Here is a 72,089-nt window from a genome sequence, read left to right on the forward strand (position 1 = left end):
AGTGCCTTGGCTTTGTGCTTTATTAGATATGCTTTATTAGATATAACAAAATAGAGATTAGTATTTGTGAGCAGCTGACTCTTAAGACATTACTCATTCTTTTCTGTGGAAGTATATTTTAAGTCAATAAGACATGAACTATGAAGTATAGTTCTATTTCTTCTGGGAAAATTAGAGACATTTGGAATCTCGTACTGTTTGGAATCAATGTTTTGTTTTGGGATCAAGTGAGGATTTAAGTTTCTGCACAGATGTTGGCATTGCTCCTTGTCGAGTTGCTCAGTTTCACAGATTCTGTTGCCCCTGACTACACTCTGCCACTCCCCAGGGCAGTGTAGTGCATTTTTTTCCCCTCGATCCCTGCTTCTGTCCTGGGCTAGGGAATAGCTAGTTTGTGCACCCCAGGAAAGGCTGCACAAATATATGATCTAGTTTGTTTCCATACTCTCAAGACTTAAATGACTTTCAGCTTTACTCTTGAGTTGATTATTCTCCAGTGCCAGCATATAACTATACATAGCTTTGTACATGCTCACTGTATACTTGTATGGGCAGGGGGATTCACTCTAAAAGGAAGCCATTCTATCTTTATACTAGCCACAGCACGTGTTTGTTTGTTTGTTTGTTTGTTTATACTGTTAAACTACCTGGTAGAATTCATCAATTCTTGTCTTATTGGTATGACTGTGAATATTATTCATGAGAATTTCACTTTTATTTCCTCTTTATTCTCAAATTTAGTTTAGAAAATTCAACTTTGCCCTAATCTGTGCAAGAATGTCCATATTATTATTACCTGGGTGCATACTGGATATAGATTTATGACAGATTATTCATCTACATCAGAATGTATGTATGGGTAAAACAAAACCCACACAAAAGTAAAAATTCTAAGACGAAGAGTCATTTAACTTTTCTATCATATATATCAGTAAGTCATTGGTTACCAAATATGAATATTAACAGAACATCTTGCTGTAGGCAGAAATACCTGATTGGAAATTACAAACATGTGAGACAGTCTTCTTTTTGCTGGCTTTCTTGCATTGGATTCAAAATTCCATTGTTAATCCAGATTAAAGCAATTTTGTCTCCAAGCTTGACTGGGCCATTTGTTTAAAACAAGACAAAACCAACCGACCAAACAAACAAACAAACACAAAACAAAACAAAACGTAAAGAAAGCCAGAACCACACAGAAGACTGAGAGGTCAAATGAAGAGGCCACTAAGGGGGAATCTATATTTGAATAATTGCAAATTGTTCATGGGGAATGGTTGAAAATGTATTAGTGCTCTTGACTGTTGGCAACACAATTACTTAGGAAAAAGCTCCTATCCCTTCACAATGAGCATTCAACAAGTTAACAGCCCAGGGCTCCTCTTTCCTTTCGTTTAGAAATTAATCTACCCGAAGTCTTTCTTCAGGAATCCATTAGCAGGTCAGGAGGCCTGCGGTCGGTTTCACTCTCCTCTACTCCTTTTCCTCTGGGGCCGTTTTTCTTTCCTTCCTCTTCTTTCAGGGAGTATAAAATATGTAGGGATAAGTTTTTTCCTTCAAGTGGGAGTTCAGGTAGGCAGACTTAGTAATGTCGGAATCATCACAGAATAGAAAGCTTGTGTGGAACTTAACAGCTGCAAGCGTGCGTGAATCTGGCTTCTCCAAAAGATCTGAAGCCTTTGCGAGCATAAATGCGAATGTAAACACTTTAGATGGAGGGAAATATTTGCAGGGAATGCAAATCGTCAAACCACCCCTCTCCTGAGAGGATTGCTTTAATTTTCACTGGACCTGTTGGAAAGCTAATGGTTATAAGACCGTAGTAGAAACATCCGGTTCAGAGCTCCGAGGCAGTGCTTTTAACCTCCTGAAAAACAGAACAAGCATTTAAACATTTCTAAGGATAAATGGTGTATTGTGCTGTTGACAAAGTTCTAAGGCAGATATTTTTCATCTCCTTGTTGAGTTTTCGTCCAATATGTCTTATCTTTCCAAAGTGTAAATAGGACTTGGGAAATGTTGTCTATATGCGTTGGGCCTAGATCTTAGCCACGCAGAGTTGGAGGAGAGCTTTGCAAACAAGGAGTTATGTGTGGACTAGAGTGGAAATGAAAGTGCACAGTAAAGCTCTGAGCAGAAACTAAAATTACAGACTCAATAAGGTATGACTATCTACTTACCCAAATAAAAAGAGCCCTTCCAAAATACTTAGCTAAATCCTTCAGCTGCTTCAAGCTGTCTTAGCCTCTTGCTGCCTGGCATTAGAACAAGCTTGTGTTGAGTTCCTATCTACTAAAAGAAAAAAGGCTTTCCAAGAAAAATTATGTTTATCTGATTATAGTAGCCTAAATCATATAATCTCCTTACTTTAGATTAGTATTGCTCTTTTTGGTATGGATAGATCTAACCTAACACATAGCTCATAAGCATTCATTTTAAGTAGCAAGAATAACATACCGGCCAAGATGTAAGGATGATGGAACCACCACAATGCTGCACCCAGTCTCAGTTTTATTGATTTGCAGAGGTGGGTGACTTCCTCCTCATCTGGTCCTCTGGATGCCTTCCAAATAAGGAAATTCAGGTAAAGAGGGCTACCCTTTCAGAGATTTTCTTTCATGAATGATTTGTGGGTAATTGTACTCTATTGAAACTCTTAAAAACAGCTCAGATTGTTTAGTTTTCTAGTTACTAAATTTGAACTGATATTCTTTTTTTTAACAGCATAAGGTGAGACTTGGTCTTTATATAACAGTTGCGATTTGAAATTGTAATGAGGAGAAGATTTCACCAGAAAATGCTCACAAGTGTATCTCATGAGACGTGACTGAGCTCAGGAGACGTGAAAGTGAGGAAAAACCTCAGACAAACAGGCAGCAAAGGCCATCGCTAAACACCAGAGCAGGCACATAGAAATCAGAGGGTAGAGGCTGAAGGCATCCTAGAGTCTTCCTTCTCTGGGAATGATGGTCAGTGAAATAGGGGACAGTAGCAAAGGAGAGGGAAGCAGGAAACGGCAAAGAACAGAATGCTGGAGACTGGGGTAATAACATTATAAGCCTTTCTGGGTTGCAGATGAGACTGGGAAGGCAAGAATATGGAAGAGAAATAAAAGACATTTTATGACATTGCTGTGGATTATAAATTAAGTCATTCCAATTTTATTTGCTATGCCAGGGAAGTCTGCAGTTCCTTTTCCAGTTTTTAGTTTCTGGGCTGAGCTGTCTTGAATGTGACTTTGAGTCTGAGCCACATGGGGTCCTGAGTTTGTTTTGTTCACAAAAATTCATTGTTTCTGAGAGTGAAAGATACATTAAACGCTGATTTATCTTTTAGAACAAGAGGCACAGACCTGGGGATGGAATTGTTCTTAAACAGTGGGCTCCTTGGGTTCTCACCATGCATCTTACACCTGAGTGAATTTGGGGGACCTTGACCTATTCTCAGCCACATTTTCTTAACTTGTAAGTAGAAGGTTAAATGAGGTAATTGGTTAACCCTCAACTCTAAAATGCTGGGCTTCTCGAGTTGAAAAGCTAGAGAAATGCAGTCATAAAAAAGATTGTTAACAGTTACTCTCATGTTCACTCAAAAAATTGTAACAGAAGTAACAATGTATAAATGAATTCCAATCAGGAATTTTATCTGTATTATCAATGTCTGAGTCTTGTTTAGTTTTAATACTAATTCTTTAAGTTAGGTACCCCTATGTTGTGGTTATAGAAATGGAGCCTGAGAAAGTTTAATAAGCTGAGACCAGAAATTTCAATTAATTGATGGCAGAAGATGGAGTTGAACCAGGTGTCCTGACTCCAAAGCCAGGCCAGTATCCCATACCCTGCCTACTTGTTTACAAATGAGGGTTTGAATACTACCATGAGTGTCAGATCTAACAATTTCCAGAGAGTACTAGAGTAGGAATTGCCATGGAATGGTCATCTTTAAACCAACTGGAGATTTTGAGTGACATCCACCCTGCTTGTCCCTGGCAGAGTTTCTCCTACTTCCATTTCTCCTTTGAAATACCTCTTTCTGTGCTTAAGATATGTTTATAGCTTGCAAAAGTTTATACCTCTTTGTTTCGAACATCTGAGTTCTAGGAACATGAGAACAGAGCGTGACTTTTATAGCTCCCCACCCCCACCTCTTTTTGTTTTTAACTGAAAAATGTTTGTTGTTGTTATTGCAGTGACAAAACATCTTACAAAAGCATCTTCATAACAGATGGCTTAACCAAGCATGTGACACATGCCTTTAATCTCCGCAGTAGGGACACAGAGGCAGAAGGATCTCTAAGTTTGAGGCTAGCATGCACATTGAGAACCTGTCTCAACAAACAAACAAACAAACAAACAAAACAAAACAAAACGGCAACCAATCAAATAACAAACAATAAGTAAGGGTTCATTTTGGCTCACTACTACTTGAGGGGTTTTACCATGGTGGTGGGGATTCGAGGCAGTAAGAATGTGTGTCTGCTGATCAAATTGCATCTGAAGTCAGGAAAAGAGAGACCAAAAGGAGGTGGAGGGGAAGGGGAGGAGGAAGGGAGACTCCTCTTCTCCTGTGTTTATTTTCCTTAGTCTAAGAGTCAGGTCCTAAGGAGTGTGCTGCTAGCATTCAGGATAGTCCCTCTCCAGTAAAATCCCTCTGGAAGCACTCTCACAGAAATGCTCAGAGGAGTGTCTTCTTGGGGTTTCCAAATCCTGACAGCTTGGACATGTCTATTAACCATCAGCAGGCAAATCTCTACTTCTTTCTGCTCAGTTATTCTTGAAAAAAAAAAAAACTGTTGGGATCTTTCTGTCTATTTATTTATTTATTTATTTATTTTTCCAGTTACTATTTACTCAGGTTACAGAAAATGCTTCTGGGAAACCAGTTTTGGGAGTCAACTTTTCTTGCTACCAAAAGAAAATGAAAGAAAAGAAAAGAAAAGAAAAGAAAAGAAAAGAGAAGAGAAGAGAAGAGAAGAGAAGAGAAAAGAAAGGAAAAGAAAAGATATATATATCTTTTGTCCATATATATATATATATATATATATATATATATATATATATGGCTCATAGCACAGGCAGGCTTTAGATAAACTATTACATGCTCCTATTCTCACTTTCCCTAAGGCAAGCACATCCCTTCCCATCGTTCCTTACATAAGCAAGGCCCCATGCAAATCTGAGTCTTTCCCAGGAGAAGGGAGAATGATATATTGAGCCATCTGCATCCATTTTTAACCACACAAAATACCATCTTCTACCCAAACCAAATTTATGAAGGAAATATCTCAAGCTGAGTCTTGGACATAGAGGTTGTTGTTTTGACATCTAAATTAAGTTGTGAAATTTTGGAGAATGCATCATAGTCTTTTTGCACATAAATTTTTATGCATGTTATGATCTTTTCAGGTAGAATTAATCACTGTCTCTCTGTGGTCCTATACCATATTTATTTATATCTCGATTATAATATGGGCCCTACCTTTTTCTTCCATTATCATGATTTATGTGTGTGCCTCATCTCTCCTTCTAGACTGTAAACTTGCTAAGACTAGAGCCCATATTTATAGACTTGTGCAGAATATTTAAATCTGTAGAGATATAGCTTAAATCTTTGTGATATTCTCTTACCCTGCACCTAAAAACATCAAAAGTTAATTTTTTAAAAGTTTGGAGGAATGACTTTAATTCAGAATTCAAGGTTGGCTGAGATGTTTAAAGTTTTTTTTTTATGGAATGCAAAATTTTAGAAAGGAGAATTATTAAGAGATACAACAACATGTCCTCACCATTCAGGCAAGTCAGATCCTAACACTAAGATAGATTTAGTCAGATGGAAGGAATCCTTTTCTATTAGCAGTCTCCTTTCCCAAAGCAGGCTAGTTTTCAATAGAATGTTTAACCCACAATCCAGGCATGTGAAGATATGAAATTGTTCTGTCTTTTCCAAATTCTCTTCTTATAACAATAAGGATTTGCAGGATAATTAGCAAAACAGGAAGAACATTAGGGTATCAAAATTATATAATGTTTAACCTGTTAAATTTTATTTACCTAGGTTCAGTCAAAGATGATCATTTCACTGACATTTTTCAAGTATTATTGAGCAATATTTGCAATTTTTCAGGTCTCCTCTATTTTTAAATCGCTTCCCCCCCCTAAAAAAAAAAACCCAAACTGGATGTATGAAGTTTTAGGAGTTTCCATGTATTAAACTTGGAAAGGTCAATAAAATGATAACTGAAGATCATAAACATCAAGAGTCCAAGAAGCTGCCTTTGAGAATAATCTACTGCTCTTGCTAGCAACTTAGCAGTTCTCTTCCCTCACTGCCCACTTAGCTTTCTTCTTGTGTTCTTTTGTAAACTGAGTTCATTTAGGCTGTCTACTATATACAAGGAAAATGCATATACTCTAGTGTTAGGATTGAAGAACTTCACAGCCTTCTGATCCTCCAGACTGGTAAGACAGTAAAGATGAGTGGGTCACGTGGATAGATCTAAATGTAAAACGAGAGCAAAGAGAAGGAGCAAGTAAGAAAAGAGAGAAGCTTAGAACTGTAATTTGAAGGATGAGTAGGAAGCCTTTACAAAGGCATCTCAGACCAGGAATTATAGGTGCCAGGCCATTGATGAGGTCAGCATTGCCTGCATTTGAGTTGTAAGTGGGAAAGGATGGAGGTGAAGCAAGGGAGATGATGACCTTGGCTGTTATGCTAAGCAATTTACTCTTTATCCCCATTACTTTAAGAAACCGTAGAGGGTTTTGAACAGGGAGCAACAGGCTCAAACTTTGTATGTCTACTGGATCCTAATGCAAGACTGGAGGACAGGACTGGAAGGGGAATTTGGCCTTTGTTTTTGTATGTCTCACTCCAAATGAGTCAGAGCAATGGCTATGGGAAGCAGGATGGGGAAGTTGAGAACTTATTTGGGTGATAAAATGAACTTATAAGTTAGTGAATGGGTAAAAGAAAGAAAGGATATACTGGCTGTATGTACTCTTGAGTATCTCTCAGGGGAACTGTATTAGATGACCATGTTATGATGGATAGAATCGACTATAAAGAGCAAGTAAACAAAAGGTCCACATTGAAGTCTATGCAAAATTGAGGTCTGGTCCTCCAACGGATTGCTGAGGTCTTCGATTAAGAAGGCAATATCTTCCCATGCCATGACCATACTGCTCATGTCTGTACTCCTTGAGAAGACTGACTGTCTCAGCATTTATGTCTGAAGCTGATTTGAGGTAGTTTTATTCGTAAGTGCATGAACTCTCTTGATGATATCTTATTCCTCAAAAAAATGCTCCATGGATTCCTCAGTTTCTGTGGCCATTACAGAACAGCAGAGAGATACCTGTTGGTTTCAATAATATTGCAAACCACATAGGCTAGCCTTCAGCTGCTCTGATCTGACACAATTAGATCTGTGATTTTTCCATAATTATCAACACATGGAACTTTTCACAGGTTTAAAAGAAAAAAAATATGTGGTTGGCGTGTTTCCTGTCTTAAACTTGTGTTTAAAATTCTCCTTTTGTTCCATCCTGAATAGTCGGAGGAGTGCATGATTGAGCCTGTCAATTTGAAATATGGTTTTCAGACTTCAAGATACGGTAGAGATATTTTTTTCTTCTTCTCTTCACATGACTGCAGAAGCTAAGCAGCTATTCTCTAAGATATTTTTATTTCCATTTTGTGAGACTGTGCACTCAGCCACTCACCTCCTTTCCATTTTGTAACAATAAAAACCAATACTACAGCTACCTGAAGTTTGTTGAAATACATTCATGTCTTTCACCATGTATTGTGATTGTATTGTATATAAGCTTCGTGGTATGTATATAAAGCCAGACTGTTGCCTCCATTTTGAAGAGAAGAAAAGTCTTAGATGTTAAACAAGTACTGAAAGTAAATATTGGATTGGAAACTAATTTGTCTAATTCTAGGGTTTTAATTATGTTTTTGTATCAGAGAGAGAGAGAGAGAGAGAGAGAGAGAGAGAGAGAGAGAGAGAGAGAGAGATATCAGAACATTGTCAAGATTGGTAACTGGTAGATCAATATTGGACTTCTTATGTTTCCATGTGATATGACTCTGTCTCTTAAAGGATTACTGGTCTATCTTATAAAAAATATCACGCTAGTTGAAAATACTAGCAAATACATGTGACAAACAACAGTGTTTTTCTTAAATACATTCTGATTTTAACCTTTGCAGGGTGTGGACAAAAAGAGTTTCTTAAGTGGGAATTTATTAGCAGGAGTCATTTTACAGTGACATGTTCAAGTGTTCAACTTAAACCACAGATCTATTGAAAACCTCAGACTCTTTTTCTTATTCCCATGGTATTACAAAAAGAAGTCTTTAAAATAGTTATCTCTTTACAGCGAGAACTACAAATATCTATTCTTATTTAAAAGTTTAAATTACAGTGTCTATCTCACGAAAGTTTTAAGTAACTGCAGCTTTATTCTAGACATTTCTAGAATTATTCAAAACTCAAAAGAGGAAGACTACCACTAAAATTCAGAGAAACAATGAGTAGAAAATAGCTTTGCCAGTGCTGTGCAGGCCACACATGGTTTTCTTGGTTTCCAGCCTTAACCAGTGAGTCGCTCTCCTTGGGTTTTCTCAGAATGCATGTGTTCTTCAGTCCCTCATTCACTGATATTTCAGACTCCTTATGGGTCTGATTTGTGAATGAATGAAAGAAGTTATGATAATATAGCTAGCCAGTTATACTTCCAATTTAAATGTGAAAGAGACTCTGTTAGAGGGAAAGAATCTGAAGATGCAGAGAAATAAAACTGGTTTTTTACATTTCTTAAGGCTGCCATATCCTTCTAGAGAGAACATGGGTACTTGTCTTTAGCTTTATTTTATTTTTATTTGGGATGAGCTTTGTTTGATGTTGTCTCTTCACCTGTCAAATCAGTCAGTCTGTCACTTCTAAATGTTCTCTGTATGCAAAGGGAATTTTTAGCAATGGTTCTTGTTCGTTAATTTCAGACTAACTTAAGAGAAAGCAACTGCATGTAATAAAAACCACAATTAACATTTACTTACTGTCACAGTTTATAAAACACTTTTAATATGAACTGTCTCAGTTAGTCCTCACTGCATTCTGAAAAAGCTGAAGACTAAGAGGATCTGAGCCAATCTTAAGTCGTTTAGCCATTAGGCTGCAGAACAAGGGCTTGAACCCATGTCACTGCCTTCTACAATTCTTGGGACATGGTAGCTAAATAAACATTGATTTTCTTTCTCAATTCTTTGCTGGCTTGCTACCTCCTTGCCCTTCTCCATTGTCCCTTTCTTCTTTAAAGCCATCAACTTTCCAATTTATTCTCCTGGAAGTTACATAATGTGAAATACCAGTAATAGCACATTAATAAGTTTTAATAATTATTGAAAACTTAAAGACATCAAATAATGATTGTTAAGAGGACAGTAAAGAAGGGTTTGTTGAACAAACAGCAGGTGAATGACTTCCTTAGTAACTGAATGAATAAACAGAAAGATTAGAGACCACTTATGTAATGATCATCGCAGATTCACCTATACACTTATAAGGTTTCTGGAGGATTTATCACCTACATTTTTATTCCTAATCTAAAATAACAGAAATTTACTTAGTATCCAGTTCTAAGGTTTGATGATAGACTTACTAGTGAAGGAATGTTTTGCTGAAGCAGACACATGAGAGAGGATGTTCTACTAAAGCAAGCAGGTGAAAGGACGTGTGCTGAAGGATTCTTTGCGAACAACTTGCATGTATTGGTCCATCTTATAATGCATAGTTAAGCTGCATTGTTTGGGCTTCCGTAAAGAGAAACACATCAAAAAACTTCTGGTGGTATGCTGCAGTTTATTGCCACTTACAAGGACTCGGGCTGATTGGATGTGCCTGATGAGGCAAAACTCATGATGAGGCAAGTCTTGTGCTGAGGCAAGGCATATGGAGGCCACGTGATGTTTGGAGGGATAATATAAGACTCCATGGAGTGACGGAGACAGAGCTTGGCTTGCTGGTACAGCCAGCCATGCAACACTTGTAGATGTATTGTCTTTGACTATCTTTGCTTCGCAGAGAGGCACAGCCAAGAACTTCTCCTGGTATTCCTCCTGCTGGTCCCTCCTGCTGACTCATGCTGAGGCTGAGGAGGCCTGGCTGTCTCTGCTAAGTCCTGCCACTGCTGCTGATTTTCTATGCCAACTCTACTGAACTGGACTGCTGGTGTATCTGTGAGGTGTTTTCAAGTGGATTGAGCTGCTGCTGCTGCTATCCTGTGAACTGAACTGTTGCTTTCCAGACAACACAGACAGGAGTTGCTCCAAAGAATCTTTCAAAAAAGATCCACACCCCTCCCCATATCCTTTTTTTCCCCACTACTTCTGGTGGGTGGTGGGCTACAAGTTAAAGCATGTAAGAACCACCATTAAAAATAGGATTTGAAAAAATTAGAGTTATAACTGTAGCTGTGAGTTGGGAAAGAACATGGTTAAAGTGTACGTAGAAAGGAAAAGCAGAGAGATAGTGACAAAGTCAGGTGGGCAGGGCAATCCAATGTAACTCATGAGAGCCAAGATGCCATGTTAACCAAAGTAGAAGGGCTGGAAAGGCTCAACACAGCTAGGTTCAGGCTCAGACTTACCATCCCTGGCCTATTCAGTCATATAACTTGTTCACTACAAAACTCAATTTTTTTTAAAGAATAAACATTGGCACCATTATTTCTTCATGATGATGATGCTTTAAAAAATGAATAAGAGAAAATGATGTAATCCAATTCTGCTATTCCCAAGACCGATCAACATGTACGAGTGATAGTTTCCAGGAAGATGTCTTGCCAGCAGAATTGGGAAATGGTTTGTGTAAGCTTAAGGAAAAGGCTTCTTCCAGGAGAGCTGATGGCATGTGGTCTTCTTAGATAAGTATTTTATTTATGTATAAAATGAGAGAGTTCTATAAAGAGAGTGCTGGAAAATGTTCAAAACAGCCCTATATCCATACATAAATATAACCAACCCTCATATATGCACACAAACAGAACTCACCCTCCACACACAAATACAGCTCATACCCATATATACACACAAATGTACCTCATGCTCTTATACACACACACACACACACACACACACATACCTCACATCCATGTACACAAAAAAATTCAACTCACCCATCCTGCAAACACAACTCACCCCATATACATGCACACACAAACACAACTCACCTTATATACATATACTCACAAACACATCTCACCTTGAATACATACACACACAAGAGCAACTCAACCCCATGCACACACATAAACACACTGACATTTTACCTTATAAAGACAGGTGGAACAAAACTCACAATTAATAATACAACATGTAGTCCTCCTCCTCTTGGAAACTTCATAGAACCAACTTTCCCTTAAAATACTTTCATTGAATTTTTAGAAAGCAAGTTTATATCTGAATCAAACTGTAGTTGAATTTCCTAAATGGGTGTCAATCCAACAGCTATATTGGTACTTATTGTCACTTACGTTAATGATCATTAATGGCCGCACAGAAGTGAGACTATACTGCATGCTGGAACTTGTTTGTCTTTCAGTGACACACATGTATGGCTTTCACTGAATTACATTGATAGGTTTTGAATATTAGAAGATGTGTGTGCTCTTAGTTGTACTTCCAAGGCTTCTAAATACTACATCTTGGTGTGTTTAAGGGTCCCTTGGAGCAACACTGCAGCATTTGTTAATCATAGTATCTAGAAAGACCCATATTGTATTTTCCAAAATAGAAGAAAAAGAATAGTTTTGAGGTAGACTGCTACTTGAGGAGTACTTTTTAAGATTTAAAGTGTGTGTGTGTGTGTGTGTGTGTGTGTGTGTGTGTGTGTGTATACATATAGTTAGGCATGTGTACATGAATACAGGTACTCATAAAAGACAGTAAAGGGTGTTGGATCTTTGAGCTAGAATTACAGACCACTGTGAACTTTCTGCCCTGACTGCTGGGAACCAAACACAAGACTTCTGGAAGAGCAGAAAGACCTCTTAACTGCTTGGCTCTCTTGCTAGCCCCTAAATAATCTCTTGTAGATACAAGCATCTTTCATGGTTTTATGTTAGTAATTTTTCAAACTCTCCTGATTCTATGATTCAATTGAAGTGCTTGTTAAAAAGATATAGCCTTCTAGGCCCCTATTTTGGAGACTTAATTTTTTAGGTCTTAAAGCCGGAGACAAATTAGTTTGAAGGCCAGCTTCGCAGGTTAGCACATTTGTAGCCCCAGCACACACAGTGGATTAAGCATTCAATATTTTATGTATTGGAAAAAACTCAAATTAGTTGTTATTACAACAAACAAAGTTATATCAGGGTATTTTACATATTTCTATTTTGTTTCCTTTTAATGGTGAAACTGGAGAGTTTGAAGAGCGTTTGTACTTTTTGCTAGTAGAATCTAATACTCTCATAGTTACCAGTGCCCTTGCCTTACCTGGATTATGGTGGGTTCTTATGTTCGCTCTTCTTTCCCCTTAGATGGGTATCGTGGAAGACTTTACAAAGCCCTGGGTTGGATGGTTTAACTCTCTAGAATACAGCAGAGTACTCTAATTTGCTATAGAATTTCTTACTCATACTCAACTAACATTCCCATAGTGTCCCTTACACTGACATTCTTCCTTCTATCCTGTCCTGGAAGCATCTTCTGTTGATATCCCTCTACTGGGTCTCTTCATTGTAGTACAAATTCCTCCCCCAAAAATCTGTCAACACACTTGCTCAAGAGTTGTCTAAACGATGGATATTTTTCTGAATGACTGATGTTTCTAGGCCCTCATTATAGTAATTGATACAACTCAAATGAACATATATACACACAGATAGATGTGACTTCTTGTGGCAAAGTGCTTGAGAGAACTGAAAGGACTTATTTTGACTCATGGTTCAGCAACTTAATTTCACCAACTTCAGTCCATGGGCTCTGTTATTGGTAGGCCCATTGTGTGGTGAGATGACGTGTCATGATTGAAGGGCATAGTCAAGAAAAACTGATCACCTGATGATGACCAGGAAGAAGAAAGAATGACAGGAAGGCTTGGAGACCCTACAGAAGTCAAGCTTCTAGCAACCCACTTTGTACAAGCAGGCCCCATTTCCAAACAGACCATCAATCTACAAATTGATCAGTGGGTTAATCCATTGATGAAGTTAGATCCATCAAAATCCAATCATCAAATAGTCATCAATTGGTGAGGAAGCCTTTTACATAAGGGCTTCCTATTGCAATGCCTCATATCTAAGCCATAACAGCATTTAGCTCACATCCAGGGGTGCAAACACACATCTTGATGAGTTAGATGTCACAGCAGTAGGAAAAACCAAATAGAAGCCATAAGCATTTCTTCACACAGTCTCTCTCTGGAGATTGCTAAACTTAGTGAGGCCTTGAAGGGCATCAGACTTCTTTCATGATTACAGATACCTGCAAGAGGCTTAACCTGCCTCTGTGACACCAGCCCAGGTGACAGTCATATCTTCACTCTCATCAAGCCAGCAACACTTTTGTATTGATTTTTTTTTTTTTCATGGTTCAGAGAATGGCGTTTAACTATTAGACTTATCTCTGCACTGGTGTTGCTAGGCTATTTGGACTGGAAGCCACAAGAGCAGAAAATCTCAGTAATATTAGGAAAAAAGAAGTTTGGTTAGTTTTCAAGCATTTCACTCAGTGGGTGAATCAAAAAATCATTTTGAATCTGAAGGTTACTCATGTAATAATTAAGATGACACATCTTGAACTCACCCTTCCTGACAAATGTTTCTTTAAAGAGACTGGGATGCCTCATGGAAAACTTGCAAGACGTGACACATCAGCAGAAACTGTTTCTGTACAGACTGTTTTACAATGATTTTCCTGAGTAATCACTGACTTACTCTCCCCCCTACACACAAACACACACACACACACACACACACACACACACACACACACTCATCCAGCCATTTTCTTATAGTCTATGCAGAACCTTCTGTTCTTACATGCTTTTTTTGTTGCACTGTTAGTAAAGGTTTCATTTTTAAAACAACTTCTGAAACCACAGTATATGTAAAATTGAGTTTAGAATAAGGCAAACACTCTGATTTGAATACTGATTAGAATAGAGCATGCTCATCAATAAACATGGGACTGAAATGACCTCAGGAGGACAAGGAAGTTGTGCTGTGCATCAATTGTTTGTGAAATAGCTTTTACTCATGACTTGGAAGTCTACTTAAATCCCAGTCCCCTGGTGCAAAGGACACAGAACTTCTCCCTCACCTGCCAGCACTGGCTACATTAGGTAGGAAGTCAGGCAGGATAATAACAATATAGTCATTTCTGCAGACCACTTTTCTCTTTTACCTAACCCAGATTGCTCTGGGAGGAAAGGGGGGAGATGGGGAGTGGTTTTCCAATAGGGATGAGATAAATCATTATTCCTCAACTGTGTTCTGATTGTATGGCCCAGACATAAAAACAAGGGAGACAATGAAATCATAATGTACTAATTTCCTGTCAGTGGAGTAGGACAGTTTTATGCAGTACAACTGCATAAACTGGAAGATATTGATCTTCCAGTAGACTGATGACAAGAGTACCTAGGAATTCAATATCATTCATGTGATGCTTGTGAGAAGTAGCTGTTTAGGCACCTTGCAAAGAAGTAGAGAACATCCTACTGTATTTCAGTAGTTCAGACTTTAGGGACTAGCTGGCAGGCACAGCTGCCACAATCTATGTGACTGGGTACCCAGGCCCAGGAGAGTACAAAGATGATAGAAGCTTTATCCATTGTGGAATTCCAGAACCAATGGCTTAGTGCTATGTGCCCTGACCTGGATTCATGCCAGTCCCAGGCAATAGTGGGTGAGGCAAAATGGGCAGCTCCATAATGCCCCTTTATGACACAAAGGTTGTGACTGGATTCCTGGGGGAGGAAGGTATAGATGCCATATGACCCACATGTGCAGAGGGAAAACTTGTAGAGTTGTTTGTTCCTGCCAGATTCCTTGCACACTCATGTCCCATGCACGCAATTGCTTCTTGTTCCCTTCTTTTTCTAGACTCACCAACCTTGCCTAGGCATGTAAAGGCCCAGAGCCGACTTGCTTGTTTCTAGAGAGAAATCTCTCTATGGTGCAGAGATTTCTATACTTGCTTGAAACTAAGGGGGAATAAAATGGTATTGAAAAACAGGAAGGCAGCAAGGTGGAAAGACAGAGGGAGATCTGGATTAAGTTCCAAGAAAGCCTTCCAGAAGGAAACAATCCTTGGAGGAATTTACAATTCCCCTGATGGCTACTTTCCCATGAATCTGGAAGATCCTGAGCAGGTTAATAAGCTTTGACAACTAGCAGTCCTCTCTCTCTCTCTTTTCTTTCCTTTCTTTTGTTTTCTCTTCCTTCCTTCCTTCCTTCCTTCCTTCCTTCCTTCCTTCCTTCCTTCCTTCCTTCCTTCCTTCCTTCCTTCCTGCCTGCCTGCCTGCCTGCATCCCTCCCTCCCTCCCTCCCTCCCTCCCTCCCTCCCTCCCTCCCTCCCTCCCTCCCTCCCTCTCTCCTTCCCTAGCTCTCTTTTTCTTTCTTTGCAGCATTATGACATACTCTACAGACACCAGCTTATTGATACTGCTGTACTAGCTGCACAAGCTCAGCCCATGTGCTGCCACAGTTTTGTGCTCAGCCTGTGAGTTGTGCCCTCCTTGAGTTATTTCCTATTCTGCAGTAGGATTCTACTCTCAGGATCTTTCCTGCCTCTTCTGTAGATGTTTGGGACAGAGCTTTCTTTAGATGTAACCTTTCAACATTCCCAAATCAGGATCTTTGTGATAGATTCAGATTTGGATCCATGTTGTGTCTTTTGGGTGTTAAATGCTCTGAAACTGTGCTGAGGAAAAGATTGCTTTGTTTTAGTCTCAGATGTGTGCACCTCGTTTTTGCAAAGGAAGCAACTCATGAGAAAATGATTAAATGAGTCTGTCTGATTCAGAAAGGGAAAGGTGAGAGGATCTTTATTTAGCAAGTTTGATAGGTGTGGCTGGGACACATGATACTGTGTTCCACACTGTAAACACAGCTCTGTGAACTACATTGGCTCACTTATAAACTTGAAGTGCTCTCTAAGTGTTGACTTTATCTCTGTGGTCTTAAGAAACAAGAAATTTTATTGGATTTGCTAAAAATTATTCATTAAGTGACAGTAGGGAGGAATTAATGCTATTAGAGAAGGATCAGAATATTGATTTCTGTTTGTGTTTCATAATGGAAAATAGTTGAAGTGAAAGGCAATAAATATTGATAGGAGCAAAAATTGACTATTAGGAAGGTAATTATTGCTGAAGGGTGGTATAATAAATTGCTGCTTGCCTCCAAATATCAGCAGCAGTTCAGAGAAGTTATCAGATAAAGAAATCACAGAGGGTTAGAAACTAATCACAGATACTGCACCAGGGAATCTGGATCCTGACCATTGACCCTTCGTCTTATGCATTGTGTTATAAGAGTTATGTATTTGACTAAAGGAGGGGTTGATTTTTTTATGACAAAGCCCTGTAGCCTGAAGCATGGTTTGGAAAAAGCTAGCAAGATACCTGGCCTTCTGAGGGTCCAGAAGTCACCTTTCACGGGAAGATTTTGTATGCTCCTTGATCATGCAGTTCTAGAGCATTATACCGTATGGAAGAGGAAGCAGGTACTCTCTGCAATTCTGTGGATTTCTTGCAGGTAGCAGGATCACAGATTCCAGACTCGGGGTTGTCATGAAGGTCAAGAAAAGCAATGTGATGCTTTTGGGAAAAAGCCTTGGGAAAAAAACAAACATTTATCATACAATGCTCTTGTTTATTTGTTGGTTTATTCCTGGAAGCCAGAATATCTACGGTCAGTGGCTGTGTAGATTCTGTGCCTGGGGAAGGCTTGCTCCTCATGGTCTGTCTATGGGGGTCACATATGGGGGAATGCTAAGGGAGCCCTCAGCAACCTCGCCAATAAAAATTTAGATCCCACTCATGAAGGCCGATGCCAGGTGATCTGGTCAATTTTCCAAAGCTCAAATTTCTTTTTTTGGTGTGCATGAAAATTAAATTATATTTTTTAGTTTTAATTATTATTCACATGATTTCCATAGAAAATGCTCCATAAATAACTGCTGGATAAACATACCGGGAGAGAGGAGCCTCTGGAGAACCAGTTTAAGGATTGAACTGCACATTCTTTTTTTTTTTTTTTTTTTTTTTTAGGTATTTTCTTCATTTACATTTCCAATGCTATCCCAAAAGTCCCCCCACTCTCCCCCGACTCCCCTCCCCCCTCACTCCCACTTATTGGCCCTGGCATTCCCCTGTACTGGGGCATATAAAGTTTGCAAGACCGATGGGCTTCTCTTCCCAATGATGGCTGACTAGGCCATGTTCTGATACATATGCAGCTAGAAACACGAGCTCTGGGGAGGTACTGGTTAGTTCATATTGTTGTTCCACCTATAGGGTTGCAGAACCCTTTTAGCTCCTTGGGTACTTTCTCTAGCTCCTCCATTGGGGCGTGTGTTCCATCCAATAGCTGACTGTGAGCATCCACTTCTGTGTTTGCTAGGCCCTGGCATAGCCTCACAAGAGACAGCTATATCTGGGTACTTTCAGCAAAATCTTGCTAGTGTATGCAACGGTGTCAGCGTTTGGAGACTGATTATGGGATGGATCCCCGGGTCTGGCAGTCTCTAGATGGTCCATCCTTTCCTCTCAGCTCCAAACTTTGTTTCTGTAACTCCTTCCATGCATGTTTTGTTCACAATTCTAAGAAGGGGCAAAGTGTTCATATTTTGGTCTTCATTCTTCTTGAGTTTCATGTGTTTTGCAGATTGTATCTTGTATTTTGGGTATTCTAAGTTTCTGGGCTAAAATCCTCTTATCAGTGAATACATATCATGTGAGTTCTTTTGTGATTGGGTTACCTCACTCAGGATTATGCCCTCCATGTCTATCCATTTGCCTAGGAATTTCATAAATTCATTCTTTTTAATAGCTGAATAGTACTCCATTGTGTAAATGTACCACATTTTCTGTATCCATTCCTCTGTTGAGGGACATCTGGGTTATTTCCAGCTTCTGGATATTATAAATAAGGCTGCTAGGAACATAGTGGAGCATGTGTCCTTCTTACCAGTTGGAACATTTTCTGGATATATGCCCAGGAGAGGTATTGCTGGATCCTCCGGTAGTACTATGTCCAATTTTCTGAGGAACAGCCAGACTTTGACAAGGGAGCTAAAATCATCCAGTGGAAAAAAGACAGCATTTTCAACAAATGGTGCTGGCACAACTGGTGTTTATCATGTAGAAGAATGCAAATTGATCCATTCCTATCTCCTTGTACTAAGGTCAAATCTAAGTGGATCAAGGAACTCCACATAAAACCAGAGACAGTGAAACTTATAGAGGAGAAAGTGGGGAAAAGCCTTGAAGATATGTGCAAAGGGGAAAAATTCCTGAGTAGAACAGCAATGGCTTGTGCTGTTAGATCAAGAATAGACAAATGGGACCTCATAAAATTGCAGAGCTTCTGTAAGGCAAAAGACACTGTCAATAAGACAAAAAGGCCACCAACAGATTGGGAAAGGATCTTTACCTATCCTAAATCAGATAAGGGACTAATATCCAATATATACAAAGAGCTCAAGAAGCTGGACCCCAGAAAATCAAATAACCCCATTAAAAATGGGGCTCAGAGCTAAACAAAGAATTCTTACCAGAGGAATACTGAATGGCTGAGAAGCACCTGAAAAAATGTTCAGCATTCTTAATCATCAGGGAAATGCAAATCAAAGCAACCCTGAGATTCCACCTCACACCAGTCAGAATGGCTAAGATCAAAAATTCAGGTGACAGCAGATGCTGGCGAGGATGTAGGGAAAGAGGAACACTCCTCCATTGCTGGTGAGATTGAACTGCACATTCTTATTAAAATTGAGGTGTCAAATAGCAACAAGTGTATCCTCAAGATTTGTATTTACTTTATACACCAGGATAATGAAATGAAAAAGCTGTATGTGATAATTCATGCCTATAATCTGTCCAAACAAGAGGCTGAGAAAACACAGCAAGAATGTGAAAAAAAGGAGGGGAGAATATAAGGAATATGCAGGAGTTTCGCTAATGACTCCCTTAGAATAAAAGAATAATTTGGGCCCATGTCTATCTCATTGGCTATCATCCTGGTGATTAGGTTCCAAAAATCCTAGGGGTACCCAAGGTTTTAGATCTCAACAGGAACTTGTGATGAGCTTCAGCTCTACAGTACCCCAAACGCACTTATCTGAAATGGGGTGAGGTAGTATTAGAGCTGATGACTGACATTGTTCCATAGAAATGACAAAAAACCACAAGCAACATATTTTTGAAATATTCACCAATGGAAGAAGAACATGGAATAGTTTCTTGAGGTCCGCAAAGATTCATATTCATAGAATGGATTTTATTGGATGAAGAGATAAGGCGTTGTTCTAGCACACTTATTCATGGACTTGGAAGTTTTAAGGACTTGGAAGTATCTCTTCCAAGAAACATTTTCCTAATCTTCAGTAAAATTGGCCACTTCCACATTTTTGTCCAAGAGGACCCTGTAGAGTAACGCAGAATTTGCTATGTACACATTTCATTTCCTCTATTACATTGCATTTCTGAAAGTTAAAGGAAGTGATTTCATTTTAAAAGGCCATTTTTTTGTACAATGATTGACATGTGGTAGGTGTCTAAAACCTGTTTCTTACATAAATTAACAAATAAATCCAAAGTCATAAGAAGCTCAAGAATCAAGGATTGAGGTTGGAGCATTTACAGTGCTAAAAATATAGTAGGGCCAAGCTAGAGACTTCTTGAGTTTGGAAAAAAATTGTGTTGTGGAAACAATTTTATGGACAGTAATGTTAAAAATGTGAGATTATTGGATTATAAATTCAAGTTTAAGAAGTTGGGAATCAAATCTTGTGAACTTAAACAATATTAAGCAGAGAGTAACAAGATTAGGAAAATCTGACGATAGCAGACATAAAGGCTGGAAGGCAGACACTCCAGAGGTGTAGAGAATCATAAGAACACTACTGCAGTAGCCCTGAGATGCGAGAGAATGATGGGAGATTAAATCATGTGAGGAGTGGATGTGGCAGCAGTCCCAAGAAGGCACCAGGGACTGCAGCTAAGTCTATGACTTGCACCTGACTTCCTCATACACCTGAAAATAAGCCACAACCATCGTGAGAGCTGTGCAGGTGTACCAGGATACTGGCGAATCTATTTTGGTGGAGACATGCCCCTGCTGCCCTGATTAGCTGAAGCTGCGTGCCTGGTGAAGTGACGTGGCCTGCCATGAGTGGATGAGGGCTGAGAGTATATAAGAGTGAGAGGCCCGGGTCAGAGAGTTGAGAAGATAAAGTTGAAGCGAGAGAGATGAAGACTGAAGTTTGCTGAATAAACTGCGGTTAGAAGGACTGGTGGTCGTGTCGTTCTTGCTGGTCGAGAGTGGACGCGACAAAATCAGGGCCATACAACATTGTAAACATCAATGGAATGAAAAAGACAAAATAAGTTGAGAAGAAGTTTTAGGATGAGGTTTTCAACTTTTATCCTTTATCTTAATCATGGTTATACATAAAATATTTCTATTGGAGCCTATAAATTATCATGGATTGAAATGACTTTTGTTCCTTCAAGAGATATGTTTAAGTTTTACTTCCCAAATGCTTCAGACATATTAGAAAGAAACTCACTCTTATTTTGAAACACACCATGGCTGGCATCTTTACTGAAAAGGGAGATGTAGACAGAGATAGGTGTACAAAAGAGAAACATGACTTGGATACACAGAGAAGAAAGATTTGATAGGATGCATGAGAAAGTAAAAGAATATTCCTTGCCACAAAGGAAACTAGAGAAGAAAAGGAAGCATGCTTCTCCAGAGACAGCAGGAGCATCCTGAGCTGTTAACCAACCCCTGGGCCTTTGTCTTTTAGCCTGTAGAATAAAATAATAGATGTGTGTGTGTGTGTGTGTGTGTGTGTGTGTGTGAAGCCACCTGGTGTTTGTTACTCTATCCTTAGGAAACATACATAGCATATTAGGTATACAATGTGCACTACTTCATTATATGATAGCTAAACACTATGAGTATGCACATAGGAACATGGGAAAGTATGAACAAAAAATAATTAATACTAGTTTCATGAAATATTTACTATAATATTTTACTCTTTTTTTTTCAAATTTCTTTACACCTTTTCCAAGGAGCAAATGAAAGTTCTATCTACTGGAGGATATCATGCTGAGTGAGGTAACCCAATCACAAAGGAAAACACATGTGTACACTCACTGATAAGTGGTTATTAGCCCAGAAGCTCAGAATAGCTAAGATACAATTTGCAAAACAGATAAAACTCAAGAAGAAGGAAGACCAAAGTTGGATACTTTGGTTCTTCTTAGAAGGGAGAACAAAATACCCATGGAAGGAGTTACAAAGACAAAGTGCGAAGCAGAGACTGAAAGAATGACCATCCAGAGACTGCTCCACCTGGGGATGCATCCCATAAACAACCACCAAAATCAGACACTATTGTGGATGCCAACAAGAGCTTGCTTACAGCCTGATATAGCTGTCTCCTGAGAGGCTCTGCTTTAAAAATACAGAAGTGGATGCTCATACCCATCCACTGGATGGAGCACAGGGTTCCCAATGAAGGAACTAGAGAAAGTATCCAAGGAGCTGAAGGGTTTTGCAACCGCATAGGAGGAACAAGTGTAGTAACTAACAATACTCCAAGAGCTCTCTGGGACTAAACCACCAATCAAAGAAAATGCATGGTGGAACTTGTGGCTCTAACTGCATATGTAGCAAAGGATGGTCTAGTCAGTCATCAACGGGAGGAGAAGCCCTTGGTCCTATGAAGGTTATATGCCCCAGTATAGGGGACTGCCAGGGCCAGGAAGCAGGAGTGGGTGGGTTGGTGAGTAGGGGAAAGGGAGAAAGGATAGGGGGTTTTTGGAGGGGAAACTAGGAAAGGGGTTAATATTTAAAATGTAAATAAAGTAAATATCTAATAAAAAATAAAGAAGTAAAAAAAATAGTTCTATCTATTGGGCATTGGGCATCACACCCTGTATTTACTTTGCTAACCCTTTGTATACCCTATTTCCAAATATTGTAGTGGCCACAATTTCCTTTCCTGTTCAGCCCTCATAATTCCATCCTTTTGAGTGACTTAGTCTCAATATTTTAACATATTTCTGCTCAATTTTCTGGGAAATGTTTTCACAGTTTATAGCATATCACAATATGAATTGTGTCTTTTGAAATAAATATGAAATTACATTTATTTTCTCACTCCACAGAAGAAGCTACAGAAACTTGGTGTCTTAATATCTGTCATAATGTTTCACCAATAGATGTAATCAGTTCCCTAATGACAAGGCTTTATATTGTTTCTGTGTTTTATTTTCACTATTATTAAAAAAAATGTGTTATAGATGTTCTTTTGTTTTACAGAAATGTGTTTATATTTCTGGTTATGCCTTTGGGGCATTTTCACTGAAGAGTAATTACTTGGAAAAGAGGAAATAAGCAATTATGAAACTCAATGCATGTTGCATTTATTAGTTTCTAGGGTAGTTATACCAATTTTTCCTCCTACAAGCAATGCATTAGGGAATCTAGTTCACTCAACATCATTGTAGGCTTTCATTTAAAAGTCCTTAATTTGACAAGAACAAAAACCCTACATTATTTTATTATTGCTTTCATTTGCCAATTGTCTTATTAATAGTGAAAATGACTATTTTCCATGTCTTAGATATTTGCTGGTTTAATTTGTTTGCATATTTATGCATTTTATTTTGAGTTTTTCTATAAATTCACTTTATTATATAATGTAAATTTTCATAATAATATGTATAAATTATGTATGTTTATATATTATGTATAAGTATAAATTGTAGAGGAATTTTAAACAAGCAACATGGCTGACTGCTCTGACAAGAGATCCCAAGACCTTCCAGGTCTCTGTGTTCTGGCTAAAATACAGACACATCCTTAGTACTTAGTACACTCTTAATCCCTCACAATGAAGGCAAAATTAGTTTGAAGAATGAAGCAAACATTTTTACAAGTGATAACTAATTGAGGGCAAAGTGATGAATCAGAGAAAGATTTGAGAGAATGACTCAGAGATAGGTTACTCATGAAAACAGAGCAAGATGGAGAGGTGACTTAAGAGAAATCAGTGCTGAAAGAGAAAGGAGAGGAGGCGGTTTTACAAAGACAGCCTTGCAGAAGCAAGTTCCAAGTAAAGACAGAATAAAACAGAAAATGAGAAGTAGCCAGAAGATTTCAACAGACTAACAGAGTTAATTTGAGGCCGAGCAGAGAAATTCAATCAGAAGCCAAAAGAAGCCAGTTTGAATCAGTCGGATTAGAAGATTATATTGAACAGAGGCTAGAAGTTTCCCAGGCATAAGCCTAATGATAGTTAAAATAGAGAAAAAAAATGCTCCGGGCTCATTATAAACCTTGTAGTTGCACAGTTTGGAGAGTAGTTTTGAGCCAGAACAGCTGAGTTGAACCAGTTAGCCAGAGATCAGAAAGAACTAGAAAAGGTGAGTCCATTCAGCAGTAAGAATCCGAGACTCTAAGATGACAATTTTATCTAATGAATAAAAGTTACATTTACAGTAAGTAATACATACTCATAAATTTTAAGTAATATATAACATTCTACAACTTCTGGTTAGTTTTTGTCAACTGACACACACTAGAGACACCTGAGAAGAGGGGAGGAAGCTCGGCTGAGGAATTTGTTCCCTCAGATTGACCTGTGGGCATGTCTGTGGGACATTTTCTGAACTGCTAAGAGGGCTGAAATGGCCAGCTCACTGTGAGTAGTACCAGCTATGGCCAGGTGGCTTTATCATAGCAAGAAGGAAGTGAACTAGAACATAATTTTTTGCAATATACTTCTAAATACTTACATGCTACTTGAATCTTTTTAACAATAATAAGGACAAAAGAATTCGAAGGTCTAGAAGGAGATGGGCATATTGCCAGGAAGTCCAAACTGTGAGTGAAATCTATGTTCATTATAAAGTAATCTACCTCTGGGATCTTGGTATAGTAATGAAGTGTTGACTAACACATTCTGTGAGTACTGGCTGTCAACAATTCTGATTTCAAGTTAGGAGACAACATGAAGACTGATTGGAGTAGAGGGTCAGTATGCACTTTAACATAAAAAATGAGACTCCCTGGTATTTCCAAATATGTACTGTGGGGGAACATATTATGTTTATGAAACAACTAAGCAGGTTTCATGAACCAGTTTTATGCCTACATGGAGAAGCTAATTTAGGGTGAAAAATTCCTATTTTCTAGAGACTATGCCGGGGCCTAGCAAACACAGAAGTGGATGCTCACAGTCAGCTATTGGATGGATCACAGGGCACCCAATGGAGGAGCTAGAGAAAGTACCCAAGGAGCTAAAGGGATCTGCAACCCTGTAGGTGCAACATTATGAACTAACCAGTACCCCAGAGCTCTTGACTCTAGCTGCATATGTATCAAAAGATGGCCTAATTGGCCATCAGTGGAAAGAGAGGCCCATTGGACATGCAAACTTTATATGCCCCAGTACAGGGGAACGCCAGGGCCAAAAAGTGGGAGTGGGTGGGTAGGGGAGTGTGGGGGAGGGTAAGGGGTACTTTTGGGATAGCATTCAAAATGTAATTGAGGAAAATACCTAAAAAATATTTTAAAAATTCCTATTTTCTAGAAATATGATTCACAACATGAGACATTTTTAATATATTTTATTAGGGTAGATTAATATAGATAGTAATGGGTTTAATTATCATGTTTTCATATACATAGATAATGTTTTTGATTGTCTTCGTTGTCTATTACCTTCTTGTCCTCCATCCCTCTTGAAAAAGCGCTTTCTCTTCCCAACTAGTCTTCCTTCTACTTTCAAGTTCCAAGTTTTTGTGTTTTGTTTGTTTTTTGATTTTATGACACAGTTTGTTCCATTGGGGGTTTTGGAGGATTCTCACAAGTGAGAATTTTTTTTTTTTTACAGAAACATGGCACATTACCACTGACGGCACTACTAAAACGACATCTCTCTCACTTTTCTCCTGCATTACCTGTCAGGAAGTGTCTGTGGGCACATATACCCTCCATCTTTCAATAACAGGGCCCACTCTTATGCATGGGATCACAGCTGCCATGCATTAAGGATTGCAATAGCCATGTCAAGCCTGGAAGTCAGTGTTCTGAAACTTTCTCTGTTTTTTACATTCTTTCTCTCCCATATTCTGTAATGAATGCTCCTTGAGTTTTGGAGTGGGTAATATAGGTGTCTTATTTATGACTTGACAGTTAACAATCATTTATCCTTGGTAATTTGGCCAGTTATAAGTCTCTGCAGTCACAGCTGACTATTGAAAAGGAAGCTTCCCTGACCAAAGCTGACAGTAGTACTATTCTATGGGCACAAATAGAGTTATTTAGAAAGTCAGTCTGACAGCATATGAAGTACATTTTAAAAACAACAGTGATCACCTCTATAACACACTTGACACTATACACAAATAGGTTCTTCTTGCTGAGAAAGTTAGAATTGTGGCACACGGTGTTTAGAGTTGAGTAAAGGTGTTGAGGACAATTCTCTCCTAGCAGCATGAGTGACAACTTTGGCTACCATATAGATCATTTAACAAGGAGAATTCTTCCACCCCACTTACATCTCATTTTCCCTGTCTTATAACAAAATTTTGATGGGCAACCCATAGCCAGTGGCCATTATTTTGGTGTCCTCATAAATCCTGATTACCAGTAACCCTTGGAGATGTAGCCCATCACTGATACTGAGATTTTTGTTGTTTAATGACTTTTGGCTTCTGGAAACAACTTTATCAATCCATGCTCCCTGATCAAGAATTTTTTGTCTTTTACTATCTTATCAAGTGATGCTTCTGGTTTTTCAGCATCCAATATTAGTTTTACTTAACACTCCCCTCACACATTTTCCTCTTCCCAATCTACCTGCCTCCTCCTACTTAAACCTTTTGTCTCCATTATTTTTCCTTCCAGTTTTGTATCACATGAGGCATACGATGATCCCTTTCTCCCCACCTGCAAATTCTTTTCTCCTCTACTCATGGTCCTCTATAGAGTTTCCTGGAATCCACACATAAATGCAGGGTCTACTATGAAAGAACATGTGGCTTTTGGCTTTCTGAGCCTGAGATACCTTCTTAAATAAAGTACTTTTAAATTCCATCTATTTTATTGAAATTTTAGTAATCTCTTTTTTCTCTACAGCCAGATGAAATTCTATTGCATATATATATATATAAATATATATATATACATATATATATATATATATATATATATATGCATACATACACACACATACACACATATACATATATATGCACAATAGAATATATAATATATACATAAATTACATTTTGATTGTTTTCACCATTAGGTGGACATCTAGGCTAGTTCCATTTTCTTGGCATTAAGAACAGAGTGACAAGAACCACAGACATGCAAATATCTTTTTGGTACGATAAAGAGTTGGTTGGGTGTATGTGTGTCAGGAGTGGTATATCTGGATCACATGGAAGTTCTATTTTTAGTTCTATGAGAAATTTCCATTCTAATTTCTATTGTGCCTACACTAGCTTATACTCTCAGCAGCAGTGAGTAAAGGCTCCCTCCTTGTTCTTATGAGACCTTTAGAATGTAGATTGACTGGACTTAGTTACTGATTACGTCTGAGAGTTCATAAATAAAAACACATTCCAGGGGTCAGCTGTATTGGAAAGCTTAATTATAGTTAACAGGTAGATTCTTGCTGACACCTTTGCCCCTGTTCCACGATATGGCTTACACTTGCAACTAGAAATTCAGTTAGGAGGAAGTTCCCAAGGGACTTTGAAATTTAAGTAATATGGATAAAAGCAAACAAACAAACAAACAAAGAAAAAACAAAAAACAAACAAACAAACAAAACATAAAAGTAGAAGAAAAACTAGGGTGGGGTATCATTTATTTGTGGATTCATGTGGTCTTTCCCATGATTTGTTCTGTAGCACTCTTAGAAAAAAAAACAACTGTGAAATTCACAGTGCTTGAGAGTCTTTGCTTCATTTCCTACAGAAGTCTCTGCAGAAGAAACAGGGAGGAACAGATTTCAGTGGACTGAAGGGCCAATATCAGGAGAACTCTAGATGCATATTTCACAGGTGAAAGAACAGAAACATTGTAGTCAAAGTGGGATGGAGAGGTCCTGAGAGTCATTTAATTTTGAAGGGGGAAGAAATAAAAAAAGAGAGAAATTATACTTAGTACATGGCCAGAAGAATCTAGGCTGAGTACTTGATATACACTTTCTCATTTAATTCTCTCCTAAAACATTTAAAGTCATGGATCACCATTTCCAGTCATTACATGAGAAAACTGTTGCTTGATTTACAGAGTAGTAAAAATGATGAAACTGCGGGGGTTTTAGCACAGGCCCATTGAGGCTGGGAACTATGTTTAAACTGGTTTTAATTAGTTCATGTTTGTGATCATTCCTCAGCAAGGTCAAGCAACCTGGGAGTAAGAATAGATATTCTGTTTCTACAAGGTTGATGATCGTGGAGAAAATATCTTTTGCTTACCCTCCAGACGTTTATTGAGTGATAGTACCGATCCTAAACTACTGTCATAAAAGCACACAGGAGTCAAGAGTTCATCGTTTGTGAGTCCAAGTCCAATGGAGGGAAATGGATAGTTGAAGATATCATTACACTATCAGACATTGGGGCCTATGCTAACACTGCAGTGGAGATAGGAAAAGACTTCAGAGATGGACTTAAAATGTCCTAGAATCCATTACATCGGTGTTTCCTGTACCTCTAGTGTTGTCTTGTATGACTCTCTACCTGAAGTTTGTAACAATTTATTAGTTCTAAGTAGCCTGACCATACAAAGAAGTACACTTGGTCTTCAAATGTGAAGACTCCTTTCATGCTTTGATATCTTGAGAACTGCATTTACTGTTTATTGGAAAGCTCTAGTATCCCATTAAAATCTACCCATGGCTGTGGAGGACCTAAACTTAACTAACTACTCACTAGTTTTTAAAACTAGAGTGAATTAACTGAACACCCATGGGTTATCCAGGAAACTAGAGCGGCTGTCCATATATTTCCCAACTGATCCCTGCTGCATCTGTAGCAGAAAGCTCCACACGCTGCCTAGAGAAAATGTGATGTCATAGTTCTCTGCCAATGAGCTGGAACAGGAAACTCATGCCTGCCTGAATGCTGGACAGCAAACATCTTTTTTTATAACCTGCCCTCAGTATGTTCCAGGCAGAAGCGATAGAAACAGGGATTGACATACCTTTCTAGGTCAGACAGGCAGAAAACAGCCATTCTGCCTCATGATAACAAAATATCCTTAAGAGGTAGCCTTGGACTGACAGAAACACTGAGCTGAATAGCTGTTTCTCACTTTCCTTAAATACAGGGCTAATATTCTTCTTAGAACTTTCTATGCTAATGCTGCAGGATATTCCCTTTCTCTTCCCTCTGAGAACTGAGTATTTTCTAGGCTACGCTTTAAGGAGTGAAACTGACTTCAAGCTTCTCATTTGCATTGTTGTGTTATGCTCTTTCATAGTTTCATGAACAATAACCTCCCACTTCTCCACAGGCTGATAGGGTAATTTGCTCTGTTGAGGAGATGAAAACCAAAATGCGGAGAGGTATTTTTTAAAGACTGTTGTTCAATGGAAAGGCTTCCAGCCGTGCAAGCAGCAAATTTTAGGTCTCTTAGATTATAGCCTGGAATAAAAAGGTCTTCCGGTAAGGAAGACTGCATACATACCATGTGATTGATATTTTAGGCTTAAAATAAAACAAATCCTTTAACAATATAGTTTCTCCACCTCAGTGTCCTGGCGGTGATGGTTGGAGAGAGGAACGTGCTTAGCAGGTCAATTGCTGGGCACTGAAAGCATGGGTAGACTCCTTCTAATGTCACTTTTTGTAAAGTCCTTTGTGGGCTAGGGTTCTAGTGGTCAAAGTCTGCTCTTGAGAGACCCTGACTGCAGATTCAAGTTCCTGACAACTGCACCGGGTGCCCCTGTTGGTGACAACTGAGAGCTGCATTCTTGTGACCAAGTCCTTCTCTCAATCCTACACTCAGGAAGTAGGCGCATGGATGAAAAAACTCTGTGGAACTTTTTGATGTCTTGCCTGGAGATATTGTCTGTGTTACCACACAATGGATAGTTAATGGAAGGGTTTTGTTTTGTTTTGTTAGCTTGTTTTATATCTGAAGTGAATGAAAAACAGGTGTGGGAACCCTTGGCTTGTTGCTATGCTTTAATGACTGGTGATAGGTGAAGAGAGTCTTGCCTTAGATTCTCTAACATGATCGTTTACCTTCTCCTGAGAGAGAAAGAGTGATGAGTCCCACTAGGATATTTTTATTAGTGCTGGCAAGAGAGTCTACGACAGTCCTGGTGGAGCATCATACTAGGGAGAAGCAATAATGCATTATGCTTTATATTAACTTGGGGTGCTCAAGCTTTGTTTTGCTTCTGAGTGACTGACTCACGGGGGATTCTAATAGAAGCATTTTGTAATCATTACTGTTGTGCTTTCTGAAGGAAAAGGCATAATCCTAACATGACATTCATAGTCATGGAAATGCCCAATGCTATTTTTTAAGATTTGCTAAGTCCCACGGTGGCTCCAATGAACTCTGCAGGCAAGCATGGGGAATAGCTTGTTGCCTTGCCTAACTTCTTCAGGCCCAGTTAGGGGAATCTGCCACAGACAGGCAACAGACTTAGGAACAGCCCCTGTTCCCTTAATGGATGTTCAGACCCTTTTCTTTAGACCTGGGAGATTGTAGTGTTTCAATAGAGTCTCAGAAGGGTCAGAATTGAAGCTTCACACATGGTCTTTTATGGCAGGGATAGGGCAACTGCTTTTTTCTTCAAAGTGTTTGCTCACCTATTGTCTAAGAGTAAGGTTTTATGATTTTGTTTGTTTTTCTTGTTTGGTTGATCTTTTCTTAGTTGTATGTTAGAGAGAACAGATTTATTTATTTTTTTGCTTTCTTTGCTTTTCTGGCACCTGATCAAACCCAGGACCTTGTTAAACAATCACGTTTTAAACAAGTACATCCTCAACTGCTTTGGAGTTTCTTGTTGTATGACATTTGTAGTTTGTAGTCTTCATGCTTAACTGTGTGAAGGCAAACAGGAAAACAAAACTTTCTGTGATGTAGTTTAGAAGTTCTGATGGTCACTAGCAGGTCTGTCTTCTCTCATTTTATATTGTAATATATATATTCTTGCCTGGAAGAGTCTGGGTTTTTTGCCTCCACAACCAGAATAGTAGGGGAAAGTATGTCTCTTCCATCTTCCTGGGAGAGTTGGTTTGTTTTTTGTAAAAAACCATTTAGCTCTTGTTTTTGTTGTTGTTTGTTTGTTTGTTTTTTTGTTTTTTGTTTGTTTGTTTTTATAACTTCTTCTGACAGTATATTGTCTAAATGAAGCATAGTTAAACCTTTTGTATTTAATGTAATTACTCATGCAACCATTCATTAGTTGTTTCTCATTATTTGGAGGTTAAGTATTTGGGGGTCCAACCAACCATCGATAGACAATATTTGAGAGAAGGTTTTCAGAAAGTTCTAGAAAGCAGGATGTGGACTTTCCATGCATCAAGTTCTCAGCTGCATCTGTGTGACTAGAATGCTGACCAGGTGTCATGCTTGGAGTCCACTTGTGATCTGAAGTGTGCAACTAAAATCCCACAGATGAAAGCCCACAGATCCCCAGGATCTATATATATAATGATGAGATATTTGCTCATAAGCCAAGCAATTATCTTGTGCATTTTAAATAACTGAATTATAAGTAAATTGTAAATTATAAGTAAATTACACTGTTTTACATAGAAAATGGAGATGCAGTTCTTATAAAACTAATTTCATTTTGGTTCATGAATGGATGTATCAATATATATGGAATACACAGTTAAGAGTTCAGCCGAATGTATACACCCCAGTTTTGCTTGTAATGCATGTTTGACATAAGATCCAAATTTTGTAGCACCTTGTCTATTCTTCTGAAACAACATGAACTATCTCAAACTGGTTGGCTCTAGAGTCCCTATCATTAGGTCACTAGTTTGTGAGGTTCTGTTTAGCCTTCCAGCACATATGCCAGATGCCACCTATCTGACCATTTCCCTTATTCCTTCTTGGGCTCAATTTCTTCTGTTGCAATCAGTTGCTTCCTTTCTGAAATGTACACTCACAAATTTCTTTCACTGAAGAATAGTGAAATCTTTTTTTAAAAAAAAGTCTTGTTTTCCCTTATCCTTAGTAGATATCATGGTAGGTACGCACATTTATAATTCTCCCTCAGCACATCAAATACAACAGCCTAATTTGAAGGTTTCCATAGTTTTAAATGAGAGCCCAAGTCTATGAAGGTAAGTGCTTTCTCTTTGACTGCCTAAAGCACAGCTTCTTCCTAAGGGTTTCTCTGATGGATGTTTGTGTCTTTCATGGATTGGAAAGGCTGAGAGAGCCTAGACAATATTCAACTCCCATTCTTTTAACTACTAGCTCTGCTCAGCATCTCCATGAGTCCAAGTGGAACTGTGTGGTGCCTCCTAGCTTTCATTGTTCTTTCTGGTCTCTTATTTGATTTTGCTTCCTTATTTCTCTGTTGCTTTATCTCTCTGTGTCATCGCCATGCCTGTACATCACTTCCTCAAACCCAATCTCTAGTTCACAATGTCTTCCCTTAACATTTTGTTACTGAACTATGAAAAAGGTTTTAGAAATTTCTTACAGAATTGTATTTGGTTACCTTAAAATATACCCTGTCCACCGTGCTTTTATTTTCTAGGTTTTAAAAGATGCCTGGAGTTGGGTATGGTACTCCATATGTCTATAACCCCAGTGCTCAGCAGGTAAAGACAGGAAGACAGAGAAAACACAAGGCAAACTTGAACTAGGTAGGCCTCATTACAAACACGTCCCCATTACACATGGTCAGAACAGTGCTCTTGTTGTCCAGATATAAACATGCCCTCACACACCAGCAAGAAGTTCTGGTTCTGTGCTCCTATGCTGCCTCTTAGTAATGATACCCCTCCCTGGTAGCTTAGTTTATGAAACTCGGTTTCTCAGAGACCACAGGAGTTTCTTTTGAGATGATTTTCATCTGCTTCTGGCTGACAGCTAATATAAATATTTGATTTTTAGGTACCTACATTTGTTCCCTAACTTGAATCCTCTCTAAATATCTAAATATTGAGACCACAGGCATGTATTCTGTAGACATTTCTGAAAGGAGGCTTCAGCTTCCAGGTCTAAGCCACCACTTCTCTCTTTTCTTCAGGTTTGAGATAGGCAGATCTATGGGAAGAATCTAAGATGGAGGTGGGACAGAGAATTAATTTTTATTGGATATTATAGGGGAAGCTTGGGATAACAACCTAAAAAACTTTATAAGTCTATGAATATAGAACCTATTCTGCCTAGCTAATAAGGAAATGACCTCAGTTATAAAAGTTATTCCAGTATCTGATCTACTTCTCTAGGTTCTACTTCAACTATGTATTATTCTTTTAGCTTGAGAATTTCTCTTAGTCCGGGCATCCTTTTTAATATAATATTTAAGATATTTACTTCATGCAAGAAAAATCATTTCTTTTCAACAGAACACTATTCCACATACTTGACATTACAGGTCAGCTGTCATGGATTCTATCTGAAGTATATTCCTGCTATTTTTTTTTTTCAGAACTTGAGGTTTATTTATTGCCACCACTGCCCCGTTTACCAACTCCTTGTTTATGTAAAGCCTTCTAAAGCTAAGGAATTGATGCCTTCTGCCTGTATTGCCTCTTCCTAAAGCTTGCACTATCTACAGAAAAAAAATAATTTAAATTTATTTCTCTGTGTGTGGACACACACAGAGTTAATAAAAATGCCTATCAATAAACCATTGATCCAAATATATTACTTTGCCAATTAGCATCTTCCATAAGTTTATAGTAATGTCATTTAGCAATGTTCTTAAGAAATGATAACACTCACTAAAATATGTTATGCTGCCATTTCTTTTAAAGACCAAAGTTTAAAAAAAAAGACTGACAGTTGATTAAAATGTTAATTTGTAAATCTTTAAAATGTGTCCATATTTGAACACCATATTTAAACATCTGTAAGTTTTACTTCACTATAAGATTTTATGACAGCATTAGACTTATTCAAAACCCTGATGTATGAGCCACTTAAACAGAACTTAACTGCTTATGGTAGAAACTTGATGTAACTTCTAAAAAGATGGCTTCCAAAAGCCATTCATCACTTAATGCTCAAAGTTCATTCATCAGGAGTACTTTATGTCATTCTTAAAAAAATAAAACTTTGTCAGAGATTCAGATGTCTGTAGCGCATTGTGATGTGTCCATATGGCGCATTTTGCAACCAACAAAAGAAGGAAATAGCATCCTAATCTGTTCCGTTCATTCATCTGCTCTCTTTATTCCACTCAGGAGGGTTTTCAACAGTGTGCTTCAGTGATGGCAGAAGTTGAAGAAGTGATGCCGGGAATGCTTTAGTGGATGCAAATTTCTGAGAAGGGAGATCAGCCTGAGTAATTCTTGCTTTGCTCTGCATAGCTCAGCCTATGTTGCTATAGAAAAAGTCTGAAGATTTTCTTCAGGAAACAAAGGACAGAGGTGTGTGTGTGTGTGTGTGTGTGTGTGTGTGTGTGTGTGTGTTATTGCCAGGAAAGCATCTAGTTAGCACAATAACTTAAAATTTGAGGAGGCAAACACTTATAGAAAATGATATAGCTTTTTGTTTAAAAATATTGTAACAGGTCTGGAGTTATAATTCAGTGGTAGAGTGCTTGTCTATCATGAATGTGACAATGGATTCAATCCTCAGTAAAATACACACACACACACACACACACACACACACACACACACACACACACACACTCACAGAGAGAGAGAGAGAGAGAGAGAGAGAGAGAGAGAGAGAGAGAGAGAGACAGAGACAGAGAGAGACAGAGACAGAGAGACAGAGAGAAACAGAGAAAAACACAGACACAGAGATAGACAGAGACCCAAAGACAGAGAGTCAGAGAGATTTACAGACAGAGAGAAGGACAAATATATAAAAAAAGAGAGAGGAAAACAGAATATTGAGAGGGGTACAGATAGGGAGTAGGGAAAAAGGGGCAAGAGAGAAAGGAACAGAGGGAGAGAGAGAGAGAAAGACAGATGGAGGGAGATTTATAATGTTATTTTATTACTTTAAATTGCCTAATATTGTATAATAGTTATAGAACACAACAAAAATACAATAAATAGAAATATGGCTATCAAAATGATCCAACAAGTGAAAATATGTGTTGTCCATCTTGGTTACCTCAGTTCAATCCCCTGAATGAGATATGGCAGGAGACATATGACTTGTAAATTATCTGGGTTTACATGCACACATACCAGCACAGCACATGACCTTTCCCAGTGAATAATTAAGTGTACAAAAGGGAAAGAAAGAAATAGGTAGACCTTTTATTTTATGTTCTACTTTATATAATATATCCAAAAGAGGATCGTTTTAAAATTTAAACAACTCCAAAATATTGGGACATTATATATGTAAAATGTGTAAAAAAATTCCTCCCAGAATAGTTTATTCATTTACTAATATTGGACATACTTTCCTGTCTTCATCACATAGACGACAGAGAAAGCAGTACTTCAAAGAACTTGAGTTGTTCTAGAATTTTTTCCTGAAAATGAAATGAATATCAAGTATATCCATTAAATCTCAGTGAAGCCTCTATAAAATTAGGATCTTCTTACTAGCCATATCCCATGTGTCTGAGGGCTTTGTGGACAGCACAGGAGGAGCGAGATTCAAGAACTGAACCTTTAATTAGGCCACACGAATGAGGTTTAAGCTGATGCTACTGTTGATAACTTGGCGAACTTGTACCATTTATATGAAATCACATATTTTTTTTTATAAATTACATAACAGTCTACATTGTGATTTTTTTTAATAGTGATTTGCCCTCAAGACCCAAAGTTCTATGGCTAATTTTGGCATGGGCACAGAGGCAGCAATTGCTTGCTCTAGATTTGCTGTTTTCAGGCTATCAGAGATGGGACTCGTAGTCAGCAATAACAAAGCAGAATCTAGGTTGCATGCTGCTCTGGGTCAGAGCCCTGGAGGTCAAGGTCCAGGTGGGGTGAGACCGAGGCAGTGAGGTTATAGAGGCAAGGGCTGGCCTTTGTCTCTGGAGTTCTAAGGCTCTTGTTAACCCCCACTCCCCATGCAACCTCCTGCACTGCCCTGTTGCATCCTAGGGAATGTCTGCATGTTGTGCACAGGCTAGCAACCAGCGTTGCTTTTCAAAAAGTAACTGGTTAATTAAACAAAGAAATATACTTTTCAAGGCTTTCTCTTAGAGTTGACTTATCCATGCAGTCGTTTTAAATGTCAAGAAGAAAATACACTTCTACTGAAAATGTTCAATTTGTTTAGCTAAGCTACCGAACTGACTGGAAGAGAAGCTACTATAGGGAGAACATGTTTGGCTTTGTTATCACACAGCATTTCTTGCCTCTTCATCTATGTGGGCTATGCTGTACCTGGTGCCAATTTCTTCTCAGCCAATATTTGGCCATGGTGGAAATGAGCTGGGATTCCGTCAGCCACTGTACTTTTACCAAGCTTCAGAATACCAGAAAAACTACATTACCAGTGTTGCTATTTACAGAAAACAAAACAAAACAAAACAAAACAAACAAACAAACAAACAAAAACAACAGTTCATAAACATCAGAGTTTTCTATTTCTTGAATCTGCCTAGAACCATGAACCAACTTCAGGACCCAGACCAACTCATGAATGCTCTGCTTTCTTGGTGACCTGGAAATTCCAATATCTCAAAGACATAGCATGTTTTAACCACTTCTCCTTGCAATAATTGTAACCTTTCTACTCTAACAGGTAGCTATACCGGCATGACCAGTTTGGAGAAAGATTTCATGAAGGAAGTATAATTGAAAAAGATATTCATCCCATCACTTAACAGAACGGATGCTCAAAAGGCAAATAAACTCAGTTGACGTCATTTAGGCCTGGAATTCCCCTACCCCATTCCCATGTGTTAAAATCTTGTTCCTTAGTATGACACTATTGAAGTGTGTGTGAAAACTTTAAGAGATGGGTATAAAATAATGTCTTTTGTCAATTAAAGCAGGCCCACAAAAGGGAAAAAGTGGGATGGAGATCAAGAGCCACAGGCTCCTGGGACTCCTCAAAGTGTCCTCATCTGCTGCACATTAGATCTAAAATGGCCCCCAGCATACACACACACACACACACACACACACACACCAGTGAGACAACAAAAAGGAACAGAAGCCAGGGTGTTAGCCTCTTTTCCAGTCTTCATGGCAGTCCTTATAGGTGAGACTACTGCCCCCCAAACCCCACCCCCGCCCCAGCTCCTTCTGAGTTACCTCATTAGGCAGGGCTTGCACTGGAGCACAGTGATGAGGTGGTGAGAAATGATTGGTCAAGGATTTAGGGGCTTGGGATTGGCTCAAGAACTGTATATAAGCTTATGGGCTGGGCAGTAAACTCTCTCTGGTTGCTGGAATTGGATTCGCAGGATTCTTCATATGATTCCATTGTCTCTCACCCCCTTGTTCCCATTCCTACAAATACCTTTCATAGTTTACAAGATCCTTTCAGACATCCCGTCCTCAACTGTACATTAACTATAGATCTGAATCAACAGTCAACGTGAGTCTTACCTTGTGTGGTACTACTTGATATTCTTTGTGTATACAGGAGAGACATCCACTCTGTCTCGTACTGAAAGGGACACCGAGGAGGCGACACAGATTTCAGTGAAAACTTTGCTGTGAAAGAGAACTCAGAACATCTCAACTGTTGATTTAAAGTAAATTCTAGCTACAAGGGAATTGCAGATAAATAGACTATTAAAGGGTGTTTTGAAAGGTTCTCTGAAATGTACACATCAAACATGTACCTGGTGAGGAACAAATCTTTTTGGGCATCCCTAATTAAATCAATATAACACTTAAACTATAGTAAGAACACCATGCTGAATGAATACACAAGTCAGTTACAGCATCATTTTTTTTCATTTCTAGAAATTATTTTTCACCTTGTTCCTCCTATACCTAAATTAGAATTTGTAAAGCATGCATAGCATTAGGGTAAGCACCAAAACAGAGAAAAAGGGTTTTTGAGGCGGCAGAAGTTGAAAAACCTCAGCGTTTATTTTACCAAAGTCAAGACAGTACAAGACTTAGTTATACACTGCATTTTGAAAGAACACACATTTTTATTAGTAAAACCCTAATGTTCTGAGGTTTTTCAAATAATAGGTAAGAATTAAAATATTAAATCTGAGTAGCCATACAATAATATGGGTCCTTTTAAAGGGACAACACTTCTATCCATCTTGAACAGAAACTTGGAGATTACATGGTAAGATGACAGTGGATTGAACAATTTGACTGAATGAATATGAGCTATTCATTCCAAAGAGAATTTGAAAGATGAGAGAGTAGAATTTCGATAACAACTGAGGGAGTCTACTACTACCACTACTACTACTACTAAAAAAGAGGATTTTAAGAGTTTTGTACTGACCTTATCTGGCTACCACATGCAACAAGGACTGCTGAGGCACAAGAAAGCTTTTCAAGAGAGAATGCAGCTCAATGATTCAGTTTATGGTGTGATAATTAGGAAAAGGCCTTTGGCTATCAAAATGATTTGTGGGAGAGGTTGGCAGTGGGGCTGGAATTCCACACAGACACTCACTAGCTTATCAACAGCGAGCATATTAGTTAAGTCTCTTGTTGCTGTGATAAAAATATCCCAACACACGTAACTTACAGAAGGAGAGGTTAATGTTGGCTCACGGCCCCAGAGTCCTGTCTATCATGACAGGAGCTGGCACACTGCATCCACAGTTAGGATGCAGAAGGTATCAAATGCTGTCTCTCCTTTGTATGAGAACTGGGAGCCAAGCCATAGAGCTGTGCCAACAGTGAAGGTGGGGCTTTCCACCGCAGTTAATCCAATCTAGAAAATCCTTAATAGACATGGTGCTATATTTGTTTCCATGATGACACTAAATCCTATCAAGTTGACAATTCAGATTAACCATCACAGTGGGGAAATGAGCCTTCTAAAAAAGTGAGGGTAGACAGGGAAGAAGGGAGCAAAGGATCAAAGGGTGAGGCATCCCACACTCTTACATGTGTGGAAGAAGAGGAATCAATTGGGAGGTGAGAGGAAATCCATTCCCACCCAATCTCCTCCGATCTAACATGACTGTATTTTACAGAGGTCTGTTTGCATGACTTGAAGGAAGAACATTTCCTACAGGAAAAGAGGAGGAAAGGTGGAGACATGTTGCCACCCCTTCCTTACCAGAAGTCTACATGCCAATTTCCTGTAACAGTCTATGGTGTTGGAGGCTCACTATGTCTGTATAAAACCCTTAGACTTCATCCAGCATCTGGTCTTGGCAGATCTGGTTGTTGCTCCCCTGCCTGACTTCTCCATGAATCAATGGAGTAAATTTTCTGTAGAATGGCAGAGAGTTACCCATAATTCAATTTCAAAAGATGAATATTTCAATCTCCATCCTTTGGAATTGTTATCTTTCCTCATTTCCAGAAAAATTTGAATTGCCTCTTGTCATGAAACTCTCTGAATATGTCCAGAGGATATGCATTTGCTGTTTGTGTTGATTGGCTTCCTTCCATAGTGACAGAATTACCTGAAAAAAATCGCTTTAAATGAAGACAGAGTTATTTTGGCTCATGTGATAAAGATTTCAGTCCATGATTATGTCTGTCCTTCACGTAGGACCTCTAGAGAACTGCATAATCATGGCAGCATGGTTCACCACTGGCTACTCCTTAGCATCCTTAGCAGCCAGCCAACAGGGAACAAAGGAGAGAGAGGGAGAGAAAGGGAGCAGGAGACAGAAGCAGAAGATGAGGCTAGGAATGAGACAGAGCCTTTGAAGGAAGGCTATCAGTCTCTTAATAGCCTAGTCGTATGAATGCTTCAGTAGCTTAACCTAACAAAAGCTCAAGATTCAATCCCCTCTCAAAAATACTAGCTGCTAGGGGCCAGGGTTTTAAGACATCAATATATGTGTTTATTTGGAGGGGCCTTTCACATCCCAACCATAAAGCCATTCTTGATGAGTTATCTACCTTGGGAAAAAACAAAGTTATGTTAAGACAGATACTGTTTCTCATTATAAGAACTTTTTGTTTGGCAACATTTGAGTTCTCTATGTAAGCAGTACCTGTTGGAGTGTCATTAAGCCTCTCGATTCGGTATCAAAATACAACATTTCAAACAAATAAGATAGTTTTGTTGAGGAAATAAATGAAGACAGGGATCATTTCATCTAGTATATTAAGGAAGAAAATTTTATCTCTCATTAAAGATCTATATCTGAATTAAAGAATGTCTGCTCATGTGGCTGCTTCAAGAGCTTTCAGAGTAATGAATGGCTTCCTGAGGTTAGTAAAACCTTGGCTTCCAGAGAACAGTTCACTAACTGGTGAGAAGGTAAAAGCAGTAACTATGAAAGCATTCCACAAGTTTGTGGTCCTATGGGTTTTCTTCACGATTCTTCTTGACCTTTCTGACACCAGGGAGTAGTAAATGGGATAACTGACATCATCTTATAGAATGGTATATTCATATTTTTTATGCCAAAGTCTAGTGAGCTATATATTCAGAATTCAGAGAGATGATCCTGGAAAAAAAATATTTTATGCCTTTCCTACTGTTTATTTGTACATGGTTTGAGCCTCGACTATGTACAAAAGTGTTGTGGGTTATGAAAGGAAAATATTGTTTCCTCTGTGTGATTTATATAACAACTAAGAGAAGCTTTCTATTTATACTGGGTTAAGTACAGCTTGGTAGTGACTTTATGCTTGGATGCATTAATAATACTTAATTCTGCATTGAGTGATAGTAGACGTTTACATGTCAGACAGAGAAGATTTTCTATTTTCATCATCATTTCTCTACAAGTGAAAAATTAAGAGAATTTCTTTACCTTGAAAAATGTTTTCTAGTATTAGTTAGATCTTTGGCTGTATCTTGGACACCGTGACATAGCATACAGTGCTGGAGTCTGACCATTATGGTATTTGCCAAGCAGGAACAAAGGTTAATTGAAAATCTGTAATAGCTACAATACTATACTGACAAAAATCCTCATAGCTATTTTCTTCATCTATAAAGGCTTGAGCCTGTCTTACCATTAATGTCAGAAGCACAAATGGTTCCTTTGAAAGGGATTTTAGAGCACATAGCCAGCAGAGGAAAGAGTTGATGCATGCGGATTGCTTTCCAGGAGGTATGCAATTTCTTTCACATGCTTACTTTAAAACACTTCCCTTCCTCTACTTAGAACATGAATACAGTGGTCGACCTCATCTGCAGGGGATAGCTCTCCAGGGGATGTATAAGTGCTGAAGTGCCACTGATGCTGTGTCCTTTCCCCACACTACAATTAGGTTTAATTTATGTATTAGGGACAAGAGGAGATTAACAAACAACAATAATAAAGCAGCAAAATTATAGTAATATACTATAGCAAAAGTTATATAAATGTTCTCTCTAACAATATGTTACTGAACTTTCATCTTTTCATATAGTGGAAACGATTTAAGGCCTCCCTTAAGCATATAGAGGTTGCCAGCATTACTGCTCTCACACTTTGGAGCTGCTAGTAAGTAAAATCAAGGTCAGCTAGATATGGACATTGTGATAATGCAACTGTCAATCTCAATGCCTAGATTACCACTGGCAAAGGACTAGTTTCATGGTTAATCTTGATTGTGTACTTGATGGGACTTGAAACCACCAAGGAGACAAACCTCTGGGAATGTCTGTGAGGGCATTTCAGTATGGGTTCAGCAGAAGTGGGAAGATATTCCTCAAATGTCAGTGGTGCCATAGGATTGTGGCCTAGAGTGAATTAAAGGACTCTTAAATTGAGTGCAGCACCAGAAGTCACCTGTCTGCTTCCCAACTGCAGACATAATGCGATTTACTGCCTCATACATCTTGTACAATAGCTACTCTCTCTTTTTCCTAGAATGGATGGGTTATACCCTTAAATTATGCATCATAATAGGCCCTTCCTTTCTTAAGTTGTCAAGTGTTTTGTTACAATAAAAGTAACTAATACAGAACGTTAGGACTGTGTGCGGTGTTGCTGTGAGAAAGCTGGCCATATGGTTCAGAAGCGTTTGCAACAGGTGTGTGTTGCAAGCTAGAGAAACCCAACAATGGTTTAGGCCGTGTGTATTGGGCCATTCTGATGGGAGTTCAGAGGACCCGAATACTCAAAAGAAACTCACATCATCAAGAAGGACCATGGGGTTTCATATGTGAAATTCTACCTAGAACCAGGCTAGATACTATGGGTATTATGTTCTGCCAAAGACGCTGACTGCATTCTGCTCATGTCCTGAAAACTTCAATGAGACTGAATTTAAAAACTTATTGCCTGATCGGTTTAGTGGAAGACTATCCAAGGCAGCATAACACAGCAGCTTTAATACGATATGCAGTAGAATAAGGAAGGGATAAAAGTGTAAAATTTTTGACCATGATGGTTCAGACTGGTGGTTCTCAACCTGTGGATGATGACCCCTTTGAAATTGAACAACACTTTCACAGCGGTTGCATATCATATATCCTGTGTATCAAATATTTACATTATGATTCACTGTGGGAACAGGACTGAGGAATGGGAGATGAGAGGTGATCGCGTCACAAGATGAATCCTGGGGATGAATCAGACTCTGGAGAACAATATCAGATTGCAGATCTGTTCTTACTGCACAGTGCATAAGCTTAAATACAGTGTTTGAACCAATCCCAAGCCCCTCAGTCCTTGGATAATTGTATTTTGTCATATCATCACAGTATCCAATGAAAGCCCTCCTAATGAGATTGCTCAGAAGGAGCAGGTGAGGGGAGACTTCTGTTGGGACTTCTGTGAAGAATGGAGACAGCCATCACCCTGACTTTGGATCCTTTTCTGCTGTCTCACTTATGTGCTAGGAGCCATCTTAGATGTAATGCAGTGTATGGCAGATCAGGACTCTTTGAGGAGTCACTGGAGCCTGTGGCACTTCAGTCTCCATCCCACTTTTTCCTTCACATGGTTGACTCCCACATCTATCACAATTCATAACACTAGAAAAATTACAGTTATGAAGTAGCAGTGAAAATAATTTTATGGTTGGGTGGGGGAGAGTCACCACAACATGAAGAGCTATATTAAAGAGTTGCACTATTAGGGAGTTTTGAGAACCATTGGCTTAGAAAAACATGTTATTCTTAAAGAGATTACTACAGTTAAAGAAAATCCTCACATTCTTCACTGCCAGCAATATCCAAACCATCCATAGCTTCTACTTGTAAAAGTGCAAGTTTATTTGAAAAGATAGAATGTGGTTTGAGGATGCAGCTGAGGGATCTCTTGCTTAACAAGAACTCTGCAGGCAAAGGCTTTCCAAGTTTTGTCAACTAAGGTAAACAGAAACCGCTACAGCTATGATCGAAGAGGACCAGACTGTATTTTGAGCTAGCAGCAGAATTTGGAGGTGTCATGCACATGGTACTGCTTTTGAAAACAAAAAAAAAAAACATGCAAGACTTATAAACTTTCAGAGTCTTGAACCAAGTTTCAGAAAGCTGCTGAGATCAAGCAAATGGATGTAAGGTCAACTTTCCTGAAGGAGTCTGGTTGGTTGTACCAGTCTCTAAAGCTGTGTGTTGCTAAAGTGCATTAGCAACTGGAGGAAGTTGGATATACCAACACCTTGAGATGTCTGCCAGGGAAAGATGTATCTATAAAGTGGAGATTATTCAAGAGAGATACAATGGCTGCAGGGGGTAGACCTGGGAGGTAAGGATGGATGAGCCCAATGGAGACCAAATGGCACTTCTATAAGTTCCAGAGGCTGGCTGGACTTGGAACTTCAGGGTTTGCTTGTTTGTTTGGTTTTTCCTGTTGAGTTTTAGTCACACTTCAGTTTGATGTTTGCTCATTTTCCTCTCATACCTCCATTTACATATTAGAATTTCTTCTTAATTAAAAGAAAGTCTAGAGTGGCTCACAGTTAAGGTACTGCCTTCAGTCGCTTTGACTGTTAGGCTTTGGGAATACAGTAGACCTGTGAAGATTTTGGGGAGTCTTCAGCATATAAAGTATTTCCACGAGGATATTTCCAGAGATGTTTATAAGAAGTTCCCAAATATAGGGAAGCCCACCATAAGTGTGGGTATCTGTCTTAGTTAGGGGTTCTATTGCTGCAATAAAATGCCATGACCAAAAGCAAGTTTTTGGAAAAGGGATTTATTCTGTTTGCACTTCCACATAGTAGTCCACTATTGAAGGAAGCCAGGGCAGGAATTCAGACAGGACAGGAACCTGGAGGCAGGAGCTAATAATGCCAAAGCTATTGAGGGATGCTGCTTACTGCCTCCCATGGCTTGCTCAGCCTGCTTTCTTTTAGAACCTAGGACCACCAACCCAGGGATGTTACTGCTCCCAATGGGCTGGGCCCTCCTTCATCTATTACTAATTAAGAAAATTCCCCCACAGCCTCCTCTTATGGAGGCATTTTCTTAATTAAGTTTCCATTCTCTCAGAAGACTTTAGCTTGTGTCAGGTTAACAAAGAACTATCTAGCACAATATCACTATCACATAGGTTGTGGTCCTGAACTGAATAAAAATGAGTAAGTAAAAGGAATACTGGAAGTCATCTCTTTCTGTTTCCTAACTCCACTCACAATGTGACCAGCTGACCTAAGGTCCTGCGGTCACAGCTTGATCCACTCTCCATGCTGCACTTCTTCTGTATAGGATGAGCTACCTAGTACCTCAAGGCTATACCATCTCTCTTTAAATGTGAGCTAAAATACAGCTTACCTCTTTGAGTTGTGTTTGTTAAGCATGCTTTATTAACAATGAGAGAAACAACTAAGACATTAACAAATGGGTGACTCAGACAATATTATATAGTGAAGAAAAAGGTGACTCACATCCTGGCCTGCTTAGGTGAGGGAAGCATGCAGATTCATCACAAGCTGATACTTAATACATTCCCTCAGCTTGTGAATAAGTGTGGATAACAAAATCAGGAAAATAGTATCATGAGTAAGGGAGACATCTATAGGAGCTGGCCAAGTGCACAGAGCAACCATCCATTGGATAGGATAAGGTATAGCTGCCTCAGACATGTATTGATTTTCTTTTCTTTTTCTTCTCCAAATAATCATTTTTTGATTAGGTCTTTCAAATGACGCAATGAAAAACACTTTTATTTGAGAACAAAGGTTCTCTCTTCCTCCCCGCCCCATCTCTCTCTTCTCTCCCTCTCCTTCTCTCTCTCTCTCTCCCTTCCTCTCTCTCTCTCTCTCTCTCTCTCTCTCTCTCTCTCTCTCTGTGTGTGTGTATTGTAGAATACTAGAATGAGGTCTCACAGACCTTGATGCTGTCATGTTTCTTTCTCACACAATATCCAGAGAATTGACCCTCTGGCTGGGACTGTCAACTGAGAACTGAAAGGCTCTGATTTTGAGATTGCTTACTTACTGACATCTGATCTTAACTAAATCACAGAAGCGTCTCTGCTCCATTTTCTCATCAGTTAAAGAAAGATGATCCTCGACACATTCTCAACCCCTGAGATGCTATTAGTATCTCTTCACTAACGTGATATAGAGGAGGAGAATTTTCAGCATCTTTAAAAGCTGATACTAAGTCCAAGCCTCTTGTGCTTTGAGTCATGGCTATTGGCTTTCCTGAGTATAAAGGAAAGATTCTTGTTAAGTCCATGCTGTCCTTTCACTCTTTCTGATGCCATATAAGTAATAAGACTCCATCTGTTTTGTAAAGAACAACTGATGTAGAAGATATGAAGTCGGGAAGAATTATTAGTTGCTGTAGCCCATTAATTAATTTGACATCCTGCTGAAATTTGAAAGGTATTTGCTTCCTTTCAAAGGTCTAGCTTCTTTCTGTCATCAATTTGAATTAGAGCCTTTAACATCACAGCAGAGAGCTTGCCATGTAAATATTTTAAGTCCTGAGTTCCATCTTAAGCTAACAAGTGATTATCCTTCACAGTAGTGCTACAAATGGCATTGTAATTAATGACATCGCAGGTACCTTTCCTTGCTGTTCTGACAGAAAGGTAGAAGGCTTGAGTAGAAACTATAATTGCTCAGAAGAGGGAGGTGGGGGCGATAACGCACTTCCAATAACTAATCTCAAGAGTTCTCAAGTCCTTCTCCCGGAGGACATCTGTTTCACCTTACAGTAGGGAGCCCCATAGTGCCTTTGTGCAGTTGCTGCCCATTTTGAATGTTTTCTAAGATTTCCTGTTCGCCTTTCCTGCTGAGAATTGCTTTCTTCCCTGATACGAAGATTGTTTTTCATTGTGCTTTTCCTTACAGCTTCATAACTGTAGAATTTGTTCCCTTCAGCAGAAAGTAGTTGCTTTCTACTTTCCACTTTCCCTCATTTCCAATATAGCAGACAGGCAGGCAACCAGGAAAATGAAAGGCCGGCTGGATTCAGTGTGTGTGAGAATTTCTATGGGAAAAGATTCTCTTTCAGTCACATTTTTTTTAATGGTGTCTGAGATGAGGACATGAAAGGGGGAAGAAACTCGAATTGGATTTTTAAAAATAAAAATACAGGAAAAGGTACCAGCTCACAAACAGGAGACTGAAATGCCATCTTCATTGAAGCACTAAGAAGACTAAGCACTCAGGCTGCCTTGGTGGTGGTGGTGGTAGGGGTACTTCTCAGGGTAAGCTGAGCTTAGAGGACAGAAGGCACCATATGGGACAGGAGCTGGAGCAATTACACCAATAAGAATTTGTAATGAAATGGTTTAGAAATAATAAAATCTAGATTAACCAGATCCAGTTAACTGGGTCTTTGAATTAGCCACATTTCGAGTTGTTTTTCTTTTAGAGGCATAGCTGAGGAATGACAGAATTAGTGCAGAAGGTTTAGACATCCATTTTGTTAATATTTTGGTTAGTGATTGGTTTCTATTTTCCTTCCTAATTTCATAGCTCTGCCAACTATGTCATATGAATGACATAGTGTGAAGAAGGAAACTTCCAATTTCTGAGCATCAGAGACCACTGTAACCCTTGCGCAATGCTAGAGTGCTAGAGTGCCCAAGGCCCCGTGTTCAATCCCAAGCGCTGGTCATAAATTGCAAAAGTAAAGCCCATCTACATTTGCACAGATCCCAATGTGCTTGCTCTTTGGGTCACGTCCTTTCCATGAATCTCAGCGTGCTTCTTTTTGGTGAGAGGACATGGAAACTATTTTTGTTAAGGGCAATTCTTGTCTGGTCATCACTATTCTTTAAAATGACCTTCCCAGGTGTCATTTCTTCTAGCAATTATTATAATGTATTTTTCTCTAGGTAAATTGTGTATATTACAACAATTACAGACATAAAGATAGCCCAGTGTGGTTAGTTAGCTAACCAACCCAAGGCTATATTGCCTACCAATATGTATAGGGCTAAGGACTTTTATCCTCCAGAATATCAATTGTCTTTCTACTTCCAATATCTGTAGGACTCTATTAAATTGAGAATTTGGAATTAGGAAGCCATAACTCTAAGATGAAGAAAGGTTGGAAATATATATTAAAATTTCATAAATTTTGTCTGAATCTTTCAACATGGAAAAGAAAATATTTCAACATGGATCAAAGACAAGACACAACATAATAGAGCATTAATTTGCCTTAGTTTTCAATACATACTTAGATGGTTTATGTATCCAAATGTATGTCATTGTTTCTGAGGAGTTAGGAATACCATTTTCACTGTTGATTGACATAGTACTAGAGAATCACAGCTAAAATTAGTGACATATTAAAAATCAGCCTTGATGTTAATAATTTTAACTCTTTAAAGATGGATTCTATTATGGAATAGGTAAAGTTAGCATCTAACCTCAAAGAGAAAGTCTGTGTGCTTTCACCGTCCTTAACCCTGTGGTGCTATTCCCTGTTATCCCCACCCCCTCTACAGATAGCCATTGTGTTAGCATATGAATGAGCACTTTGAGAGAAATTTGTACTTTGAGTAGATTTGCATGGTTGGGCAAAGGGGATTGGTTTAGGATAAGACTTTCTGTTGCTGTTTTGTCTCCAAGAATGTTCTAAAAATACTGCTAGCAACCACTGAAACTGAGGTATCTTATGTCTAACAGTTGGATTTCATAAAAGGTATGTTTTAACAACAGGAAGAAATCCTTGCCTCAAAGGAGCTGGTTTGCTATCTTACTAAAAACACGAAAGTAATACATTTTGCAGTGTTCTAAGTCACAGCTGCAGAGTAGCTCTCCAAACTGCTTATAGAATTTCTTCAATGAAGGTTTAGCAATGTAAAATTAAAATGGAAGATGCCCACTTATGCCTGGAGACTCATGGCCTCTGGAAAGTCTCGTGGGGGAAAAGAAACATTACCTATCTTGCAAAAGTTGCAGTTCAGGGTTTTTATCCTGATCATCATAGGCACTGGCTTATGGCTCTGCCCAAACACAATTCTGAGAAATAATCGCATGCGCACCATAGGACACTGGAGCAAAGAAACTGTAGACTTTGGGGATGAAGTGCTCTCTTTGGTTATAGTTGATAGTAGCTAGTCTTCCTTCATTTTCTTCCATGGAAAACACACACATCGTCATACATGTTTCAAGATGGGATGTTGACCACATCAGATTATTTGTTTCAGACCAAGAAGATTTTGAGTAAAGTTTCAGCCTAGAGAAATCCCCATGACTCTAGAAAGACATGGTGAGCATTTGGGAATAAGGCCACAATGTAATTTTCTACAAAATGAAAATTGTACAAGTAAGTTATTTTAAAGATGGGAACATATGGTTATTTTATTTTATTTTATTTTATTTTATTTTATTTTATTTTATTTTATTTTATTTTACCTTCAGTTAAGTTTGGATATAAGGGTTTCATTGAGGTTCATATTTCCTAAAGAGTTGGAAGTTTTGCCAGCCCTGGGGCAGCAGACAGACAGATTCTGGGTCTACTTCCACCTGCCTGTGAACAGTAGCACATTCTACTGTTTCTAAGGAATCACATTTGGCTGCCCCTGTCATCTAGCATTTCTAACTAAAAGTCCCTGCTCTGCTGCACAGGTTTTATAGTTTTTCAAAAGACATTTTTTTTTTTTGGCTTTTTCTCTCATTATTTGTGTTTTCAGTGCCATGTTCTGATATTGCATTTAGCAAGTGAGGACTATGGAATGCTTAGATAATATGCTGTTAAAGTGCTTACAGCAAGAGAATGCTCACTCTGTAAGCAGTTCTGAAACATCTGTTGGAATTAGGAGGTTTCAACTCGATCCAGAGTTTTCAGAGGATGGAAATTGGAGAGAAGGTAGGTTGGAAAGCTGACCTAAGGTAGATGTTAGTAGGAACTGGATATATTTGTTTAAGTTACCAAAGAATACAAACTGAATTTGGAGGATTGATTTAAAATAACTACTAGTAGAGAACATAAAGTCTGAAATGGCCAAAATGGAACATAAAATACAAGATTTGGGGAGAGATTCAGTCAATTGTGAGGGATGTCAGCTTATTGAGAACTGAGAAACTGGTCCTCAGTTATGACTCCCCTCTCAGATGTTCCAGTGAAATGGAGAAGATTAGGCAGTTCCTAGAAAGTCCCAAGCAGAGGGTAGAGGGTCTGCATCTGCAAACCAGGAGTCTGAAACACTGCTCTTTCATTATTGCCAAAGCCTTTTCAACTCGTACTGCACAATCTCTTTAGACACAGCTTCTCACAGGATCAGACCTTATTCATTCACCTTCTAGCCAGTGTAAAATTTCATCAGCTATTCATGTCTGTAATTGTCCTTTAAATGTGAGCAACATGTTGCCATGTTTGTGGGTTCTGCCTTCCATGTACCATGAGACCACATGCTCACTGGTTGTGGTGAAATATGAGAACTTAGATTCTCATAAATCCTTCCAGGACTAACTCTTGTCCTCCCCATGTACCTGAGGGAACTCTGGCTTTCCTTGTCTTTTGTTGGTAAGGTAGAGGACTACTTTCCTCTCCCTTTGATGAGAAGATTATTACAGAAGGTTACAATGGAAACAGAATTTGAATACCTTAAGGGGAAGGAAATAACCTCATTGTTAGGTAGAAGGGAATAAATTACTATTGAAGATTTTCATTTGTTTAACAGTCTTCATGTGTAGGAGTATTGTTTAGTTTTCCTTAGAATACCCCTGAGGGCTCTCTCACCTTCTTAATCTATTTGTTTGATTGTGTTGACTTGGCAGGAAAAGGTATTTGAACGCATTAATGTTCAAATACTCATGTTTGAAAAACAAGCTAGCAGAACAAACGATACCCCTCTTGTGGTGCTACATTTGCAAATCTCCTTATTATGAAAGTCACAATATGTTCCCCACCAGTGCCCACTGATCTCACCCACTCTAAGTTTTCAAGAGAATATAAAGGTTATTTTTTGATAGTTATAAGAGGATCAACACGATTTTACTATTTTTTTTGTCACAAAATGAATAGTATCCAAAGGAAATTGCTGACCAATAACAGAAATATATTGTCAGAACTGTTTTGCAGAAAGCAATTAGAAGGTCTGGAGTATGTTAACAATGTACACACATAAACACACACATGCATATACCACACACACACACACACACACACACACACACACACATACCACATAAAAAGAACACACACATACCACACACACACACACACACACACACACACACACACACACACACCCAGACCACACACACACACACACACACACACACACACACACACACACCCAGACCACACACATCTAAAAACAAGGAGAATAACCATAACCTAAGGCCACAGCAGTATTTAGAGTATTTAGAAGGGACATACTTTAAAGGACATCCATTGTTGAGAGGATCTTTCTTCTTTTTTTCAACATTTGTGGCATCCTACCTAAGGCTAGCAAGGAAGTAGAAATCTGCATTTTTCTTAACTTGCAGTATCATTGGGCATAGTGTACAAGGAAATAGGAGATGAGAAACTGAAAAGGAAAAAAATCTCAAATTGAGCCTCCAGATCTAAGTAAAATGATTTTCAAATTCTTGGTTTATACAAATAGAATCCTTTTAGGGAAGGCTCAAGAGCCAAGCATACACCAGGAATGGAAACCATAAAAGCTTGTGAATAGTTTGAGCCAATAAGTAACACGAAAGAAAACTTGTTGACATCTGATTCCCACTCAGGGAGAAGGCCTTGATAGAACTGAACAAGTAAGTATTCGCATGTTCAAAGTGATAGGCAATTAATTCCACTGTCTCTTTGAATAATAGTCAATAGTCGTGAAAGAAGAAAACATTCAGAATTTCAAACACTGCCCCAAAATGTCTATAAATAATATAAATCTGGCTAGCAACATGGTGTTCACTGCTGATGTGTTGTGTTGGCTCCCTGGGATTTGTGTGGTGGAAGAAAGAACATAACCCCTGCAAGTTATCCTCAGATCTCCACTCTCATGTTGTGGCACATGTGTGCATTTGTGTGCACATATGCAAGAACCACAAAATTAAAACAATAATGCCATGATTTTTAAAACACACAGACATATATAATACATTTTTAAGAGGGAAAAATCCATAAAGTCAGTCTCTAAGAGGCCCAAGAAATTGGTTTTAGGAGGCATAAACTTTAAAGCTGAACTATCATGAAGACTTAAGAAAAAGAAAGATTGGAATAATTAAGCAGCTAGACAAATCACCTAGGGAAGTATAAGCAAGGAGCCTAATCAAATGGAAGTCTTAAAATAAGAGGCTGTAATATCTGAAATGAAAAGCTTTGCTTTTTGAGCACAACCACCTGTTCCCACCTGTCGATCAGAGAGACATGGAGAAAGTATGTGCATGTGCAGATACACACACATACAAGAGCAATCACAGCAAAAGACCACAATTTTGGAGCATCGAGGAAGCCAAGTCTCCTCTGAATTATTGGATGTGATATTAATCAGTCTCACAGACGGGTCATTAAACACCCAAAATAAAGGCAGAGACTATTTTCCTGAGACATTCTTTTTAGGAAGGCTTTCCAGGACACATTCTTTTCTGGCTCCACAAAGTGGGACCTATTGCAGCCAGAGTTTGAAATTCAATTTTATCAAGAATCCCAGAACCTTCACAAGACCAAGAGCCTCTCCTTCCATTGAGGACCAACTAGGCCATCCTCTGTCACATATGCAGCTAGACACATATGCAGCTAGAGTCCCACCATGTGATTTCTTGGATTTGTGGAGGCAGGAGTGGATGGGTTGGGGAGCAAGGGGAAGCGGAGGGTGTAGGGGATTCTTTAGAGAGGAGACTAGGAAAGAGGATAACATTCGAAATGTAAATAAAGAAAATACCTAATTAAAAAAAATAAAAGTTTATACCACAAAAAAAGAATCCCAGAAAATTTCCCCAAAAAATAAATACAGAAGAAGCCATATAATAATAATAATAATAATAATGTACAAACAAAATAAATGTATTATGTTCCAGCCAAGTTCAAGGCAGCCAAAATGTCAGTAATTTGCAGTTGATACCTGAAGGGAAGATCAGCTTTCTTCAGTGGAGTATTACTAAGTATATCACCCATACCCCAGGGCTGGCACCATGCCCCTTAGTCGTTGGCCAACAAAAACCGGACTCCATGTTTGTTGTTGTTTGTTTGTTTTGTGTGTGTGTGTGTGTGTGTGTGTGTGTGTGTGTGTTTTATTTGGTTTTAGTATTTTCTGTTTTACTGATTTTCTTCTTTTTTTCAGTTGTTTTATTTTTCTTTTTGTTGGTATTTTTCTTGTTTTTGTTATTGCTTGTTTGTTTTGTTTGAGAGAGAGAGAAAATGTTGGGAGGGTAAGAGGGAGAGGAGAATGTGGAGATGTGAGTTAGGAGGGGGAGAAGAGTGCGATAAAAATGCTGTATAAAATGTTTTAATTAAACATTAAAAACATCTAACCATATGGTTAAGTATAAAATATATATAAATTAAATGCTTGTACTAAAAGTCATATAGTCAGAATTGATATAAGCAAAACCTAGTGGTGTGCTTTGTTTTAAAAAAAAAAAAGACACAATTTAAATGCTCAAACACATTGAAGTGCAAGGAAGGAAACTGAGATACTTGGTCTTCACATGTGGGGAACAGGCGGGATGTGCTTCTTCCTCTTGCCTGGCTAACATTGTGTTTTAAGCAATGGCCAACGGGCAAATAAGGGACAAAAGACCCACAGCAGTGTATGGATAGCTGAAAAACAAGACAAAACTCAACTCAACTCAACTCAACTCAACTCAACTCAACTCAACTCAACTTAACTAAACAATCATGACTACTACCACCCAGAATCCTATGAACTTATCTTCAAACCAAATAATTAAACAAACAATAAAACCCTATAATAACTTGTGAATGAATTTAGCATATTTTTAAGATAGAAGGTGATATAAGCAATAAGTTGTGCTATCATCTATTACACAAAATATTTTAAAAATGGAATTAAATTGTTTCTAAGTACTATAGAATCAATGAAAATGAAGACATTTAAAAAAAAGATGTATAAATGTCTTCTATACTTTTAAAAATCACTGAGTAAAATTCTGGGCACTCCAAATAAATAAGGGAGGAGGAACTTACATCTTCATGGATTGAAAGTAACAGATTTGATGAGGTTTCTCTCTTCATTTCAGCCAAGTTCATAGCCAAAAGTATAGGGAGCAACTTGTGTATTGCTATATTGTTAAAAGGAGTACAACACACTGTGAATACATTGGAAAACTGCTCAGTTGTTCTCTTCTGAAATGAACCTTATGGCTGGGCATGCTGTAATTCCATATACAAAATCTCAAGCAGTGGCAGAACTATGACAGGTTACAGGTCAGAGCAGTTGTGGGTTATGGATATGACAGGCTGTTAGCAAGTGCCCATGGAGGATTTCAGGGTCATAGAGATGTTTTGTACAGTAGTACATATTTTACAAAACTACCTCTATTATACCCTGGAGTTTGGAGCATTTCACCCTCTATAAAATTCAAAAGATGATATGATGGGTTCCCTGTCTATGTCTGAGTTAGTTCAGGACCCCTGTTTGACTATCTGTCCTTCAAAATTCTCCTCTCAGCTGCCTGAATTGGATCAGTGTTCTGTGACAAAGGCTTCATTTGGTGTACGTATTCTGTCTTGATTTCCCACAGTAGGTGTTGAGAACTTATTGGAGCTTGTTACCTAACTTGGACCTTTGTCATTGGATCTATTTCTAGAAGTAGCTTTATTTCACTTGCTACCACCTATTGTCTTCAGAGAGCCAATCAGACACAATTTAGTTTTCCTTATTGGTTCAGTTCAAGGAATGTCAAACTCCATTTAAGGAGTCTCCTCCGTTGTGTGAGGACTTGCCACTGTCCAAATTACTTTGTCTTGCTGTGCCTCATCTATTCTGTCTTAAATGAGGAAGAAACACATCTTGATGTGACCCAATGCATATATGGATGAGCATAGACACAAGAAGAATTACATCAATATTTGTAGAAATGGAATTTTGAATGTGTACCTGTACTGTAAATGACTTAGTTCAGGCTCTTTAACAACAAACACATCTAAGTTAATATAATAGAAATGTTTAGTATAAGGGAGAAGACTGCCCTACACTCCATATTTGTGGCAAATTCAAAATAATTGCATACTTAGAGACTACATCCTGATTGGGATGATTTCTAAGAGTTAAGTTCCTAGAAAATCATTAAATAATAGAGAGGAGCTCTTCATAAAGATGTCCCTGAGCAGCAGGGCATCCAGCTCCACATTTACCGCTTCTGATACACAGAAGAAAGTAGCAATTTTCCATCTATCGAGGGGGAAACAGGCAAGTGGCCTTACATTTGCCTGTGTCTAATCAGTAAACCAAAATAGGAAAGCTTATATATGTGCTCATCAGGGAAGCTGCTAGATGGTGTGGCTGGTGAGAGACAGATTGTGACTTTCAAAAGAGAAAAAAAAAGTTTACAAATGTAGTAACACAAAGGTAGTGACAGATGCAGAACTGAAGAACAACGGGGTGGAAAGAGGCTTTTTAGCTGTTGCTTATTAAATCCTGTGTGGGAAGTGAGAAGCCTTTTGCTCTGCACCAACACATTCATCTAAGGGTATTTATGTTTGTGGAATGAAAGAAGCAAACTTCTGTGATTCTTAAGATTTTCTACTAAAGTTCCCTGATATGAAATGAAGTCACACAATTCCCCAGGATTGCTGCTGAAGACAGAAGAGAGAACGAGGGACTCTCACAGCAAGAGCTATACTCTAGCATGGGCCTGTACAAGCAGAATATTTCTTAATTGTTGAACTTTAAGTTTATGGAAATGGTGCTTACATTGAGTTGAGTTTGATTGTTTAAATTATCCACAAAGTGCATTTCTTTAGTTAATTATGTGAATTATGACTTGTTTGTGTGTCCTTGTTTGGGAAACTAAGTGACTTGATTTTTTTTTGTTAAGTCTCCTAAACTTCAAGAGAATTGTGTAGAGTTCCTGTTGTTGGAATTCTACTTTTCACTTGATATGCTCAATTTTGGGCAGATGGTAGTGGTGATGCTTGTTAGTACGGCTGGTGGTGGTGAAAATGGTGGTGATAGCAGTGATAGTAGTGGTGGTGAGCGTGGTGGTATCGAGAATGGAGTGATAGCAGTAGCAGTGATGGTGCTAGGAGTGATGATGGTGGTACGGTAGCAGTAGTAAATGTTGGGAGATCCACAAACTACAGAGAGTGGGTTGTAGGAGTTTAGTAGACTTTTCTCTGGGTACCTCAAAAGTAGGCAGATAGACGCAGCATGGGACTATCACATGGGGATTTGCTACTTTTGGCTCCTCTTATTCTGTCATCTCTCTGTTTGAACTCCTTCGCCTCCTCAAAGCCTATCTTGAGCTCTTCTCTTTCTCTCTACACTGTACCGAAAGATTGGTATCATTTGGAAACTGTTCCCCATGGTTTGAAGTTTGATTCCAGTAATCTAACTTTAGGCTTTGTCCTTCCATCTGTGTTTTCCTTGCTGATTAGTATTTATGTATAAGTCTTGCATGAATTACAGTGTTGGCAACAACAATAATAATAATAATAATAATAGTACCTTTGATTTCTGGGACTTTTCAGGCAGCAGGCTTGCATATATATTATCTTAGGAAAAGAAATGGGAAAAAAAAAAACCATGGCCAACACATACTGAGTATTTGTTATATGACAGACTTTCATTTTTACATATTTATTTAACACTTAGAACTTTTTGAATTGACAATAATGATTTTTATATCCTGTAGGAAATGAAACAAACACAAAGGCTTAGCAATTTGGAAAAGGTCAAGTCTTGCAGCAATAAACACAGAGCTCAGATTTGAAAGTCAGTCAGTTTCATTCCATACCCTCTTCTATGCCTCATTCCACACTGCTTCTAAGAGCATTATTACAGTGGCTAGCTTGATCAAGATCTTTTATAAATCCTTAATAGGCAGTCTACAGTAAGTTCTGGTGTCCCTGTAGATTCCTCATTGTAGTGCACCAATAGGTTCAAACTAGAAATTACTATCAGGAACCTACTCATGCAGAAAACAAAACAACAGCAACGATGAAAACCAAAATGGGTTGACACAAATTATTAGTTCAACATTGACTTGAGACTTCAAATAAGAGTATGTATGTGTGTTCAGAGACTTATGAATCTACTTACTACATTCTCACAAAAGCACTGACTTTTAAGCCTGAAGGGATCCTACAGAATAGTAATAACCATCACTATCTATGAGGTATTTCAAATGCTTTATATCCTGTGCCTTTTTCTAAGGTTGTTATATATGTTATTTATATTATTTAATTCTTAGCATGATACAGTGAAGTAAACTATCATTTCATACTATGGTTCCTTCACAAGTGAGAAAATGGAGATGTTCCAGTTAGGCAACTTTCCGGAGTGCCAATTAAAAGAGAGGAGATTAGAATTTGGCAGAGATACGCTATTGGACTCTGTTATTTATTAAAGCTTTATATCCACACACAGTCTTACAAATGATAAAATTAATGTTCAGAGAAGTTGTTACTAGTTCCATTATAACAGAAGATGCCTGGAGTCCTTTTGTTCCACTCAATGACTGTGGTAGTTGTGAGACAGATCTTCTGGTGCTGGCAATTCCCAGCTTTTGAATGCCCAAGGCCAAGGGGCTGGACTGGCAGATCCAGAGTTTAGACAGTTTTGATGCCTGAGCTAGGAACCCGTTGCTGGAGGCTTTAGGATTGAGAAGCTTATAACTCAATACACACAGTGTGGTGGCTTACTACTCTGGATTTTAATCATTGGTTGCCCCAGTACTTGGCTGTGCTGGTAATAATCCCCATGTTCTGGCACCAGTGAGAAACAGCAGCACGCAGGGACAGGTGCTGGCTCCTCCATTTCCAGCTCTTGCACAGACTTCAGACTTCTCAGAACTGGGACTCTCAGCAATATGGTGCTGAGAATTTCTGTTTTGAGGTCTATAGTGTTGTGACCCTCAGTCCTTCAGGCAAGAAGGGATATAGTTCCCAAGTCTCAGGGTTATTTTCTTCGTAACAGTTGGCAGTGACTCTTGTGTTAACTCTCAGGCCTTGGGTTTCTGAGCCCCCTTGGCTCTTTGGTAGTTTTATGGAATGGTTTCCCGAGACCAGTGTTGTTTTTGACATTTTGCGATTTTCATTTGTATGTGTGTGTGTGTGTGTGTGTGTGTGTGTGTGTGTGTGTGTGGTGCATGTGAGGATCCATGTGTACTTGTATATGCATATGGAGAATTAGGACTGATGTTATAGTCATCTCCCATTGCTCCACTTTATTCAGAGGCCGGGGTTCTCAATTGCATTAGTCGGGATACTGTAGAGGAACTGAAACTGATAAAAAATTTTTTAAAAAAATTAAAGGATCCCTTTATTTTAGAGTAACTTACAGAATATGTCCAGGTAGTGTGACAAGAAGCTGGTAATTGTTCAGTCAATGAACCTGATATCTCTGAAGTCCCCTAGGATTCCTAGAGAGCATCTTCAGTCTTCATGGGAATCTAGAAGTAGGTTTTACCACAAGCAAAAGAATGGCTCAGCATTAGGAAAGACAGATTTGTCAGTTTGAGTGAGGGCAAGCAGTTAGAAAACAGAAGTTTCCCTTTTCCATGACTTTTTATGTATACCACCATAAGGTAAGGCAGAGGTTCAGTGTGAGTTCTCCTACATCAAAATATGCAAGTGAGAACACCAACCCTTGGGCCCAGCCCAACAAGGCATCACTTCTCCAGCTAGTTTTTCTAGGTTGTTCCATGAAAGTCCTTCAGAAATTGTAGAAGAGTCCTTTAGTCATGTCCTTACATGGTTTCAGAGAACTCTAAAGGGGAATGATACAGATCCTAGGAAGAGTAACTCAGCCCCTTCCATTCTTTCAAGCTGAGAGATAAAGTTGAAGGATATCTGCCATGGTTTGTACATGCTTGGCTCAGGCACTATTAGAAGGTGTGGCCCTGTTGGAGTAGGTGTGTCACTGTGGATGTGGTCTTTAAGACCCTCCTCCTAGCTGCCTAGAATCCAGTCTTCTCCTAGTAGCCTTCAGGTGAAGACGTAGAACTCTCAGCTCCTCCTGAACCATGCCTGCCTGGATACTGGCACACTCCCACTGAACCTGTAAGCCAGCCTGAATTAAATGTTGTTCTTTGTTTGTTTGTTTGTTTTGCTTTGCTTTGCTTTTGATTTTTTTTATTGAGTTCTTTTTAAGCTTTACCCTTTCCCAAGATTTAATCTGTTTAAATGGAGAGAGGTTATTTGCTCTTAAGCTCACTATAAATTTAATCTCTCTCTTATTTTTTGATTGGATATTTTCTTTATTTACATTTCAAATGTTTTCTCCTTTCCAGGTCTCCCCTTCAGAAATCTTCATCTGATTCCCCCTCCCCTTGCCTCTATGAGTGTGTCCCCCCACCCACCCATCTACTCACCTACTCCTGTCCTCTCTCCCTGCCATTCACTTACACTTGGGCACTGAACACCCTCAGACTGAAGGGCCTCTACTTCCACTGATGTACAACAAGGCCATTCTCTGCCACATATGTGCCCAGCACCATGGGTTGCTCCATGTGTATTCTTTGGTTGGTGGTCCAGTCCCTGGGTGCTCAAGGGGGTCTGGCCTGTTGACACTGTTGCTCCCTCCGTGGGACTGCAAATCCCCTCAGCTCCTTCAGTCCCTTCTCCAACTCCTCCATTGGGGATCACCAAGCTTCCACCACTGTCTTTATCAGGCTCTGGCAGAGCATCTCAGGAGACAGCCATATCAGGCTTCCATCAGCAAGTACTTACTGACATTCACAAAAGTGTCCAGGTTTGGTGGCTGCATACAGGATAGATTTCCAGGTGAAGCAATCACTGGATGGCCTTTCTTTCAGTCTCTGCTCCATACTTTGTCTCCATATTTCCTCCTATGAGTATTTTGTTCACTTTTCTAAATAGCACTGAAGCATCCACATTTTGGTCTTCCTTCTTTTTAGACTTCATATAGTCTGTAAATTGAATCTTGAGTATTCTGAACTTTTGGGCTAGTATTTACTTATCAGTGAGTGCATATTATGTGTGTTCTTTTGTGATTGGGTTACCTCACTCAGGATGATATTTTCTAGTTCCATCCATTTGCCTAAGAATTTCATGAACTCATTATTTTTAATAGCTGAGTAGTACTCCATTGCATAAATGAACCATATTTTCTGTATCCAATCCTCTGTTGAGGGACATCTGGGTTGTTTCCAGCTTCTGACTATTATAAATGTGGCTGTGATGAACATAGTGGAGAAAGTGTCCTTATTACATGGTGGAGCATATTCTGAGTATATGCCTAGGAGTGGTACAGGTGGGTCCTTAGGTAATACTATGTCCAATTTTCTGAGTAACCACCAGACTAATTTGCCTTGCTCCTGGTGTCTGTTCACAACACAATACTAAGACAATATTCTTGACAAGCCAAGTAAAAATATACTTGGAATGAATGAACCAATAAATAGGTAAAATGGAAGCCTTCAGATTGGAAAAAGATCTTCACTAACCCTATATCCAACAGAGGGCTAATATCTAAAATTTATAAAGAACTCAAGAATTCACACATCTACTATCCAAACAACGGAATTAGAAATTTGGTACAGAGCTAAACAGGAAATTCTCAATAAAGTGCATCTCAGATGCACTTAAAGAAATGTTCAATGTCCTTAGTCATCATGGAAATGTAAATCAAAACAACCCTGTGATTACATCATACACACATCAGAATGGCTAAAATAGAAAACTCAAGTGATAGCACATGCTGGAGAGGGTGTGGAGCAAGGGGAACACTCCTCCATTGTTGGTGGGAGTAGAAACTTGTACAATACTTTGGAAATCAATTTTGTGGTTTCTCAGAAAACTGGGAATAGTTCTATCTCAAGACCCATCTATAGCACTCCTAGGCATATATTCAAAAGATGCCCCACTGAACCATAGGGATACTTTCTCAACTATATTCATATCAGCTTTATTTTCATAAGAGACAGAAACTGGAAATGACCTAGATGCTCCTTAACTGAAGAATGGATAAAGAAAATGTACATCTACACAACAGAACACTATTCAGCTATTAAAAACAAAGATAGCATAAATTTTGCAAGCAAATAGATGGCACTGAATGAGGTAATCCAGTCCCCAAAAAACATGCATGGTAGGTACTCACTTATAAGTAGATAGTATCTATAAAATACAGGTACCATGCTACCCTCCAAGATGCAAAGAAGCTAGCTAAACAAGAAGGAAGGCCCAATTAAGGACTTGTGAATCTCTCTTAGAAGGAGTAATAGAATACTCATAGGAGGCAGAGGAAGGAAGGAACTGGGTAGAGAGGGAAACGGGGAATTTTTAGGATCAGGTATGGCTAAGGACAGGAGAGAGGGCCAGAGGACCAGAGGGCTAGAAGAATGAATATGAATCTGTAGCTATCTAAGTGGGGTATGGGGTATCTCTAAGATATGCCAGAGAACTGGGATGGCAGAAGCTCTCAGGACTTAATGGGGGTGACTTTAGCTGAGACTCATAGCAGTGGGGATGTAGAAATTGAAGAGGCAACTTCTTGTAGGCAGGCAAGAACTGCATTGGTGGGATAAGGAAATTGACTCATGAGCAACACTTTCAACCCCAAATTTATCCTATCTATAAGAAATGTAGGGACAAAGATGGAGCAGAGACTGAAGGAATAACCAGACTGAACCAATAACTTGAGAACCATCCCATGGGCAAGCACCAGTCCCTATTAATTATACTCTGTTATGCTTGCAGACAGGAGCCTAGCATACTGTTCTCTAAGAGGCTCAACCAAGCAGCTGACTGAAACAGATGTAGAGACCCACAGCTAAATATTACAGAACTTGAAAACTCTCATGGAAGAGTTGGAGGTGGGTTTGAAGGCTGCAAATTGGATAGAAACGCAACAGGAAAGCCAACAAAGTCAAATAACCAGGACACTTGGGGGCTCTCAGAGATTGAAGAACCAACTGAAAAGCATACATGGGCTGAATCTAGGCTTCCCCCACATATGTAGCATATGTGCAGCTTGGTCTTCATATGGGTCCCTCAACAACTGGAGCAGGGGCTGTCCCTTAAGCTGTATCCTGTCTGTGAAATACATTCTGTAACTGAGCTGCCTTCTCTAGCCTCAGTTGGAGAGGATATGTCTAGCACTGCAGAGAATTGATGTGCCACAACAGGGGGGATACCCAGGGACCTTCACCTTCTCAGAGGGACAAGGGTGGGGGATGAGAGGAGGGACTGTATAATGGGGAGACCTGGAATGGGAGCAGTGATCAGGATGTAAAATGAATAAATGAATGGTAAATAAAAGAAAAAAAATCCAACCAAGAAAACCCCTTACCAGCATGCTCAGATGCTTTGATTTTAGTTGGTTTCCAGATGTAGTCAGGTTGAAAACCAAGGTTAACTGTCAAACTCAGTCAAATCCAGGGCTCTGACATGGCTAGTCTTTCCCTGGGGAATTCCCCTCAAGACTGTAATTACATGGAATCGATACACCCACGTGACAAATACATAAGAAAAATAAGACTATATTTTTATCAATCAAGTTGTTGGCTCATGGGAATGGTTCCCATATTGATGCAGATGGAAATAATTGTGTATTGTTCATTGGTCACCTGAGCTCTTGAGATAGTACTATAAAGGACAGCAGATGCTGACTAAAACAGATGCTGGAATGATGCCTCCAGGAGCCAGAGTTGAGCTTCAGAGTCCAGTAGGCAGGGTTGGGTATGGCTTTCTCATTGCATGTTCAGACTGTGAAAAGAAGCCTGCACTGCCTTGAGACCAGTCCATCTGGTTGCTTGGCTGATTCTCTTTCACTCTAGACGGGGAGGGTTGTTATATCTATCAATTAGGGACTCAAACCTGTCCCTAGCACCTAACATCCTAGCTTATTTAGTGGGAAAAAAACTGAAAAGAAAAGGAGTAGTTCCGTAAACTCTTGTTAAATTTAACACTGGTTCAATAATATTTAAGAGTGCTTGGACAATGCATTTGAATGAGGCTTCTTCTGACTAAGGTTTAATGTTATGGTTGAGCTGTCTGTCAAATGACACTCACCTCATTCATGTGTTTAAGCACTTGGCTCCCAGTCAGTATTACTGTTTTGGAAAGAGTCTTCATTACAGGAACCTGGCCATTAGATGGGAGTTGGTATGGGGCTGGTAGGTCATTTATGTGATGTTGCTTTCAGCCAAAACTTTCCATTCCAAGATTTTCTGAGATATAATGAGTCACAGGATGTAGCTTCCAGCATCACAGGTAGAGCTGACTGTTGCCATTCCTGCTTAGCTGTGATGCATGGTGGTTCCTGAACCAAAAAGCTAGAATAATCCCTTCTTCCCTTAAGTTTAATTAGCCAGATATCTTACCATGACAATGAGAAAAGCAGCTAATAAGATCAGAGTTCCATTCATTTTAGCTTCTTTTCCCTCTGGTTTCACTAATACCATGCTGTTTATTCTCCTTGCATTTGTTTAAAACTCAGGTTCAAATCTGTGGAAGAGAACAAGTCTATGGAAGAATACAAAATGAATGTGCTCTGTAAGATTTTATAGCCTAATATGTAAGTGAGAAAATATATAACCAATTTACTGTTTCAAAACAGAAGGCATATTCCAGATTAAAAGTATAAATAAGGGTAGGCAATATGGCTCCATGGGTTAAAGTGCTTACCAAGACTGGCAACCCAAATTGCATCCCACAGGGGAAGGAGAAATCCTACCCAAGAAAGAGTTCCTCTGACCTGAGGCATAAAAAACCCATACCCACATACATACACCACACACACACACACACACACACACACACACACACACACACACACACACACATTAGCACACACAAATACATAATAAAACAAAAGGAATAAGTGTTATGTAAAAGTGTGAGAGAGAAACAAACAGAATTATGTTGGTCTTGTAAAGGATGTGTAACTTAAGCCTTGAAAAGAGTAGAGGAGTTGAATCTGTGTTATTTTCTCAAGTTAATTATATATTATAAATAGTCAGGTGCTATGCCTGGCACAAAATAGGTCCCAGAAATGATTTCTCATATGCTTCTACTTGACATGGCAAAGAAAAGAAGAAGAAAAAAAAAACAAATAAAGAGAGTGATGTGTTAAAAAAAAAAACTTCAGGGTTTGGGAGACAAAGGGGTATAAGAAGACTAGAGTACATAGTGAAGGTACACAGAGAAAGCATGGTTTGAATTGGATCTTGTTACACTTAAAGGTGAACACAACTGTTGGGGAAAGAAAAATCAATATAGTCAAGAGGAAGATTCTAGGTATAGCTGGGTGGGAATACTTTAAGGATTTGATGACCGAATGGGGAGACACACATGTGAGGGTGAGTGCACACATGTGTACTTGGTAGTCAAAGAGTTGTTCTCTTGACAGAAGTGGGACAAGTGACCCCATGAATAGGATGGTACCATGAAACAGTCAAGGGATTCAATAGAGACAAACCCCAGATAGCTTTGTTTATGTAGCCCTGTATGATAGCAGTTAGTGTATCAGTGCTATGAGTGCCTGTTGGGTGAAAATCATTTTCTTTGTAGCCTTCTTCTTCAACATGAAGAACAAGGGTGAGGCAATGCAAGATAAATTATTTATTTTTAAGACTTTTTTTTGACATGGAAATCATACTCCTGACATATACTAAATCTAAACAAACATTGAGTTCTGTATTATTATTCATTGAACTGGAGTCTAGCATTATCCCATGTATTAAACTCGACCCATATAGATGAAGAACAACGTGGATATATAAAAGAAGCAGCAGAGAGGCATCTAAGACAGGTTAAGAATTCATCAGGAGGCAGGAGAGCTGGCCATTGTTATCTACCATATTCTGGTACCCACATCTGCATTCTTGCCAGTCCAGACTCCTCTTGAGCTGCTATAAACTGAGCATGGAGACATGAGTGCATCTGGAAATATCTTTCCAATGAGACTGTAGTTTTTGAGTGAATTTTGTACTGGAATGCTGCCAGTCAGCTGGCCCACACACCTACAAACTATACTGTCTTTGAGCCTTGCACAGAAGAATAGGTTTTCCATCATTTCCTGTTGTGGATATCAGTCTTGCATCTTGCTCTGAAGGCCTTGTCTGACTAATTCCCTTCTCTATTCATCTCAGTACATCTCTTGTTCTTATTTTTTCCTTTTGGTATCTGTCAGATCTAATATTTTGTGTTTATCTAAGTCTATGAAGTCAAACAATATAACATAGATCAAAAAAAAAAACCTTTTAGGCTACATATGATTCCTTGTATTTTACTTTGTTCAGCTCACGTCCAATTTGTGGGCTTATTACTGGTCTTTGTCTGTTTTAGCTCTGCTCTGAGGATATAAAAGATCTAGTCTGAGGCATTTATTTACTTTCTTCATGCCTCTATTTTCTTATCTGCGCAACGGAGATTCTCTCTGTCTAAGTTTTCTGAAACATTTGGGGGTTTTAGCAGTGACAGTGAATAATTTCAGGGCAGTTGATACTAATAAAAACACATGGGTCTGGGACAGGTCGATGCTGATGGTGAGAGAAACTGACAGGAACAGCAGTAGTGAGAGCCCCAGTAGTTCTCTCTTCTGTTTTGCATGCCAGGCTGAAGACAGGGAGGGCAGGAAGGTGGAGAAGAAGCATGAAGGAAGAGACAGGGATCAGGGCAAGGAAAGAGTCAAGTATATGACTTTGTCTGTTGTATTCTACAGAGAAATGATTGCAGAAAGAAAGAAACAAAATCATGCAGCCTGTGGGAGTAGAGTGGGATCAAATCTAATAGAAGAGAATACTTACCAAGAGGTCATGCTTTTGACTGCACAAAGGTAGCTCCAGTAAGAGAGCAGTGTGCACTGGCATACAAACTGGAAAACAAGTGTACTGAAGTCAAGGAACATACTTTCAATGATTCAAATTTGATGTGGATGGTGGCTTTAAGAAAATTGGCATGAGATGGACCTCTGGGAGGGGCAGTCTCTTTATGGTCCATCCTTTTGTCTTAGCTCCAAACTTTGTCTCTGTAACTCCTTCCATGGGTACTTTATTCCCTATTCTAGGGAGCAATGAAGTATCCACACGTTGGTCTTCCTTCTTCTTGATTTTCTTGTGTTTTGCAAATTGTGTCTTGGGTATTCTAGGTTTCTGGGCTAATATCTACTTATTAGTGAATGCATATCTAATGACTTCTTTTATGATTGGGTTACCTCACTCAGGATGATATCCTCCAGATACATCCATTTGCCTAAGAATTTCATAAATTCATTGTTTTAATAGCTGAGTGGTACTCCATTGTGTAAATGTAACACATTTTCTGTATCCATTCCTCTGTTGAGGGTCATCTGGGCTCTTTCCAGATTTTGGCTATTATAGAGCTGCTATGAACGTAGTGGAGCATGTGTCAGACACTATTGCATATTCCAGCAAAGGTTACCCATCACATGCTATGACATGGCTGGGTGAGAATTAATGTGTATGATCTTTTGCTATTATTTGCTCTTTTATCAAGACCTTGTTATCCATCCTGTTATAAACATTCTATACTACGTATAGGCAGTTATTTGTTACAACATGAAAAATCTGATTATTTATTTGGTAAGCTGATATGACTGGGTGCACATACAGAAGCTCAGGGTAATTTCTGTTGCAAAGCAGGTTAAAAGGAAACCATATATTGGTGGACTCATTTCAAGGATACAGAATATTCAGAAGAAGAAGAAGAAAGGGTATATGAAGTGAGAAAAGAAAAGGAGGAAGAAGAGGAGACAAATGAATGACAACTGGCCAGCTGATTTGAAGCAACCTAAAGGGCTATGAAAAGTTGGAAAGTAACCCTTTTACATTGTGGATATCAACACTGAGACAGGATATTATTATTGCTAGAGGATTATTGTATAGCTAGTAGTAGCTATTGGTTCTAATTAGATGTGGTAAAAAATATAATGACTAAAAATTACTAAAACAGGACATTTCTTCTAAAGATTATTGTAAAAAAAATATAGTAGATAACATATTGAAGCACAGGTATCTATGAAGTTAAAACAAAACCAAACAAAACCAAACAAAAACCAATCAACAACAACAACCTAAACACTCATGTAGCATTCATCTGAGACACAATTCTGATCTTCGCTGGTCCCTGCTTAAAACTCGGCCAGCTCCTTCTGTCTCGTCCCCGAGGCACCATGCAAGCTTGTCATACTGAATTATTTACTGTTTCCTAAATGAATAATCTGCTTATACACCTCTGCCAATTTCTTCATCCTGAAATCATATTTCTTTTCTAAGGCCTAAAAATATGGCACATTGGAGGCCTATTGCAGCCTGCCTGCAGAATACATCCTTCCAACTTAGATCCAATCATGGAGAACACAGCATCTTGATAATGACCCAGGGTCCTGCAAGCTTTTTCTCACTGCCCTTATCAGCTTTCTCGTCTAGCTCATCTCTATTCCTTTGTTTTTTCTGCCAGGTAATATCAGTGGGAATACTGGGCTGAAATGCAGAAGATGTACCCTCAACCAGGGAACTCACTGCCACTATACTTCTCTAGGATACAGAATAGTCAAGAGTATCCTAAAAATAGGACACCCACCACAAAAAGACAAGACATCTACACAAAAAGACAAGACATTTACATTAAAAACTGCCCTGGTGTTCATAAATCAAAATGCCTAGATCCCAGAGCAAACACATAAACATGGATAGCCAATACAATGTGACTCCTCAAGAAGCATTTCTGTGATTGACCACAGAAGTACACGTTAGCTAAAGCACAAGATAAGAACTTTAAAATAGCATAATAAGTTGACAGATCTTAGAAAGGATATGAACAAATGCTTTGATGAAGACCATGAAAATACAGTTGAATGAAGTGATGAAGACATTTTAAGACACAAAAGAAATAGTGTCACCGAAGAAATACCAACTGAAATAAAACTGAAAATGAAAACCTTATGAAGTCTCACAAATGGATTATAAGACACATAAGAGAAAATTTCATGTCTTGAAGACAAGATATGAGAAAGGATAGTTCTACCAAAGAAAATAAATCTAAAAATATTGGGACACATCACATTCAGAAAATTTAAGACATTATGAGAAGACTAAACCTATGAATAATAGATATATAAGAAGGAAAAGAAACCCAGGTGAAAGACTCAGCAAATATTTTAAAAAATAATAGAAGAAAATTTTGTAATCAAAGGAAAAGTTACATATCTAGGTACAAGAATTGTACATAGTACCAAATACACTGGATCAGAGAAGAATTTTCCTGTGACCAATAATAATCAAACCACTAAATGTATAGAACAACCTAATTATATTCAAAGCTTTAATAGAAAAATTACATAGAAATTAAACCCATTAGAATAACACCTGACTTTTCAGTGGATGCTCTGAAAATCAGAAGGATCTGAACAAATGTTCTCCAATTTCTAAGAGAACACAGATGCCAAGCCAATTATTATACCTAGAAAAACGATAAGTCATAATTGATGAAGAAAAAACAATATTTTACGATTAAACATTTAAGTAAATTTTTATCTTTCTATATAGCTCTCCAAAAGTCAATAGAATAAAAACTGCAGGTGAACAAGATTAACTACACCCAACAAGACACAAGAAATAAATAATCCCAGAACAGTAAATCAAAAGAAGGCAAAACCCCATACCATAACAACAAAATAGCAGGAATAACTAAACATTTCTCATTAATAACTCTCAATATTAATGGTATTTATTCCCCTAAAATGACACAGGATAACATATTGAATTTTAAAACAAGATCCATCCTTCTTCTCTGTGAAACATGAAACATATCTCACTATCAAGGATAGTCAACACCTTGAGGTAAAAGGATATGAAAAGCAAACAGATATAGTATTCTAATATTTAAAAAAAAATCAAGCCCAAACTAATCAGAAAAAAGTAAGGAAAACATTGCATATTTATCAATATAAATCCCACTAAGAAGATACAATTCTAAATATTCATGCAGCAAATGGAGTGGCACCCAGGTTCATGAAAGAAATGCTACTATAGCTAAAATCCTATATTGATCTTCAGTCATTGATAGTGAGTGACTTACAGAGAGCACTCTTTCCAATTGAGAAATCATCCACATAAAAACTAAATAGAGAGACTATGCCGGGGCCTAGCAAACACAGAAGTGGATGCTCACAGTCAGCTAATGGATGGATCATAGGGCTCCCAATGGAGGAGCTAGAGAAAGTAGCCAAGGAGCTAAAGGGATCTGCAACCCTATAGGTGGAACAACATTATGAACTAACCAGTACCCCGGAGCCCTTGACTCTAGCTGCATATATATCAAAAGATGGCCTAGTCGGCCATCACTGGAAAGAGAGGCCCATTGGACTTGCAAACTTTATATGCCCCAGTACAGGGGAACACCAGGGCCAAAAAGGGGGAGTGGGTGGGCAGGGGAGTGGGGGTGGGTGGATATGGGGGACTTTTGGTATAGCATTGGAAATGTAAATGATCTAAATACCTAATAAAAAATGGAAAAAAAAAAGATAAATGTGGCCAGGCAATGGTGGTGCACTCCTTTAATCCCAGCATTGGGAGGCATCGGCAGGCAGATTTCTGAGTTCAAGGCCAGCCTGGTCTTCAGAATGAGTTCCAGGACAACCAGGGCTACACAGAGAAACCCTGTCTCAAAAAACATAAAAACAACAAACAAACAAACAAAAAATAAATGTGACCTGTTAGAGCAATTTTAAAAGTAGAAGTTTCTTGTTTATCCTGAATAGCTTCCAAATAAATGAGACACAGACTATAAAAAAAAAAAAAAACTAAATAGAGAAATGCTAGGGTTAGGGTATATGATAAATGAAGGGGACCTAGCAGATATATACTGAATGTTTTATCCAAATATGAAAAGATAGACTTTTTTTGCAGCAGCTCCTGAAATGTTTCCAAAATTAATCATGTACTTTGACAACAAAAGAAGCCTCAATAGGTATAAGAAAACTTAAACGACATTTGAATCCTATCTGGCTGTCATAGATTAAAGGTGTCTCTCAACAACAATAGATAGTATACAAATTCATGGAAAATAAACAGTTCACTGTTGAATAAAAAATTCATCAAGACAGAAATTAAGAAGACTAAGAACCTTTTTAGAACTTAATGAAAATGAACACATAACATATCCAATCTAATGGAACACAAAAAGATGGTTTTATTAACCAAGTTCATAGCACCAAGTGTCTACATTAAAAAAAAACCTGAATATTTCTCATATTAGTAACTTATGGACACATCAGGGAGGTCCAGAAGAAGAACAAATAGTATCCAGAAATAATAAATGGGAAGAAGTAACCAAACTCAGGGATGAAGCTAATAAAATTGAAACACTGACAAAAAACAAAAAACATATTACAAAGAATTAATGAAACCAAGAATCAGTTCTTTGAGAAAAATCAACAAAATTTTAGCCCAATCAGATAAAAGTTGGAGAGAGAATGTTCAAAGTAATAAAATAAGCAACCAAAAGAAGGGCATTATCCCAGATGCTAAGAAATTTAGAGAACCATAAGGATACATGTAAAAATTTGTATTCTATCACATTGAAAGCCTAAAAGAAATGAAAGAATTCCACGAAATATATGACTTGCCAAAGTTAAATCAAGATCAAAAAGGAGTTTAAACAGACCCATAACCCCTAGTGAAAGAGAAACAGTAAGTAAAAATGCTCTTAACAACAACAACAACAACAACAACAACAACAACAACAAAATCGTTAGCCCCAATGAATTCAGTGCAGAATTATACCAGACTTTTAACATGAATTAATACTAATATTTCTCAAATTATCTCAAAAAAATAGAATGTGAAGAAATATTGCCCATTTCTTTTTCTGATGCCATTGTAAGCCTGATACCAAAATTATATAAAAACCCCAACAACAACAACAAAAAACCTGTAGCCCAATATTGCTTATAAATACAGATATGTTTTCAATAAAATGTTTGCAAAGTGAATCCAACCACAACACAAGGAAAAACATTATCTATTATGATCAAGTTTGCTTCATTTCAGAGAGGCAGAGACAGATCAACATCCATAAATAAATAAACATAATTCACCACATAAACAGACTGGAAGACAAAAACCATATGATCATCTCATGAAATACAAAAAACACCTTTGACAAAATCTGACATTCCTTCTTGACAAAATTTCTGGAGAGACTAGGGATATAAGGGACTTACAGGAACACAATAAAGGCAATCAATAGAGTCCACAGCCAAGATATAAGTAAACAGAGAGAAGCTCAAAGCATTTCCATTAGAACCAGGAACATGACAATGTTATCTCCTCTTTTCATTCTATATATTGAATATATTATTTGAGGTTTTAGAACAATAAGAAAACGGAAGAAGATAAAGGAGAAATAAACAGGAAAGCACAAAGTGAAAGCATCTTTATTTACAGATGACATAATTATATAAATAAATCTCCTAAAATGCTCTACCAGGAAATTCCCACATCTGATAAACACTTTCAGCAGTGTAGCAGGGCACAAAAATCAGTAGCCTTCCTATCTACGAAGGACAAACATATTCAGAAATCAGGAAAGCAGTATCTTCCACAATAGTCTCAAAAATGTCTTGGGGTATCTCTAACAAAGCAAGAAGACTTGCATAATAAAAACTTAAAACACAATGGAAGAGACTGAAGCAGACACCAAAACATGAAAAGACCTCTCTTGGTTATGGATTGATAAGATTAATATAGTAAAGATGAGATGGCCATCCTATCAAAAGTAATCAACATATTCAAAGCAACTGCCATCAAAATCTCAGCACAGTTCTTCATAAAAGGGAAAAAATAACCTTCAACTTCATATAGAAACATTAAAAATCCAGAATTGCTAAAACTATATTGAATAATAATGGAGCTGTTGGATATATCATCCATCCAGATTTCAAGTTGTGCTATGGAACTATAATAATAAAAACAATACACAATTGGCATAAAATCAGACAGATTGAAAACTAGACATAAGTCTACATCTTTATGGTGATCTGATTTTTTTAAAAGAAGCCAAAAGCAAAAACTGAAGAAAAAATCTTCAACAAAATGTGCTTTTCAAATTGGATGATGGCATGTAGAAGAATGTATATGGATCTATATTTATCACCCTGCATAAAACTCAACTCCAAATGGATAAAGACCTTAACATAAGACCAGACACCCTGAATCTGATTGAAAAGTCTCGAGCGCGCCCCCAACTCGCCAGCAAGAACGACGCTGCAACAGGATCCTTCTGCACACGTTTATTCAGTCCTGTTTCTTCTTTCTCCATATATCTCCCTTGTTTATATCTCCCTTGTTTATATATCTCCCTTGTTTATATATCTCCCTTGTTTTTATATCTCCCTTGTTTTTATATCTCCCTTGTTTATATCTCTCCCGAACCCTGGGCCTCTCACTCTTTTATACTCTCAGTTCACATCCACGTACAGCAGGCCACGCCACCTCACCAGGCACGCAGCTTCAGCTAATCAGGGCAGCAGGGGCAAATCTCCACCAAATTGGATTCACCTGTATCCTGGTACACCTGCGCAGCACTCAAGATGTTTGTGTCTTATATGAGGAAGTCAGGTGCAAGTCATATGACTTAGCTGCAGTCCCTGGCGCCTTTGGGACTGCCGCCACACCCGCTCCCCACAGAAAAGAAAGTTGGATAAATGCTTGAACATATTGGCACAGAACGACAAAAACAAAAACAGAACATTGATGACATTGACACAAAGGACAACAATTGATAAATGGAGCCTGATGAAGCTGAAAATCTTCTCTTATGGCAAAGGACACTATCATTTGGGCACAGAAGCAGCCCACAAAATGGAAAATGATTTTTACCAATTATATATCTGATAGAGGGTCAGCATATAAAGAACTAAATAAAAGTAAACATCAAGAAAATAAAAATCCAACTAAAATGGTGTACAGATCTAAGCAGAGTTCTCAGATGATGCAACAAAATGGCTACAAAATACCTAGAGAAATCTTCCGTATCCCTTGTTTACAAGAGAAGTACAAAATCAAACTACTTTGAGATTTCATCTTATCACAATCAGAGTGACCAAAGTCAATCAAAGAAATAACATCACACATTGTCAAGGATGCAGGG

At 38.5% G+C, this 72,089-nt stretch overlaps 1 long non-coding RNA gene across 1 annotated transcript; it reads right to left on the minus strand.

Annotated features, from left to right (window-relative positions):
- Positions 1–16,637: 16,637 nt before the first annotated feature.
- Positions 16,638–37,869, minus strand: Gm36335. Its single transcript, XR_380313.1, has 3 exons — positions 37,836–37,869; positions 36,968–37,075; positions 16,638–16,846 (listed from the first exon to the last, which is right to left on the minus strand). It is a non-coding gene; the product is annotated as a predicted gene, 36335 (long non-coding RNA).
- Between the last annotated feature and the right edge of the window lie 34,220 nt (positions 37,870–72,089).

The sequence above is a fragment of the Mus musculus genome, chromosome 10, assembly GCF_000001635.26.
Source record: "Mus musculus strain C57BL/6J chromosome 10, GRCm38.p6 C57BL/6J".
Lineage (NCBI taxonomy): Eukaryota > Metazoa > Chordata > Mammalia > Rodentia > Muridae > Mus > Mus musculus.